At 42.6% G+C, this 72089-nt stretch overlaps 2 protein-coding genes across 3 annotated transcripts in view; one reads left to right on the top strand and one right to left on the bottom strand.

Moving 5' to 3' along the window:
- Nucleotides 1–7797, top strand: part of TBX1 (T-box transcription factor 1) — a 37272-nt gene extending 29475 nt beyond the window's left edge. Inside the window, exons 8-9 of the mRNA XM_069961087.1 lie at nt 1–20; nt 5092–7797. The exon at nt 1–20 is cut by the window's left edge and continues 78 nt beyond it. Coding sequence (XP_069817188.1) covers nt 1–20; nt 5092–5474 — 403 coding nt within the window. The 3' untranslated portion in view covers nt 5475–7797. The remainder of the gene's footprint in view (nt 21–5091) is intronic.
- A 20498-nt stretch (nt 7798–28295) lies between these two features.
- On the bottom strand, nt 28296–70002 carry GNB1L (G protein subunit beta 1 like). 2 transcript variants are annotated; one of them, XR_011362268.1, is made up of 8 exons: nt 69921–70002; nt 67939–68054; nt 66182–66307; nt 62051–62207; nt 58249–58347; nt 46370–46585; nt 41797–42132; nt 28296–28733 (listed from the first exon to the last, which is right to left on the bottom strand). XR_011362268.1 is itself a non-coding variant. In XM_069964038.1 (7 exons), the coding sequence occupies exons 2-7, from the start codon at nt 68052–68054 to the stop codon at nt 41866–41868; spliced, it is 981 nt and encodes a 326-aa protein (XP_069820139.1). In that variant the 5' UTR covers nt 69921–70002; the 3' UTR covers nt 39873–41865. The 2 variants fall into 2 exon arrangements, 1 of the variants encoding a protein (XP_069820139.1); XM_069964038.1 differs by lacking the exon at nt 28296–28733 and having other exon boundaries at nt 39873–42132.
- Nucleotides 70003–72089: the final 2087 nt, after the last annotated feature.

Here is a 72089-nt window from a genome sequence, read left to right as displayed (position 1 = left end):
ACAGAATGGAAGCGACAAAGGTTGGTAAAATTTTAGTAAATAAAAAAATTCAATTGTGTAATTATGAACCTATGGAAGTAAAAGTTTTTCCCTTTCTGTTTATTATTTTTAAAATGACGTCCGTCATTTTGCGTTTCGGCCGCCCATCATTACAATGGAACATTATTTCAGTTCAGGTGAATTTATAGCTCTTTGGATGTGTCTTTAATTGGAATTCCCATTGAAGTTAATAGCGAAGATGGTGAAAAAAGAAAAAAACTGTGTTTGAACACGTAAAGAATAAGGTCCGTTGTTTGCAAAAGACGTCCATTAATAATTCTCATGATGATTATTTTGACATATGCGTGAACACCGTCTGTTATTTAATACACTGTGTGCATTGGGCGGCCGTCATTCCATCGAGGACAATAAAAATGCTGTAATGACGGACATTATTTTAAGGCCTAGTTTACATATATCCGGCGATCCGGCGGTGTTTCCCTCCGTTGCAGGAGAAGCACCGAAGAGAAACGCATCTCATTGTTTTTAATGGGACTGTTCGGAAGATGTGTTGTCACAAATCTGCCGCCAGACCGCCGGACTGACCGCACGTCAGAGCGCTGATTGCAGCGTTATGACTTGCCGCCAGCTCCCTCATCCAGCACCACATCCATTAAAGTCTATGGAGCGCCGGAGCCATGCCGTGTAGGGAACCTTGCCTCTCCACCTGCAGCAAAACTACAACTCCCATCATGTCTGGGATATCCAGGCATAATGGGAGTTGTAGTTTTGCAACAGCTGGAGAGCCAAGGTTCCCTACCCCTGGTCTAGGAGATTCCCTTATGTATTGCTGCCCACAGTAGAGGGCTCCCGTGTGCTGCTGCCCCCTATATAGATGGCCCCCTGTCATGCAGCTTCCACCTATATATGCTGTAGAGGAAAAAAACTCATCACAACTGATGAAATAAACTTATGCTGGGTTTACACGGAGCGATAATTCGCCAGATTGTACGATTAACGATTTCGAAGTAACGATTTTTTTTTTATAACGATTAGATGGAACGATATATCGTACAGAAAATTCGTTTTGCGATCGCTTAAGCCTATCTCGCACATAGGTAAAATCGGTGAACGACTGTTCACACGGAACGATCTGCGAATATTTTGCAAACGACGAACGACGATTTAAGAACATGTTGAAAGATCAAAATGAACGATTTCCCGCTCGTCGTTTGATCGTTCGCTGCGCTTACACGTACGATTATCGTTCGAATTCGATCGTTATCGTGCAAATTCGCACGATAATCGTTCTGTGTAAATGCAGCATTATGGCAACTGATGTGAACTGATGGTTTCTACTAAAAAAAGGATCGAAAACCTGATGACAACTGATGCCTTTTTGGCGATAGTTGTGACATCAGTTGTAGGCAGCTTTGTACAAAAAAACTAAAACGGGCGCATATGTAAGGGTATGTTCACATCGCGTTTTTCTCCACACGTTGGGCTGCACGTCTGGAATCAGTGAAAAAAGAATGCGGACGTGCAGCCCCACGTGCGGCCGACGGCCACATGACGGGCACATTGACTTAAATGAGCAGGACGGAGTCATTATGTGACAACGTTCTGCTCATTTGCGGGACGTACACAGCTTTTGTGCGTGTACGTCCGGCAAATGAGCAGAACACAGTCACATAATCATTCCTTTTTACTAATGATAAGTACAATTACATTTGGATTTTAATTCTCCAGTAGTTTTAGGCTTGAGATATATCCCCCCCCCCCCCCCCCCCCCCGGTTCCCCAGCATAGACGGTGTAGCTTAAAACTCATCTATTGGTTTATTATAGTAAAACACAAAGGCCACATTCACACACTGTAAAATAACGGCTGTTGTTTTAATCCTTCTGTGATTCCCATTGAAGCTGATGGAAACAACGGCCATTGGTTCACACACACTGTATAAAATAACGGCCACTGTTGTTCACACATTTTTTTTTTCCATTCTTTGTATTGAAGGGGTTATCCAGCGAAAATCTTTTAGTTTCAAATTAACTGTTTTCAGAAAGTTATATAGATTTGTAATTTACTTCTATTTATAAATCCCAAGTCTTCCAGTACTTATCAGCTGCTGTATGTCCTGCAGGAAGTGGTGTAGTCTCTCCAGTCTGACACAGTGCTCTCTGCTGCCACCTCTGTCCATGTCAGGAACTGTCCAGAGCAGGAGAGGTTTTCTATGGGAATTTGCTGCTGCTCTGGACAGTTCCTGACATGGACAGAGGTGGCAGCAGAGAGCACTGTGTCAGACTGGAAAGAATATACTTCCTGCAGGGCATACAGCAGCTGATAAGTACTGGAAGGCTTGAGATTTTTAAATAGAAGTAAATTACAAATCTATATAACTTTCTTAAACCAGCTGATTTGAGAAAAAAAAACCTTTAAAATCAATGGCCCTTTTAATTAGAAAAAACACCTGAAGGGGCCATCTTTGACTATGAACTAGAATGATGTTCCAACGGCCATAATTCCAATGACGGCTGTTGGAACAGGCTAAACCACAGCCGCTGTTTGGTACTCAAAACAATGGCCGTTATTGTGCATTCCAGACAACGGAGGTCGAAAATTGTCATGTATAAATAGACAAAAAGGTAACCTCATCGGTTCATTCTCCTTAAAGGGGTACTCCGGGCCAGGGGGGATTTTTGAGGACCGCCGGGGAGGGGGTGGAAATTGAAGCCAGAGGTCACTTACCTCCCCCATAGCGGGGTCCCGCCTCGGCCGCTGAATGGCTGAGCTGCCTTGAGACCTCATGTTTTATGCAGCAGCTCTGACCAGGAATCGGACGCGGAACGGGAGTACCGGGCAGCGCGATCCGGCCACCGGCGCTGGAACGGGAGAGGTAAGTGACCACCGGCTTCAATTTTCACCCCCTCCCCCGACGATCCTCAAAAATACCCCCCGACCCGGAGTACCCCTTTAAGTCATCCACTATTATTACCTGCTATTATTAGCATGCAAGAGGATACAGCAGCTCTATATCACCTGCTCCTGATAACCGTATTTTTGCAGCTAGACAAATGGACGGATTTACCGCCCACACAGTGGGAGTCTTCCTTGCTACTTACTCTCGGGATGTTCCCGGTGTCACATACTGGTAGATGTTCATGTATTTATTTTCCATTATGCAGTACAAACATTTGTAGAGACACCAGGGGGCCCATCCTCTAGCGCACACTATGGGTCTGGTCACATACACGCAGTCTGTGTTTGTTTAGAGTGACACAACATGAAGAAATTTCAAGCGTGCACATACTTGTCAGTCATTTCTTTCAGTTTCATCCCTATAAGAATGTCTTGGAGGACACAGCACAATGATAAGGATTGGGGGTCGTCCATACAGCAGGCCTGTATGTTTTCTAAAACCTCCCGGCACTTTGACTATGGAGTGCTGGAAAACACACAGCTTACTTTTCGGATAGACTCACTTGCATTGATAGGAGCTTTGGCTCCAAACAATTGCAAAGCCTTCTGTTTATTTTACTAACAGGGTGAATGAACATCTCATCCATTGAATACAAAACAGCAATAATAACACCTATAGATCTTTTTGTTACTCGTCCATGAATTTAATTTTAGCTTTGTGTTTCCCTGCTCACTGCTAGATATGAACCCGTCAGGGTCATAGGATGCCATTTGGAATATGATTTTTTAAAAAAAATAAAAAAAATCACTGGGCAATAAAGGGTTAACTCATAGTAAAATAGAAAAAAACACAAAAAAAATGAAAAAATTGCTGTAAAATATGCATAAGAATCTTCAGTTTTTTATGAAAATGAATTTAAATTGATAAATAATAAATTCATAAATTTTTTTTGCTGATTTGTAATTTTTTTGCACAAGGAACATCTGTAACACCAGCAAAAAAAAATAAATAAAAATACGGATAACCTTGATTTAACTATCACCTCCCCAGTTTCTGAAGATCCCCAAAAAATACAAATTAAAGATTATGGACTATATTTCCATACACTTATAAGCTATGTTCCCACAACGTCTTATTTATTTAAAAAATATCAGTGTTTTGATAATAACGGACAGTATTTTTGTTTATGATCCTTAATAACGTCCGTCATTATCAAAAGATGGATGTTTATCACATGAAAAAGACATTGTGGGAACATAACAATAAGATGACAGCAAAAAATAGACAAAAAAAGGAGATGAACGTTTTTTAAACAGTAAAAATCGCTAATGGTTAAAAAAAAATTACCGATTTTACAGTGTGTTAACATAGCTTTTGGCAATGTTTCCAATATATTCTTTGGTCTGTATATTATTTTCAGATGATTTTAGGTTCCCATGGTTTTTCAGCTGTGTTTTTTTTTTATTTATGGATTTGGTTTGTGTTTTTTTTTTTTTACCTGTTTATGAGTATGTTCACACAACGTCAAAAAAAGAGAAAAGGCGTCCGCCTTTTTATTTAAAAAGAAATCAGTTATTGCCGCAATTTAATTGACTTAAATGCAATGGAATGATGGACGTCTAATGAACACAGTGTATAAAATAACGAACGTTGTCTGCGCGGATGTCAAAATAAAGATCTTGTCAATTATTTTCGGACGTCTATTGCAAACAGCGGACGTTATTTTTTAGTTGTTCACACACAGTTTTTTTTTTCACCATCCTTTCACTGTTTTTACTTTTCAATTCAATGGACTTTTCAATTAAAGACACATCCAAAGGGCAATTAGTCCATCTACACTAGAATAATGTACCAACAGCCGTCACTGCACTGACGGGCAGCCAGATAACTAATGTCCATCATTTTAGACTCAAAATCACGGAAGTCATTTTAAACGGACTATGTGAACATAGTCTTGGACTGTAGACCGGTACATGCTATATATTTACTTGTTAGATCAGACATGTTATTTATATGAAATCAGTTACTGTATGTATCCACAGAATTATTTCTAGGACAACACTCTCCATTATAATAGTACAAAATAAATAATAAACAAATAATGAAATATATATATATTATTAGAATATATATATTAGAATATCTGAATTTGATATAAATTAAACTTAATTTTAACCCTCATTTTCCTTGCAGATGGAGACAGAAGAGATTACGAGAGGGACACCAGTGGCACTCCATTACATGGGGACGCAGCCCATCAACAACTCATGTCCAGAGTTCTTAGCCCGTCCCTTCCTGTGCCCGGTGGACTTGTTCCTCTTAGTACGGGACGACCTAGCCCTCCCCATGAACTGCGATTGGACCCCCATTCTCAGGGTTCAGAACCTCTCCATCACCACCCATACAAGTACCCTACAAGCTACGATCACTATCTTGGAGCAAAAGCCAGACCAAGCCCTTATCCTTTACCGAGCATCAGAGGACATGGTTACCACCACCATCATATGAACCCGGCGGCAGCCAACATGTATTCTGCGGCCGGTGCACCTAGCAGTTACGAATACGGACCAAGATAACGGGAGTGAATAATCTTATTGAACAACTATTTAAACTTATTAGACGATGGATGTTTTGTGCATGATTTTAATTATTCAGTAGTGTATGCTTTGGATACTACATTACTGCTGAAATTAAAAGTTGCTCTCACCCTAAAGTCATTAGGGCAATCGTACGGTTACCGCCGTGACAGCAACCAACAAGCGAGCCGGATCTTCCACCTATTCCTGCTGGGGCTGTTATGGCACTATGTCACTAGAACAGGACATGCTCTGCCAACAATGGCACTTCAGATGTGTCACCGACTTGCTGGGGGAGGAGGATGAGCACAGAGACTTAGGAGGAGGAGTAACATGGACCTTGATACAAGTTCAGCTTGGAGAAGAGCGTGCGGTATCAGCCCCCACCGCTGCATTGTGAACCCAGACCTGTTCACGAAGGGCATTGACTTCTTCAGGGTCAAGTGCACTATTCTTGCTTTAAAGAAGCCATATGCTTTTGTTGTGCTGTTTTCTTGTATTTCCTGGAAATAAATGTACAGTATGGTGGGCTCAGTTGCCGATGAGCCTTAAGGTATTAAAATAACTTTTTTTTTTTTTTTTTTTTACTTTTGGAGAGTGAAGTTTTGGCTGCACTATTTGTGAATGAAACGCACGTTCCGTGCTATTAAACTACAACTATGCAATTCTTTTCCTGTGTAGCCCTATGTTCCTTCACTGAGGGATGAGCACACCCGAGCGGTAGCCATGTACAGAAATACAGCAGCAGCTACGTCCTTGTTCTATTGTTTTTGGTAAAATGACAAACAAACAAAACAACCGAGCTCTATAGGTGTGATGTAATGAGACGCTACAAGATGTGTGCCGTGTAAACCCAACTTTTATTCATTTGCCGTGTACTTTTGAGATGTAAGTTCCATTACCTTGCAATTTTTAATTTCTATATGATGCCATCTTGTCGAAGCTTATTTATCAGGTTATAATGTTTTTTGCTGGAGTCACACTGCGTTTTTTGCTGTCCGTTTAACGGGAAAAATGGATGAAAAAAACAGATGTATTTGTGTGCATCCATTTTGATCTGTTTTTTTCATTGGCTTTCATTATATATATATAAAAAAAGGATCAAAATACATCATTTTTTTAGCACACACAAAAACTTGATCAACCACTGAAAAAAATGTGATGCATTTTGTTCCATTTTTTGATCCTTGGTTGATCACATGGTCAACTTCCCTTTGTGTACACTAAGAAAACGGTTGCCTTTTAATCCGTTTTTTTGATAATTTTTTTTTTTATAATGGAAGTTGATGGAAAAACCACGTGAACACTAAAAAAATAAAAAAGTTTTGTTCAGTTTTTTTGATCCTTGGTTGACCACATGGTCAACCACGTTTTTGTGTAAGCTAAAAAAATGGTTGCCTTTTGATCCGTTTTTGGGGAATTTTTGTTCTAATTGAAGTCAATGGAAAAACTTGATAAACTACGTTTTTGTGTACACTAAAAAAACGGATAAGTTTTGTTCTAGTTTTATGATCCTTGGTTGGCTACATGGTCAACAACGTTTTTCTTTGAATAACAATTTATTCCGTTTTCAGTGGTACAAGAAAGAAAAACAATAACAAAGTCAGGCCGTAATACAATCTGGTTAGGAGGGAAGAAAGAGGTGTACAGATCTGCAGTAAGTTATACATACAAAGTCCATATACTAAGAGACGGGTCACAAAGACAACGTTTTTGTGTATGCTAAGAAAACGTTTGCCTTTTAATTAGTTTTTTGGAACTTTTTGTATAATCGAAGTCAATGGAAAAACTTGGTCAACCACGTTTTTGTGTACACTAATAAAACTGATGCGTTTTGTTCAGGTTTTTGATCCTTGGTTGACCACGTGATCCACCACTTTTTTGTGTACGCTAAAAAGGATGTGTTTTTTTTTATGGAAATGGAAAAATGGATGCAAATACATCCGTAAATGGATCCGTTAAATGGACATCAAAAACGCAGAGTGAAGCCAGCCTTATAGTCCGAAAGCAGTTTGGCTGAAATCATAGCTTCTGGCTTAGACGAAGCCAACCTCGCGCACCTTCTGCACTGGCCGGACTATACATGCAGCCATGAAGTTTTATTTATTTCGTTCAGCAGAATCGAGCAATTCTTATTTATTTTCCAGACGAGATTGTATGATAACTTGCCTACATTACAAGAAGCTCTTGTGCAACTAACAATTCACTTCTGCGAGCACTGTTAACCCAAGTGTAGATACGTCTGTAGATATGTATGTAGACAAACAACCTGTTAAACTGAAAAAAAGAATGGTTTCTTATAAATGTTATTTTTGTCTTCTTTCGGAATGTGTTCTTTTTGTGTCCATTGAAGACAGGCATTACTAATGGTTAGTAACATGAGACCAGCACCAGCAGGTTTATAATAGATAATCATTTTAAAAAAAAAGGTGTAAAATGTTGCCTTGCAGGGCGTATGGTGAGGTATGCGGCAGGGTGTAGCCGCTATAGAAAAGCCTATGTCCTCCCCGTCACATCACCATTTGTTCAGATAGTGTGTTCCTGCGGAGTCTGTTTACCCTCACGTCAAGTCCAGTCATTACTGAGATTTTCCATAGGACATGGTGTGCACCATCCCTGTGCCACTGCATTGTATCAGTAGGCGTTGGGTCAGTATCAGGTATAATGGATACATAATGAGGCCATGTTCACACAGCGTAAGTTCCGTACTAATCACGGCCGTTGTTGCAACAGCCGTGATTGGTATGGAACCTACGTTGTGCTGCAGGCCGGGGGAATCCCGGCCGGAGTGTATACACATGGTATTCACTCCAGCCAGGATCCCTAGCGGCGCCGTAGAGAACTGGCATGTCAGTTTTCTGCGGCCGCTATTCATTGAATAGCGGCTGCAGAAAACCATGTCAGTGCACACAATGGAGTGAGCAGCTCTGGTCACATGCTCCATAGTGTGCAATGGGGAGTTCTGATGAAGGCGAACATGGATGCGCCCGCATCAGAATTCAGTAAAGATCATCCGGCCATTTACTTCAATGGAACTGAGTTCCAAACCCCACCCAATCTGAAGACAAGAGGGGGAAAAGTGGCCATGTTTTTGTAGCCCTGGATAACCACTTTAAGGCTATGTTCACACACAGTATAAAAATTACAGACACTCCCATCGACTTCTATGGGTCAATCTGTGCAAGCCATACTACAGATTGCCAGTAATTTTTGCGGATGCAATTTTTTCAGATTGTGGATCAATATAATATACGGACAGTGTGAACAACCCAATTAAAATCAATGGGCCCTAAATCTGTCTGTAAGTGGGGATCCACAATTCCAAACAAAACTACTGAACTTTGGAATGTAGCCTAAGGCTGTGTTCACACAATGTATGGCCATTGTTTTTATAAAAAGTGCGTTGTGTGAACATAGCCTAATAGTGTCTAAAACAGGTTAGCACAACTGAACCAAATCTATGGCCGGTATGTCTCAATTTACAAATCACACTCTTTAGAATATTATGTCGGCTATATAATCATGCTTTATGGTTCTAAGACCACAATTATTTAGCCTTAGGTTACATAAATTACACAGGGAAAAAATGCATTTTTGCATGTCTATGTATCAGAGCCCCAGGCTAAGGTAAGTGCAGCACTGGGTAACCTAAAAAACACATGAATACTGTACATATATTATACTAGAAAATGTACCCGTCGCTGCCCGAATATAAAGTGTCGGTGTGTTAATTAGATTTGTTCCAAGGTCGTCCAGGAGGCCAATCTAAGCCCTTGTTTTTTTTGTTTAAGGGTAAATCGCCAGGAGCCCTATATACCCCTATATACCTGACAGTTCTGCACTGTTTATGTAAATTGTAGCATATGCACATTAAAAATAAACAAAAAACTTTAAACATCCTAAATACCTAATAGCCAAACTGAGATGTCATGTGATGAGACTGTATACAGAGCCTGGTTATATACAACATTGTTAGTGTTGTATATAGCCTGGTTATATACAATATTGGCAGTGTTATATACAGAGCCTGGTTATATACAACATTGGCAGTGTTATATACAGAGCCTGGTTATATACAATATTGGCAGTGTTATATACAGAGCCTGGTTATATACAACATTGGCAGTGTTATATACAGAGCCTGGTTATATACAATATTGGCAGTGTTATATACAGAGCCTGGTTATATACAACATTGGCAGTGTTATATACAAGGCCTGGTTATATACAGCATTGGCAGTATTATATACAGAGCCTGGTTATATACAATATTGGCAGTGTTATATACAGAGCCTGGTTATATACAACATTGGCAGTGTTATATACAGAGCCTTGTTATATACAACATTGGCAGTGTTATACTGAGCCTGGTTTATTAAAAGATTGGCAGTGTTATATACAGCCTGGTTATATACAACATTGGCAGTGTTATATATAGCCTGGTTATATAGAACATTGGCAGTGTTATACTGAGTCTGGTTATATACAATATTGGCAGTGTTATATATAGCCTGGTTATATAGAACATTGGCAGTGTTATACTGAGTCTGGTTATATACAACATTGGTAGTGTTATACAGTATACAGCCTGGTTATATACAACATTGGCAGTGTTATACAGAGCCTGGTTATTTACAACATTGGCAGTGTTATATACAGCCTGATTATATAAAACATTGGCAGTGTTATATACAGCCTGGTTATATACAACATTGGCAGTGTTATATACATAGCCTGGTTATATACAACATTGGCAGTGTTATATACAGCCTGGTTATATACAACATTGTCATTGTTATATACAGCCTGGTTAAAAACAACATTAACAACTGAGCCTGGTTTATTACAAGATTGGCAGTGTTATATACAGCCTGATTATATACAACATTGGCAGTGTTATATATAGCCTGGTTATATACAACATTGGCAGTGTTATACTGAGTCTGGTTATATACAACATTGGTAGTGTTATACAGTATACAGCCTGGTTATATACAACATTGGCAGTGTTATACAGAGCCTGGTTATTTACAACATTGGCAGTGTTATATACAGCATGATTATATAAAACATTGGCAGTGTTATATACAGCCTGGTTATATACAACATTGGCAGTGTTATATACAGAGCCCGGTTATATACAACATTGGCAGTGTTATATACAGCCTGGTTATGTACATCATTGGCAGTGTTATTGTAAGGTACATAGACATAAAGAGTTTTACCTGATAAAACTCTGGAGCAGCAATATACAATTGTCCATGTGGAAAACATGCAGAATCCAGATTTATGCCGCCACCTGCAGTGATCGGCCTTGGGCCTTGTTTATTATCATTGCAAATGATGCTTAACAGGAAACTGCAATAGTCTAAAAGGTATTGTTTCATCTGAGTTAATAAGTGGAATTAGTGTATACTTGTAGTGTATGGATGGGGGGGGCTGTATACCTGCAGTGTATAGTTGGTGGAGGTCCTGTATACCCGTATTATATAGTTGGTGGAGGTGATGTATACCTGTAGTTTATAGTTTGAGGGTCGTGCATACCTGTAGTTTACAGTTTGGGGGTCCTGTATACCTGTAGTGTAGAGTTTTAAGGTCCTGTATACCTATAGTGTATAGTTGTGGGGTCCTGTATACCTGTAGTGTATATTTTGGGGGGGTCCTGTATACCTGTAGTGTATAGATTGGGATTTGTATACCTGTAGTGTATAGTTTGAGGATATTTTATACCAGTAGTATATAGTTGGTGAAGGTGCTGTATACCCGTAGTGTATTGTTTTGGGGTCCTGTATACCTGAAGTGTAGAGTTGGGGGGGGGGGCCTAAACCTGTACTGTGTAGTCTGCTGAACAGTTAAGGCCATATCTCACCAAGTAATTATGGGCCGTATGACGGCCACTGCCATATACATGGTGTATTAAATAACGGACGCCTTTTGACATGGCCGTCAAATGATGTTTATGTCCCTAAATCACAGACATCTTTTCGGAAATGACGTCTGTTAGTTTATGTAGTTCACACGCAGATTTTTTGGGGGGCCATTCTTTCACTGTCTTTTTAACAAAATTCAATGGATTCAATAATAATAGCCCCAGCCCAAAGGGTGTTTAAAGTGGCCATCATTCAACCTATGCCAGGCCACCAAACTATGTTAAACAACGGCCATTATTTGGAGAGAAAAAAAGACGGCTGTTATTTTGAGTATCAAATAAATCGTTGTGTGAACATAGCTATACAGATGCATTTCAATCCCTCTTCATAAACTTTAATGGATGCATCTGCTGCATTTTATTCCGCAAGAAAATAAAACATTCGTAATTGTGGAATCCCAAAAAACAGAATAAGGACGGTAATTCATCATTCATCTATATTTCTTACAGATCCATTGACTTATATGGGCACCCTCGTTCTGCAAATATGGACTGTATGAGTTTATTTCCCTTTTTTTTTTTTTAATCCTTAAAATGGTACCAACAAAAACTGCAGATTACCAAACAAAAAATAAATGATGGAAAAATAAACATATTATAGAGGTCAGAGTATGGTGATGCAAAGGGGGACCCGGGGGACTTCTAGTATACCTACACTGATCTCTCACGGAGATCTAAGCAGTACATATATACTGCAAAGATCCATGAGATCAGTGCCCCATTGCTTGGAGCACCGAGCCTGGATTAATGTCATTGCGATGCTGAGGCCCGGCCCGGGCAGAAGAATGGATCTGCCCTCAGCGATCATATCGCAATCCGACCATTAAACGACCAAAATCACAGAGTTGTGAAGGAGGACAGTAACAGAAACTTTTCTATACAGCAGTGTGAATGGAGGAGTGTAAGTGCAGGCACATTATTGCATTAGTGTGTATAGCTGAGTGTGAGTGCAGGCACATTATAGCAGCAGTGTGTATAGCTGAGTGTAAGTGCAGGCACATTATAGCAGGAATGGAGAGGATGGGAAACACAAGGGCGGACAGAGACTCTTAAACCAAGGTACCACTGTATACCTAACATTAACAGGTTTTTTTTTAATCCGTACAAGAAATGTTAAGACCACATGAAGAACTTTTCCTATTTTTTTTTAAGCCAGTTTTATTTATTAAAGATTGGAATTATTATCTTTTATAATCTCGCACTGACTGCTTATTTTTCTACCTCAGTTTCACCTTTCTCTTTCCTGGTCAAATAAAGTTTGTAACCAGGCCAAATATAACACACATTGTTTTATAGTATGTAACATAGTATCAACCAAATCAATACACGGCTGCATTCTACTGAACGTACTAAAGTCTGTGTAGTACAAAGAATCCGGCTATTGCAACAATAATATTATTAAGCTCCAAAGGGAATAATGAATCAAATATCAAGCATGAAAATATTTAAAAATACAAATTCCTCCGAATGTTTTGCTTTGTTTAGCTGGATATAATATTTCTCTTCTAGTTACTCAAGCCACTGGAAAAAAAAAATTATTTACATGTATGTAAATACTTTAACTATGTAATATCGTCCAAAGTAACTAATTTCTCGATATAACCTCATTGTAAGTTTTTTTTTACTAATAGGGGACTGTATAAGGGTGTTATTACACGGGCCGATGGGGGCCCGATAATAACTGTAAACGGGCGCCGATCTGCTAGATCAGCGCTCGTTTACTGGGCCTATTACACGGCCCGATAATCGTTTACCAAGGGCTGAATGGACATCGTTACCGATGCCCTTGCAGCCCTTGCTTTTACTTCATACATTACCTGTCCAGGCTGCAGGGCTCCTCTTGCGGTCTTCTTGTCCCTGGGTCCCGCGCACTTCAGTTTCAGAGCGGCCTGTCTCAGCTGACAGGCTGCTCAGCCAATCACTGGGTGCAGCGGTCCCGGCCAGTGATTGGCTGAGCGGCCTGTCAGCTGAGACAGGCCGCTCTAAAGCTGGAGCGCGCAGGACCCGGGGAGAAGAAGACCATAAGAGGAGCCCTGCAGCCTGGATAGGTAATGTAAATCATCAGTCGCCGGCCGTGCTCCGCTATTACACGTAGCTATGCATGGTCGGCGCCCGACAATTATAGGTTCAAACCTATATCAACGATCATCCGATGATCGTTGTCAACGGCTGATCATTGTATTTATAACATGGAGCGATAATTGTCCGGTTAGGGCCGATTTGGCATTCCATGTAATAGTACCCTATGACTACGTTCACACACAGTAGTTTTTAAGGACCGTATATCATGTCTGCAATTTTTTATCCGCAATCTGTATTTTTTGTGGATCAGCAAAAAAGTGCAAGATGATATAAGTGGGAAATAAGTGGGAATGATTTTAGATGATTATGCATACATATTTGTTTTACAGATCTGCAGATGTTACAGACATTTCTTTCATACAAAGATAATGAAAGAGAAAGGAGAGAAGGGGCACCTTCTAGTGCAGTAATACGTGTAAAACAAAGGGAGTGAGGATAAGGTGAACGAGTGTCCGCTCACCTGGATGAGTTGTGCAAACGATAGGCACAACTCTATCAATCGCTCCAATAACACTGCAGCCAGCTCAGAGTCATTCCCAGTAAAGAGGCCCTCTTAAATATCATGCCTGTTACCTGCAGTATCACTTCCGGGTCACCGGGCAACCATACACACAATCTTCTAAAAATAAAGTTCGCATATTAATGACATAGAAATAAAAATGTAAACTACCTCTTATTAGTCCCAAAAAAGTTCATTATCCGTAGTGTGAAGATTGATATTCCCAGATCTCTCGGTCACATGACCAGTTCTCATGAGATTTCATAAAACACAGAGGCCTGCATTACCAGACTTCTCCGGTCACATGATAGTCACAGTCACATGATCCCATCACATGATAAGCCATCTTCCAGGTAACACTGAAGCTTCCAGAGTTCATCTAGCACAGAAACAAGCATCACCAGGCTTCTGAGGTGACATGGTAATCCCAATCACATGATCCAGTCACATGGTAATGCCAATCACATGACCCAGTTGCATGGTAATCCCAATCACATGATCCCTTTCCTGGTCAGTCTGTATTCTTTGTGGTTGGTCCAATCATTGTCTGGACCAGGACTTGACATCCCATATACTGGTCTCTAGCCCAGACTCCATTGCTTGTTATTAGTCTTTGTTGAGTGTGCTAGCGTTTCCTCCAATTAATCCTGACCCTCTGCTATTGCTATTAGACCATTCTTCTGCTTCTTACTTTGTACTTTGCTGCTCGATTGGTTCTTACCCTTGGCTTGTTGACTACCACTATTTGTTAGTCTATGTTTTCTGTATCTGCCTGTGGCTGTTGCCAAGTTGTCCACTACCGCTCATGGTGGCTGAGGGAAGCATGTAGGGACAGCTAGGTGGGCTAAGCATTAGGACTCATTGTCCTTGTCTCCCCCCCTTCCTCCCAGGTTTCCAGCAGCTTATGAGTTAGGCTAAATGAGGCCCATACACTATGGGTTGTTTTGCCGCATCTTAGATATACTGTGGATTTTCTTCAGCATATTACAGTACCAGCAGTGTGAATTTTTGTAAATTCAAAAAAATTAATAATATATATAATGCCAAAGAGGATTTTAGGATTTATAAGAAGAGATAATCAAACAGCGGGAATTTTCAGTGAAAAACCGATGGTTCGAGTTCGAACAAACCTGAGAATTCCTGCTGTTTGATCATCCCTATTTATAAGCAGAAATGTTGTTTTCCATAGTGAAAAATCACAGCATTTCAGTTCTGTGTGAAAGCACCCTAAGGCTATGTTTCCACAACATTTGTTCTTGTCCATTTATAATTTTTTTAAATGACGTCCGTTACTTTGTGGTTTGGCCACCCGGCTGTTTGTACATTATTCTAGTTCTGGTGGACTGATTGCCCTTTGGCTGTGTCTTTAATTTAAAAGTCCATTGCATTTAATAGTAAAGAAGGTGAAAGGACAGTGAAAAATTAAAAGCTTTGTGTAACCAACTAAAAAAATTATATGTCAGATAAAATTAAAAATAAAATTAACAAAAAGTCCCATCTACCCCAAGGCTATGTTCACACAATGTATACTTTCGTAAAACCATGGCCGTTGTACAACGGCTGTGATTTATATGAAAATATACGAGCCATTGCTGCCTATGGGATGCCGGCTGGAGCGTATACACATGGTATTCATTTGTTTTGAGGGTTTTAGTTCTGTAGTTCCTGGTTAAGCATTCCCAGAATTCATTGCTTTCACTAAGCCTTCTATCACAGTCCTCCCACCCTACCCACTCCCCTCCCACAGCACTCCTGCCAGTTCCCCGCTGAAAGCTGTTGCAGAACATCTCATTTCACTGAAAACTATTGCACATCAGTGAGGTTGCAGCACCTGATGCATTCATCTTCTGTCTGCTCTTTATTAAAGTTTAAAATTATTATCTTTTTAAATCTCCCAGTGAAGTTTCTGGTCAAATAAAGTTTATAACTGGGCCAAACATAACGTACATTGATCTGTATTATTATTCCATCATAGGGCACAGGAGACCTATGGCTGTATCCATGTTTTCCAGACAGCCCTAGGGCAGCATCTATCTTCTCCGGGCAGCAGGATTCATTGTGGAGCGTTCGGGTTCACGTGATGAGTTTGCTCATCTCTATTCAATACGATAGGACATAAACATTGCTGAGTGACCCTAAATCCCTATTCTTTGCCAAAAATAAGGAAAACCATGTCACACGAATCTTCGAACAGAAGAATGAAAGCATCACAAACAGTGCAATGTGCTTGCCCAGTTATTCTATCTCTCCCAGTATTTATTAAGGGATACAGTATATTCTCCATAAAAAGTCAACATTTATACAATAATAAATCTAAAGTCCAAAGCAACTATAAAGCCAGCCCTGAGGCCATGCTACTCAAAAAAAAAACAACAGAAAAAAGAGGGGTGCAAAGCTATCAGCTCCGTGTCCCAAGAGCCACAACAGTCCAATCTAAGCATGGCACAAAACAAAGTTACAAGCGACGTTTCAACCACCAGAAAACCTGGTTGAAACGTCGCTTGTAACTTTGTTTTGTGCCATGACGGAATAAAGACTATCGTTATTTCTACACCGCCTCCTGGGATGCTGTTACGCTGCTTGGTTTATACAGTAAGAAACATGATAAATGTTTCCGTGTATGTATAAAATCTGTAATAAGTAACAGGAGCCTATAACTAATACAGGTTCTTTGGCAGAAACTAGATCTTCAATGCTCCGTTCCCACAAAGTCTTTTCAGGTGAAATAACCTAAAGTGCCATCGCATTGTGTGAACGTAGGTAAAAGGTGTTGTCCAAATAAGAAAACCCATCTTACTACTATATACGTATTACTGTTGATTTTAAAGGAATCAATAAGCCCAATTGTGCTTATTTGGTTCCCTGCATCACTGTATAAAGACTTATGTGCAGCTCGCTGTATGTACCGGTCGTGGCTGCAGCAGCTTTATACCGGAGAAAATGAAGTTTTATTCCCCGGGCACACAGCAGGCAGAGGCCACCCGCGAATAGTCACCGCTTTCGCCTGTCAGTGTGCTCGGAGGGTATGATTGACAGGCAGAGAGTGGTGACTACATATGGGCGGGGAGATGACTACCTGCCCACCTCTGCCTGCTGTGCGCTTAGGGAATAAAACTTAATCTTCTCTGGTATAAAGATGCTGATGCAGCCGCGGCCGGTACATGCCCAGAGCCGCACATAAGTCTTTATACAGTGACGCAGGGAACCAAATCAGACCAATTGGGTATGTGTACACTACGGAATCCTGACGGGACACCCGTCGCGGATTACGCAGTTCGCACCCACTCGCTTAACGTTATGTTCCATAGTCCATAGACAATAGGTATAAAGAAAGTAAGGGCCCTATTACACGGGATGATTATCGTGCAGAAAATCGTTATATCGTACAAATTTAAACGATGATCGTCCTGTGTAATTGCAGACAACGATGGAAAAATTGTTTGTGTGTCATTGATCGTTCATTTAGATCTGACCCTAAAACCATCGCTAATCGTTCAATGTAATTCAGCGTTTGTTCACTAATCGTTCAGTGAAATTCCAAATCGTTCCTTCTTTTGCTGGGATCAGATGGAGTAACCAATCGTAGTAAAAATCGTAACAAAGGATTCTAACGAATTACTATCGTTCTGTGTAATATAATATCATTTCAGGTTAACGATAAACAATCTTGTTTGTGATCGATTATCGTTAATCGCTTATCGTTAAGGATCACTCCTTTCATACCATTATCATAAACATTACTGGAATTTTACAAAAAGTGTGTAATGTTGGGCAACACCTTTAATTGGAGCACCCCTTTCTGTCCTTATTCATTTGTTATATAGCTTTTTCTAAAAAGGTCCCAATCTCCAAAATATCCATAGAATTCCAAATAAAACTGCATGTAATCACCAGTTTTTTCTTTTTTTCTTTAAAAGGATTTGATGTGACAAAAAATTAGCAATTTTGCACTTTTGTGGGTTTTTGCGCTTATGCCGTTTACCATGAAAGATCAGGAATGTGATAATTTAATAGTTTGGGCGATTATGAACGTGGTGATACCAAATATGTTTATTTATTTATAAAATGGGAAAAGGGGGGGTGATTAATTTTTTTTTTAGGGGAAGGGATTTTTTTTATTAATGAAAAAACGTCATTTTTTTTTACACAGTCATTAGAAGTCCCCCTGGGGGACATCTATATACACAGCACTGATCTTTTATTGAGATAAATGCTGTGTATATAATAGAGCACTGATCCATTAGATCAGTGCTTTATTACTCTGGTCTGCTGAAGACCAGATCTGTTGATTACCGAACCAAGACCAGCGGGACCAGTGGAGAAGGTTTAGAAAGTGAGCAAATACAAGTTTTACATGACATACTTCTAATACAGTAAGCTCCGTCTAGTGGTCACTGCGGGCTGATGGAAATTTTCCATTTGTCTCTGTGGCTATGCTGAGAATTTGTAGCTGTAAATCAGAAAACAAAAAAATCTAACCAGATGTTAGACATGAAGACAAAAAGTTGACACTGACTTTACTGTCCTGATTCTTGTACACAACTGAACACAAACAACCACAATAACACCTGCAGTGCAAGTATTTATTATAGGTGTGTGAACACAGATGTTTCCTCACAAATATAATGATATAGTAAATTTAAAAAAACACCTATACAGCTAAAAACGACATCCAAATATACAATCGTTTTATAACTGTAAGGAAAGCGACATCACCCGCATCTGTATGTACAATAATCTGTCAAATAGAAGAAGCAAATATACAAATCCAAATGTTTCCGTGCCGTATTGTTCTATAGCTAAAATAACCCGTCATGTTGTTCAATGTTTGTAAACATCTTTTAGCTAAAAGTCGGACCTTCTACTCACTGTAACTCTTTACTTATTAGCTGCATTGGAAATATGGGGATCACTAATTAAAAACAGAGACTTGGGGACCACCCAACTTGGATATTGCAACCCCCTCTGGGGAGGTCACAACCCCAGCTTTAAGAACCAGCGGGCGATGACATACGATCCTGGAATATTTTTTCCATAATCTCACTGCATGTTCATCTAGGATCGGTGAGGCTGCATGTGCTGTGATCACTGCAAGCAACATATGCTTTCCAGGAAGCCAAAAACCTTTCAGAAATCATTTGACGGATGAAAAAAAATAAATCTACGCAACATTACAGAACACTTCTTGTCTTTCTGTCGAGTAAGAGAAACGTATTGTAAGTCAATAAGGAAGAAAAAAATCCCAGACTTTTTCCTTTTTGAATACTCACTTTATTTTACGTGTAATCGGAGGCAGATTTACAAACACTTGGCGATGTAAAAAGCGGTGTCGAAAATACCCTTACGACCAATGCTGTGATCAAGATTTATATGTATATAAATGTATTTTTAAAAAATTAAAGAATTATTATTTTAAAAATCTACTTTTTACTCTTATTTTATAATTTTAGAAATCAACTTTTTACACTCTTATTTAAATTGTTTTATTATTTTAAAAATCAACTTTTTACACTCTCATATAGTAACAAATTTTTTAACTTATATATATATATATATATTAGCTAAAATGATGAGTGGAAAAAGTTTTTAAAATCATATATATATATATTTTTAATTTCTTTAAAAATTTTAATTATGTTTTGTATATTATGCATTGGGGGAAAAATCATCAACTGTCAAAGTATAAAGACATGGATACACAAGAAAGAGAAAACAGCGAGTGGGTGTAAAAAGTTTTTCCCAAAAATTATGATTTTAAAATTCAACTTTGTACACTCTAATTAAAAAAAAAAATTATGACTTAAAAATATTACTTTTTATACTCTTATTTAAACAAATTATGATATAAGAAATTTACTTTTTACACTTGAATCATTCAAACTAATATTTATATATTTGTATATTTATATTAGTTAAAATGAGTGCAAAAAACTAATTTTTAAAATCATAAATTTTATTTTTTAATTTTTTTTTTTTTTTAAATAAACATGCGTTCTCACTATATTATGTATCGGAAAGAAAAAAACCATTACCTCTCAAAGTATATAGACAGGGATGTACAGGAAAGAGAAATCGGCTTGTGGGTGCATAGGCCATGGCCATTTAGAATGAAGGAATTTTAAGAACTCTGACTGTATATTTTGACTAGGAACTAATGCCCAGTTGACAAGCTCTACCAGTTTTGGATCCCATTTTTGTCTTCCTCCCCCCACCCCTACACCACATCTTTGGCAGGAAACTGAGCAGTCCTACAAGCCAAGCCTAGCTCGCTCTCAGCGCTCACATGATTAATGAACCTACAGGACCAGGCTTTTTAAAGAAATGTTTTTCTACCGACCAAGCACTACCAAGGCGAAAAAACATTATTATAGGGAGTGGAGACAGACCCTAGGTAGTCCAGCTTTCTAAACAAGTGTCTAATGTCATGTTTAGGATATATGTAAGAAGGAGTGTATAAACAGATGTTTGTATATGCATGTGTATATAAGTGTGTGTATACAATCGATTGCATAGACACACACATACACTTACATTAAACACATAAAAATAAATCACATGTCACAGGCTCCTCGGAAATATGTTGTGTTTTCTACATTCCCCTCTGTTCCAGGGATTTCATCAGCATCTTCAAACAGGAGAATTTTTTTTTAAAAAAAGAGCAAAATACCATGTAGAGTTCTCCGTAGGTATGCTCCATTAACACGTCATTTACTATACCCCCATTGATGAGCTTTATAATGGAGAATCAGCTTTGACCCTTGTTAGTTGCACACTTTTATAAAGTTTGTTTACTTTTACTAAGCAGGTGTCATGAACGTCAGGTTTGACATGTTGAACTAAGAATTGGTAGGGTGAAAAAAAATAAATGATGCTCATAGTTGGAGGTCACTTTAAGGCCTCATCCCTAGTGTGGGTCCAGTATCCGCTCCCTAGTATGGGTCCAGTATCCGCTCCCTAGTATGGGTCCAGTATCTGCTCCCTAGTGTGGGTCCAGTATCCACTCCCTAGTGTGGGTCCAGTATCTGCTCCCTAGTATGGGTCCAGTATCCGCTCCCTATTATGGGTCCAGTATCTGCTCCCTAGTATGGGTCCAGTATCTGCTCCCTAGTATGGGTCCAGTATCCACTCCCTAGTATGGTTCCAGTATGCACTCCCTAGTATGGTTCCAGTATGCACTCCCTAGTATGGCTCCAGTATCTACTCTCTAGTATGGCTCCAGTATCTACGCCCTAGTATGGGACTTGTAGCCACTCCTTAGTATGTGTCCAGTATCTCCCTAGTATGGGTCCAGTATCCACTCCCTATTATGGGATCTGTATCGACTCCCTAGTCTGGAACCACTCCCTATTATTGCTCTAGTATCCACTCCTTAGTATGGGCCCAGTATCCACTCCCTAGTATGGGTCCAGTATCCACTCCCTAGTATGGGTCCAATATGCAGTCCATACTATGGTACTTGTAGCTACTCCCTAGTATGGGTCCAGTATCCACTCCCTAGTATGGTTCCAGTATGCACTCCCTAGAATGGGTAGAGTATCCACTCCCTACTATGGCTCGAGTATCTACTCCCTAGTATGGGACTTGAAGCCACTCCCCAGTATGGGTCCAGTGTCCACTCCCTAGTATGGCTCGAGTATTATACTCCCTAGTATGGGACTTGTAGCCACTCCCTAGTATGGGTCCAGTATCTCCCTAGTGTGGGTCCAGTATCCACTCCCTATTATGGGACCAGTATCTACTCCCTAGTATGGGACTTTTAGCCACTCCCTAGTATGGGACCTGTATCTACTCCATAGTTTGGGACCTATATTTACTCCCTAGGATGGGACCTGTAACTTCCTGTACAAGACTTGGCTTTAGTAAAATGAGAAAATCCAATTCAACGGTGCGGTCTCCGCTTGAAATTCCCCCAAAATTCCGTAGTGTAAACGGTCCCCAACAGTAATGACTGACACTATAAAACAAATGTGTTATTTATCCAGTAAGGTAAGGACTGTAAAAAAGTGGGAAAAAAATTAGAAATGCAGTTTCGTGTTCTCCTAAAAAAATAGACTACAAAGTGATCCAAAAGTGTTATGTACCCTGAAATAGTACCAGTACCATGTTCACACAATGATTTTCAATGGCCGTTACTTGATACTCAAAATAACGACCGCTGTTTAACATACTAGGGTGGCCGTTGGTAGATTATTCTAGTCCAGATTGAATGATGGTCCTTTTGGGTGTGTTTTTTTTTTAAAGGTCCATTGAATTTAGTATAAAAGAAAGAACGTTGAACAACTTAAAATAACGCTGTTCGCTAAATAACAGCCATGAATTAATGACATGAACATTAATTTGTCGGCCAGTCTGAACAGTGGACGTTATTCAATACATTGTGTGAACTACCAGCCGTTGTTTCTATAGACTTTAACAGGAATAATTGAAGACTGCCGTTATTTACAGAAAACATACAGTGTGAAGGAGGCCCTTATGTGTTTTTATTGTGCAAAAGTAGTAAAACATGATATAGAATACAGTTTATAGTTCATACTTCTGCTATGTGTTGTTAGTTTTTGTAGAATACTCTTTTTGCATGTTATGTTATTTAAATGCACAATCACTATGAGGGAGATTTATCAAACATGGTGTAAAGTGAAACTGGCTCAGTTGCCCCTAGCAACCAATCAGATTCCACCTTTCATTTTCCAAAGAGTCTGTGAGGAATGAAAGATGGAATCTGATTGGTTGCTAGGGGCAACTGAGCCAGTTTCACTTTACACCATGTTTAATAAATCCCCCTATGTGTAGTCTTTGCACTTTTTTCACTTTGTACTACTATGTTGATAATAATACACGCTCTGTTTGTGATATCAAAAACATTTGGTTTAAAAACATATATATAAATTTGGTATCCATGCAACTGACCCATAAAATAAATACACCCCTATAAGACAACCCCACCCAAAATGATACTCTACACAACATAATAGATATAAAGGTGTGTTGTCCAACATAAAAACATTAAAATGCATAAAAACAAACAGACATGGAGACTGGCGTATAAAAGATGGTGACATACAGAAATCATCAAATAAGGAATGAAGTTCCTGTGTCAGACTGGAAAGAATACACCACTTCCTGAAGGACATACAGCAGATGATAAGTACTGGAAGACTTGAGATTTTTTTAATACATGTAAATTACAAATCTCTGGCACTTTCTGACACCAGTTGATTTGATTTTTTTTTGCTGGAGTACCCCTTTTAGAAAACAACATCCCACAAAGAACAAGCCCTCATATGGCCAAGTGAATGGAATTATTAAAAAGTTATGACTCTTGGATTTCTGTAATGAAAATATAAAAAATACTGTTTCCCTAAGGATAATGCTGTTAAAAATAAGGGCTTGTTCTTTGTGGGATGTTGTTTTTTTAAAATGGGTACTCCAGCAAAAAAAAAAAAAAATTCAAATCAACTGGTGTCAGAAAGTGCCAAAGATTTGTAATTTACTTTTAAGTTATGACCCTTGGATTGTCATAATAAAAATATAAAAATACTGTTTCCCTAAGGATAATGCTGTTTTTCCTAAGGAAATATATGAGGGCTTGTTCTTTGTGGGATGTTGTTTTGTTTTTTTGTTTGTTTTTTAAAAAGGCTTACTCCAGCACAGAAAAAAATAAAATAAAATCAACTGGTGTCAGAAAGTGGCAAAGATTTTTAATTTACTTCTATTAAAAAAATCTCCAGTCTTCCAGTACTTATCAGCTGCTGTATGTCCTGCAGGAAGTGGTGTATTCTTTCCAGTCTGACACAGCCCATGTCCTCAAGGGTTAACCATACAAACTAGATGAACAAATGATGTTGCGGTAAAACACTAGACTGATTGGACTAGGAGTGGTTAAACGCTGTAATATTTTTTTTAGCATTACATATTATAGGGAACATTTTTTAAAGTTTGTTTTAGCACTAGACATAGCCCTGTGACTGTATATAAACACATATGCAGATCCATTCTCTAACGTTCTGTTATTATTATAAATGCATATGTGCAGAGTATTACATTATAACAGGATGGCATGATGAAAAGCCTCGTTCTATGAAAACATTGTTTCATGTGCTAATTAGTAGAAGTCTATAAACTATACTCATTTGAAATAAAAAAAAAAAAAAAAAAAAACAGCATGCCTTGGGAGTGACAGGCTTAATTTATCATACGGCTCCCATAACTCAAGTTCAAGCAGAATAACAGGATAAGCCAGCACCACCCATTCCAGATGCAAGGAACACGCCGACCCTGGCTGCTTACTCGCAGGGATAGAATCCTAAGGGGCAAGGTTCTTGCACAAATCTATATTTGTCTAAATGTAAACCGTTTTTTTACATCTAATGTAACGCTATAATATATTCATTTTACACGCTAAAAAATATAGACAGTAGAACATTAAAGGGAAACCCCGGTAAATTTTTTCTACTTTAAAATCAACTAATGTCAGAAAGTTGTATAGAGTTGTAATTTACTTCTATTTAAAAGTTTGAAGTCTTTCAGTACTTATCAGCTGCTGTATGTCCTGCAGGAAGTGGTGTATTCTCTCCAGTCTGACACAGTGCTCTCTGCTGCCCCCTCTGAAAACATATAAGGAAAGCTCATGCATTTAAAAGTTGAATTATTTTCATTTTTTACTTTTCCTACAAAGCTAGGATATAACCTTTGACAAACTGATAACCATTTTAAGTTTTAGGAAGAACACACCTTATCAGGATTTAAAAAAACCTGAATGTTTCTTTAAGCAATTTATTAAAGCTTAAAGGGGTAGTTTACCAAAATTTATTTTCTTTTAAACCAAATGGTGCCAGAATGTGACAGAGATTTTTACTTTTTTTCTATAAAAAAACAACAGTCTTCCAGTACTGTATGTACTGCAGAAAGTGGTGTATTCTTTCCAGTCTGTAGAGCCGGAGAGGTTTTGTTTGGGGATTTTTCTGCTGCTCTGGATAGTTCCTGACATGGACAGAGGTGGCAGCAGAGAGCACTGTGTCAGACTGAAAATAATACACCACTTCCTGCATGACATACATCAGCTGATAAGTACTGGAAGATTTGAGATTTTTTTTAATAGAAGTAAATTACAAATCTCTGGCTCTTTCTGGCACTAGCCACTTTAAAATAATAGTGCTAGAAAAATTGATGCACTGGTGCAGATTTACTATTGCAAATATGATCTGGTGTAATTTCAGCCACAAAACAGCTATACATGACTAGAGCAATATTTTTTATAAATTTCCCCAGCATGGTCCTGTTAAAAGCGTGGCTACCGTAAAATGAGATATAGTTTAAGACGCCACATTGTGTTCCAAAAAATGTGCCAGAATTCTGTCTCAAGATTCTAGTGCAGTTTAAGGGTACTATTACACAGAACGATAATCGCTCGAATTGGCCCGATTCGTCCGGTTACCGTTCCGTGTAATAAATACAACCATCAGCCGATGACAAAGATCATCGGCTGATCGTTGATATAGGTTTGAACCTATAATTGTCAGTCGCCAACCGTGCACTGCTACGTGTAATAGTGGTGCGTGGCCGGCAGCTGATGATTTACATTACCTATCCAGGCTGCAGGGCTCCTCTTGCAGTCTTCTTCTCCCTGGGTCCCAAGCGCTCCAGCTTTAGAGCGGCCTGTCTTAGCTGGCAGGGACTGCCGCGGTCAGTGATTGGCTGAGTGGCCTGTCAGCTGAGACAGGCCGCTCTGAATCTGGAGCGCGCGGGACATGGGGAGAAGAGCGCAAGAGGAGCCCTGCAGCCTGGATAGGTAATGTATAAAGTTAAGCAAGGGCTGCAAGGACATATAATGATACGATAACGATAATGATGTCCCTGCAGCCCTTGTTAAACGATAATCGGGCCGTGTAATAGGCCCAGTAAACGAGCGGCGATCTAGCAGATTGGCGCTCGTTTACAGTTATTATTGGGCCTGTAAGCAATGTAAGCGAGCTCTGCTGCCACCTCTGTCCATGTCAGGAACTGTCCAGAGCAGTAGCAAATCCCCATAGGAAACCTCTCCTGCTCTGGACAGTTCCTGACATTGACAGAGGTGGCAGCAGAGAGCACTGTGTCACACTGGAAAGAATAAACCACTTCATGCAGGACATACAGCAGCTGATAAGTACTGGAAGGCTTGAGATTTTTAAATAGAATTAAATCACAAATTTTTATAACTTTCTGACACCAGTTGACCTGAAATAAAAACAATTCCGCCTGACTTCCCCTTTAACTTTTTCACCAATTTTGTCTATAGTAGCTGTTCTGTGGGAAAGGACAAGACAATCCAGCCTTCACTTCCCACACACATTAGTGAGCTTTGGGCACACATCACGCTGTTGTCCGTCCCTGGAAGGCTCTTGGTAGGGAGTAAGCACTGTATACTGGGAACACCACACAAGACCTGCAGTGATGTGGATGTTATGACACAGCTGCCATCACAATAACTGAAAGGCCTTCACATTTCTCCTGCTTCTCACACTCCACCCCTTGACAGCTGCCAGTATAACAAGCCGATCACTCTAAATTTTTTGCTAAATAAAGCAATTGTTGTTACTGTTGCACTATATAGTGTAGACACACACACACACACGCGCGTGCAAATCGGTAATATCAAAAGAAAAAGAACGGCCATTGAGTTTGTAAACTAACAACATTGGGAAGCGCCAGATCTTCAGTGCTGAACGTGTAAAGAAACTACATGTACATATAATGGAGGAGATGTATCAAACATGGTGTAAAGTGAAACTGGCTCAGTGGCCCCTAGCAACCAATCAGATTCCACCTTTCATTCCTCACAGACTCTTTGCAAAATGAAAGGAGGAATCTGATTGGTTGCTAGGGGCAACTGAGCCAGTTTCACCTTACACCATGTATGATAAATCTCCCCCCCTTGTGTATAAAACCTACATCAGTGGTGTGTAACCTGTGGGTGGCCCTTTAGGTATATATAAGTATGCTGTACCTTTACATTACCAACATACACTACATTACTAACATACGACTTTAAACAGGGAGCAGGATAGCTTAAAGTGTACCTGTTGTTACAAAAAACTTTTGACATGTCAAAAAATTTGATCAGTCCTGGTGTGAGTGTTCAGACCCGTACTGATCGCGAGAATGAGATGGGAGAAGATCATGTCCACTCTCTGCTCTAAGTTAAAAAAAAAAGAGTTGGACTCATAATGGAGCTCTATAGAGCCTGAGGCTATGTTCACACTACGTAAGTTCTGCACAAATACGTCCGTTGTTACAACGGCCGTGATTTTGCGGTTCTTACGTAGTGCTGCAGGCTGAGGGAATCCTGGCCGCAGTGTATACACATAGGATACACTCCGGGCGGAATCCCTAGCGGCGCCATAGAAAACTGACATATCAGAAAACCCTGTCAGTGCACACTATGGAGCGAGCGGCTGCGGCTGTGTGCTGTGGGGAATTCTGATGCGGGTGCGCACGGATGCACCAACATCTGAGTTCAGCGGCGCTAAAGATCATACAGTCGGTACTGCAGTACCGGCCACAATGATCTTTTCTGAGACTGGCCGTTCTGTGACCCGGCTGGGTCACGGAACGGCCAATCTCATACTACGTGTGACCATAGCCTGACTCTTTTTTCTAACTCAGAGCGGGGAGAGGATGCACTGCAGCGTGTCTTCTCCTGGCTCGTTCTCGCGATTGGTACGGGTCTAAACACTCAGACCCGAACTGATCACATTTTTTGATATCTCTCGATGACATTTCAAAAGTTTTTTGTAACGACAGTGATACTTTAAAATTAGGGGAAATTATCTCAGAAAACACATTAGAAGAAGGAAAGTGAAATCGGAAGTTACAGCATCAATTACCGCCCGTGATTTGGAGCAGAACGTTTCATATTATGTGGACAAAGCTCTGCTCGATATTATTTATGGAGCTTCATCAGAGACAAGCTGCATGAGTAGAGAGATTGTAATAGATTGTAATAGACGGCCATTTTTCGACACTCCTTCACATATTTCTTTTATTTCTGCAGAAATTTTTTTTTTCTTTGGTTCAATTCCCTTTCCTGTGAGTTTGGGAAAGATAGTTTGAAACAGATGCACTCCTGAGATAATACAGGCCGAAATTCAATGTCTCTATTTAGCGTGATGCCAAGTCTGCATGCCATCAAAACTCACCGAAAAGGAAGAGAACAGACAGTGGCCATTATTCTGAAGGCGGCCTTGGCGGACATGTGATCAGACATTTCAGAAGAGAAAAATGATTTAGCTATTTGAATGATGTATATATTTTCTAAGTGGAGAAATTCAATCCCCAAGATAATTCGGCATGTTTTCCTTTACAAAACCATTAACAATCGTAAGGAAACAGTTAACACAAACTAGCTAAAACACAAGCAAGTAAGCAAACAAAAAAAGTAAAAAAAAAAAACACAAAATAAGCTTAATTGACAGCAACTATTAAAACAACCCACATAAGACCCTTATTACTCCCAATAATTAGATGGTGTAAAATGTATTTTAAATGCTGAATTTTTTTACACGGCCAATTGAACAATATAGTAACATAAAAGGAGCTGTGGGCTGTTTAGATCTGTGTTGGAAAGGACGTTTGGTACAGATTCCACTATATATAATGGAAATGAATAGCGCAGCCTGCAGTAAAACTATTATGTCATGATGGAATGCAGCGAGCCCTATTATGAGCCAATGGGTTATGGATACGTCAAGGCTTGAACTCTCTTTTCTTGCTCCTATGAAGAAACAAAAGAACAAAATAAGAACTTTGCCTAATGTACATAGTTTCCTCATTCTGTTTTACAAGTGATGAACAAACATATTTATTGTGTAAAGGACATATCTGAATCTGTCAATGGATGGAGAACACTTCATCCTACTGGTGTGATAGGTTTCTCTTGTTAAAGGGGTTTAATTTATTTTTTTTGTATTTATCGCTGCCCTATTGGTAAACATAACAAAACATGTTATGCTTACCTCTCTGTGCTCCCCCGGTGAGCCGATGCAGCCACTCTGATGTCCCCTCACTAACTGCAGCCCTGCTACTTCTAAGAGAAACTGGTCCCAGGAGTGCCAATCACCGGTCACAGCACTGTCCTGTCTCAGCCAATGATTGGCTGGGAGGACTGTCACTTCTGAGACAAGTTCGTCTTGGAAGTAGCAGGGCTGCAGTCAGCAGGAAACACCAGCGACACTGCATTGGAACACCAGGGGAGTGCGGAGAGGTAAGCATAATATGTTTCTTATGTTTATCAACAGGGCAGCAATGTATTAAAAAACTCTGTATGTGTCATTATAAAAAACTTTTGACTTATCATAGAGACATTTTATTTTTTATCAATGAATTATTGAGACGTACAGTACTTACATTTAATCTTTATTGTGTGCACCCTCACCTGTTGTATAAAAACATCTTAAAGGTTTCACTAAAGTAAATTTTGGTTTTACAACTGTTAAAACTTTTTTTTTTTACGCCATATAGCAATGATTAGTCGTGAAATATGAAAAGATTATTTAAAACTAATCATAGCTCCCTCAATTTCACTCATTAATAGGTTTAAAAGTAGTTTATTGAAAGGCACCTTAAAGACTAAATCTGATCATACACATTAAGGGTGGTATTACACGGAACGATTATCGTTCGAAAAATCGTTAAATCGTTCGGATTTGAACGATAATCATTTCGTGTAATAGCAGGCAACGATTAAACGACCAACGAGAAATCGTTGAAAAATGAACAAGACCATGGTTTGTGGATGGAAATGTTAAAACTCACGGCCGTGGATTTCCATGCGGTCCCGTACGGAGTACTTATTTTAGCCAAATTGAATGTGATTTTTCGATTCAAAAGTTTCTGTGTGGTTTACGGGGCTGGGCGAAGATTTCCAAGTAAATGACCAGCCTCAAATCGCTTCGAAACAAGCTAGGGAAGCATAACTGTACTGCGGGCGTATGTTCGCGGTGCGTACGCATCCGAACACAAGTCGATTTTTCGCACGCCCGTAGTTTTAGCCGCACATGTATGGCAGCGTAAGACCTGCGTACGGATTCACACTATGTATATTTCAGTCAGTATTGTGGTCCTCATATTGCAACCAAAACCAGGAGTGGATTGAAAACACAGAAAGGATCTGTTCACACAATGTTGAAATTAAGTGGTTGGCCGCCATATAACAGTAAATAACGGCCATTATTTCAATATAACAGCCGTTGTTCTAAAATAACAGCAAATATTTGACATTAAATGGTGGCCATCCACTCAATTTCAACATTGTGTGAACAGATCCTTTCTGTGTTTTTAATCCACTCCTGGTTTTGGTTGCAATATGAGGACCACAATACTGACTAAAATATACGTAGTGTGAACCCAGCCTAAGGCTATGTTCACACTACGTGAACAACCGGCCGTTCCTTGACCCCGGACGGGTCACGGAACGGCCGGTCTTAGCCCGGATCATCCTGGCATGCGCCCGCATCAGAGCTTCCCATAGCCCACATTGAAGCAAGCGGCCGGAGCCGCTCGCTTCACTGTGTGAACTGACAGGTCTTTCTGCAGCCGGAATTCACCGAATTCCGGACGCAGAAAACTGACATGTCAATTTTTTCCGGCGCCGCACGGGATCCCGGCCGGAGCGCATACGATGTGTGTACGCTCCGGCTGGGATCCCATTAAAAATAAAGCTATGTCCCACCCCGGCCGTAGTTTTACGTAGTGTGAACATAGCCTAAAGGGGTATTGCAGAGAGGTAAAATTATAGGTAACTAAATACCATACCCAAAGTTATTTTATTGTATAATTTACTTTTATTATAAATAAAATATCTAGATTTTAAATGCTAGCTCTATCCCCCTCTCTTTGAGGCCAATGCAAATTCATCCAAGGAGGTACGGCATGAGTGGTAAGACTGGATGCAGCTTAGCCTCCTAAACCAATTGGGAAATATTGGTCCCGAAGGGAAGGTGGAGAGTACACTGCAAACCATAGAAAGGCTTTATCTTTTAAAATACAGGGTGTGTCAAATGCAAGGGGACATCCATAGGGTAGATGAATCAACATGGCAGAATTCAAAATGGTCGCTACATTGGTGACATGGCCTAACACGTTTCTCCCTTCCTCCACAACTTGTGTCTGAAATCGGATCACCGTCCATCAAACCAGTTTAATTTTATATAATTTCTTTACTTACTCTTGAGAAACCTTGTGAATTTATTTACCTATAATTTTATCTCCCTGGAATACCCAATTACTAAAGTTTGTCCAAACCTAACTAATGTGATAGGATTAGCCCAAAGTGTAACCTGAAGCCGAAGTGCCCCAGTGCAAAATCTATCACAGGGACCCTCAAATATAATGCTTCATTTATAGTACTGGCTTCTCTATTATGGGGAATTGGGCCAGGGTGCACCTGCACCCTCTGCACCCCCTATAGCTGAAAATCTGATATGTATGGGGTTTACAAGAGAGTCCCTTAACTGATCACAATGGATACAAGAAAGATTCGGAATGTTGGAGTTCAACAATGCCTATTCCTTTGTTCCCCCAAGAGATCAAGCAGTTTATCCACCTCCTTTTAGTGAACGTGTGCTTGTTGATCCAAGCTTGCAAGCTTATGGAGGATTTGGTAGTCAGCCGATAAGCCATCCTATGTGTATGGATGTTAAAAAGGGATTTTCCCATCAATTACAGTTATTTGGTGGAAAAACCACTTTAGTATCCCACCACATTTAGCAGTTCATATTCAGACTAGCAATACTGAGGGCCCTATTCGAAGTAGTGATTTTTCGTTCCCCCCCCCCAATTAAGGATAAATGATTGGGAATGACCTGAAATCATTAACCATAATACACAAAATGATAGTGGTTAGTTACGATCACAATTATGATCATTGGTATACTCTTGTAACAAGCGATGTGTACATACTTTAACACCAAAAGATTTGCGAACGATTAACAAAGATTTTATGGTTAGCTCAAAATATGCGATCAATAACACATCAACAAAGCCACTTGATTGCTGGCTGTATACACACGGAAAGATCATTGCTTAAATTTGAATGATATAGCGATATTTCACCCAATAATCTTTCAGTGTAATAGGACCCTTAGGCCTAATTGTCTGTGGTTGCAATTTTGGGGCCCACTAAATCCTATGTGTACATTCATACTATCCTTGCCGAAGAACTGACACTGACATCCTTCTCTCCCTGTTCCTGTCAGCACCCCACTCAGCAATGGTTTTATCCTGGACAATACCTTTGTAAGGGTGCGTTCACACGTAACGGATCTGCAGCAGATTTCTTGTTGCGGATCCCTGCTCAGTACACCCTATGGGCAGAGAAACTCACAGCAGGATGTACATCCCGATGCGAGTTTGTCAGCCGCCCGCCCCGTTAACCCTCCGGCGGAGCCTATACTGCACCTGGTCCCCGCTCTGGCTTGCTTCGGGGTTTCCCGGCATGTCCCGCTCGGCCAATCACTGATTGGCTGAGCGGGACGTGAAGACACCGGGAGCCCCGAAGCAAGCCAGAGCAGGGACCAGGTGATGTATAGGCTCTGGTGGACAGGGGTAAACGGGGCGGGCTGCTGACAAACTCGCAGCGGGATGTGCATCCTGCTGCGAGTTTGTCTGCCCATACGGTGTACTGGGCAGGGATCTTCAACGAGAAATCCGTTACGTGTGAACGCACCCTAAATGAGATTATTATGAGATGTTTATAAAAGATTTTTATCTTTTTGCCCAAAATTCTGCTGGAGCAAAAACACAAAATAATTCAGAGACTTTAGTTTAGGAGCTCAAGGTAAATTCAGGAAAGCACAAGGTAACCGTGAATTCAGCACGCCACACTGGTATATCCCACGCAATGGAAAGCCCTGCTTGAGAAATCCAAATAAAACAAATCCAGCAAGTCTATTTAATTAAAGAGTGATAAAATTTATAAACAGAGCAAGGCCAGCCAAATGTTTTGGGAGCAAACTTACACCCCTTTGCAGTAGCTCGGCACAGCGGAGCTCGCAGCTCACAAAGGAATATTGATGTTGCCATCTGGTCTGGGAACTACATGCTGCTTGACTGGCAGCTTGCCCAAAGAGCTGGAGTTTTACACGCAAATTACATTTTTACACATGGATTCCAAGGACCTATTTTACCTTGTTATTGGTCTTGGAAAAGAACGCAGCCGAAAAATGCCCTGTGATTAAAAAACGGTATATAATGTGCTGGCTGTGTAAAGGAAACAGAGGTGCTGACCCGAGTCAAAATGGCAACCATGGCCAATAAAGTGCATGGCAGCCAGCCAGGTGTACACGGCTGGTCACAAGAGTTTTTAGCAGTTTAATATCAAATTTATGGCGATAATGATTATAACAGATATCACTGCTAATGTCCTGTACAACAGGTTGATGTTGGCAGCAGTCTGGCACATAATATGTCCTCTCATCGTGGGAAGAAGGGTCTACTATAGCCTACACATCTTTTATACTTTTCTCGCTTGTCTACTCTGCTCTCAGACCTGAATTAAAACTTTTACAAATGATCTGTTTTAGATCATGGCACTAGGCTGGAAAACTACATCTCCCTGCATGCATTGCACCTCAGAGAAAGAGAGAGATAACAACTGCGTCTCCTTTCCCCTATATCGCTTAGGAGGCTGTCACTGTTCTGTTGTTTCCCCACCCCTTGGCCAGGTGCTCACTGATTGGTGTCATCTCGGTGGTTGGTGGGGTTACAGATTGTAACGCCTGGAGTAGTGGATCCACTGGACCGTCACCAGCGATGGCACTAACCTCACCAGGGAGCGGAGTCTAAGGGGCCGCTGGTTTTCACCAGAGCCCGCCGCAAGGCGGGATGGACTTGCTGCGGCAGGCGACCCCCAGGTCGCTACCCCTGGCTTGGTTGCTGGTGACGGCAGGCGAGGCGTGGCAGGAGCAGTAGGCAGGAGATGGTGCTGGCCGAGGTCTGAGGGCGTAACCGCAGGTGACAGGCTGAACACAGGAGCAATGGTGAAACAGGGGAACAGGAACCAGGAACAAGGACTAGGGACCAGGTAGCGGATAGGAATCAGGAACAAGGACTTGGGACCAGGTAGCGGATAGGAAGCAGGAACAACAGGGGGCTGGGCCAAACGCTATGGGAAGCATGTAGAGGCTCCAACACAAGGGACAGGGCATGCTGGGATTTATAGGGAGTGCTAGGTGCAATTAACCAATTAAGGGCGGACTGGCCCTTTAAATCTGAGACAGCCGGCGCGCGCGCGCCCTAGGAGGCGGGGACGCGCGCGCCGGCCGGCACAGACGGAGACAGGAGCGGAGGAGAGGTGAGGCGCCCCCAGGAGCCGAACTAGCAGCAGCGCCGGGTCCCCGCACAAGGACGCCGGCGGCTGCATGGGGCAGGAGGAGGTCGCGGCGGTGGCCCGGAACACGGGACGCCGCCGCGGCCGTGACAGTACCCCCCCCCTTTGGCCTCCCCCTCTTTCTTGCCTGCAGAAGGCGGCATCAGGCAAATCTTGGTATTCTGCCGGTAGGCCGGACAAAGGCTTGGCGGGCTCGGGTGACAACATAGAATGCTTAGGCTGAGGTGACCTCCGACACTGGTTGGAACAGTCCTGACCCCAACTGAGAATCTTCCCGGTTCTCCAGTCCAGTTTAGGGGCATGTAATCGCAGCCAGGGGAGTCCCAGGAGGATGGTGGAAGAAGAATGGGGCAGGACGTAGAAGGAGATCTTTTCCAGATGTGAAGTGCCCACCTGGAGGACTAGAGGTGCGGTCTGGTAGTGCACATGGTCGATAAGAATCTCGCCCGTGACCGAGGAGATAGACAGGGGTCTGGCTAGTGGTGTCACGGGTAGCCGCCATCTCTGGACCAATGTAGCCGCAATAAAACTGCCTGCTGACCCAGAATCGAGAAAGGCAGTAGTTTGGTGAGTTTGTCCTGAGGGTGTCTGGATGGAAACTGGCACAGACAAACTTGGAGAGGTGGCATTCACACTCAGGGAGACCTCTCCCACCGGACCTAGGTGCTGGAGTTTCCCGGACGCTTGAGGACGTTGGGGACATCTCAGCCGAAAGTGATCCGAACCACCGCAGTAGAGGCAGAGATTCAGCTCCAGACGACGAAGTCTTTCATCAGGCGTCAGGTGAGCCCGTTCCACCTGCATAGGAATCTCAGGAGTCGACTGGGACTCCGGAACGTCAGGATACTGGAAGACCGGCGCCAGCTGGTGATGGCGACGGGACAGGCCTAGTCGCCGTTCATGCCAGACCTCCTCCTCCCTCTCAGAAAAACGAGTATCGACCCTGGTGGCCAGTAGGATGAGTTCGTTCAGGGAGGTAGGTAGGTCTCGGGCGGAAAGCACGTCTCTCACCCGACTGGACAGGCCCTTCTTGAAGGTGGCTATTAGAGCGGCCTCATTCCAGTCTAATTCTGCCGCAAGGGTGCGGAACTGGATGGCGTAGTCACCAACAGAGGAGCTCCCTTGAGAGAGGTTGAGGAGAGCAGTTTCAGCTGAAGAGGCACGGGCAGGTTCCTCAAAGACAGAGCGGAACTCGGCCAGGAAAATTCGGAGATTAGCAGCCACAGGATCATCACGGTCCCACAGTGGTGTGGCCCAGGCCAGAGCTCTTCCTTCCAATAAGCTGATAATGAAAGCCACTTTAGAGCGCTCGGTGGGAAACTGACTACTTAAAAGTTCAATATGCATGGTGCACTGAGTCAGGAATCCTCTGCACAACTTGGAGTCACCAGAGTATTTGCTTGGGAGAGCCAGTCGGAGTGTAGAAAAAGCAGCAGGAGGTGGTGTGCGCTGGGCTGTAGTATGCTGCTGTAAGGCGGCAGTGAGTTGCTGGATCTGCTGCGACTGTTGCTGGATTTGTTGCGCCTGTTGGGCGACCACTCGGGCTATGTCACGGATATCAGGCACCTCGCCGGGATCCATGGTTGGAGCCTACTGTAACGCCTGGAGTAGTGGATCCACTGGACCGTCACCAGCGATGGCACTAACCTCACCAGGGAGCGGAGTCTAAGGGGCCGCTGGTTTTCACCAGAGCCCGCCACAAGGCGGGATGGACTTGCTGCGGCAGGCGACCCCCAGGTCGCTACCCCTGGCTTGGTTGCTGGTGACGGCAGGCGAGGCGTGGCAGGAGCAGTAGGCAGGAGATGGTGCTGGCCGAGGTCTGAGGGTGTAACCGCAGGTGACAGGCTGAACACAGGAGCAATGGTGAAACAGGGGAACAGGAACCAGGAACAAGGACTAGGGACCAGGTAGCGGATAGGAATCAGGAACAAGGACTTGGGACCAGGTAGCGGATAGGAAACAGAAACAACAGGGGGCTGGGCCAAACGCTATGGGAAGCATGTAGAGGCTCCAACACAAGGGACAGGGCATGCTGGGATTTATAGGGAGTGCTAGGTGCAATTAACCAATTAAGGGCGGACTGGCCCTTTAAATCTGAGACAGCCGGCGCGCGTGCGCCCTAGGAGGCGGGGACGCGCGCGCCGGCCGGCACAGACGGAGACAGGAGCGGAGGAGAGGTGAGGCGCCCCCAGGGGCCGAACTAGCAGCAGCGCCGGGTCCCCGCACAAGGACTCCGGCGGCTGCATGGGGCAGGAGGAGGTCGCGGCGGTGGCCCGGAACACGGGACGCCGCCGCGGCCGTGACACAGATGAGGTTTTACAGCTTGCCTAGCAACAGAAGAGACATAGATCATGTGACCTGGATCTCAAAAGAGGCACAATCTTAGATTATGGGTGGGGATTGAATAAGGTTAAATCTTTCGTAAATTGAGTTTTCCATATATATAGGCAGCTACAATGTAATTAGAATAGTTCTATACAAATTGTAGAAGAGTCATACAACATTTACATAGCAAAGGCATATTATGCAAGTAAATCTTAATCTATTGTATAAATGAGATATTTATAATGCATTGTATTAGCAGGTATGAAATGTTCAACTACTCTCTATTGGTTACCATACAGAGTGGGGAACGAGGGGGAAGCGAGTTCTGAGCTGACAGGTCGGTGCTTGCTTCTCCCGGCAAATCGTGCCATGTATTACAACCTTAAAGAGACTCTGTCAGCAGGCTTATGCTGTCCTATCTAAGGGTAGCATAATCTAGTTACAGAGAAGCTGAACAGAATGATGTATGACTTACATTGTTCTGTGCAGCTGATCCAGAGATTTCCTCCTGAATAACATGGACAATAAGTAGTCCTCTCCATTATGTGCATGAGCCCAGTAGTCCTGGATACTCTATCCATGCTGTGTATAGGCAGTCAGCTGTCAATCAGCAGCTAGAGGGAGGGGTGTGGCAAGAATCCTATTCTCCTGCATATTAGGAGAACGGCTGAACAAAATGATGTAAGTAATACACAGATCTGTTCAGCATTTCTGTCATTAGTTTATACTGCCCTCATTTAAGATGCCATAAACTTAGTGACAGATTCCCTTTAAGTAAGAAGATAAAAATTACATATTTGGAATTAAACTTGTAAAAGCTCTCTAGCCATACGATGAGTTTGTGGTAGATTTTCCTTAGTTAATTGCAAAGTTCTCCAGTGCATTCTGGGAAATAACAGTTTTCATTAGGTCCCTTGCTGTAATGAAAATTGCAAAACCCTATATCCAGTCCAAAGGAAGGCATACTCACTTGTTAGGCACAGTCCACTGAATGCCAGCCACTTTTTGGTCACATAAAGAAAGTACAATATCAGTGTATCTAGAAAGACTCCATAGAGCGTATCTAGAAAGACTGCATGATATGTGTGAATAGGTAGAATCACACTCACTGGAAATTGCACTAGTCACACAGGTAAACAACAAATTCAGTATTTCAACATAATTTAGATGGAATGAAAAGTCATCCATAAATTAGCAAAAAAAAAAAAAAAAATCTTCCAGAAGTGTAAGAACTTGTTCCTCTAGTTCTCGGATCTATTAGTTTAATTAATTACTCTATTGATAATTTGCATGCTAATTCACCTTCACCTGTTCTTCTGAACATATCGATGACTAATGGCCTAGTGACCTGAAATTTGTCAGCGTTCAGAACCTTAATGGGGATATTCATTGGCTTCACAAACCATGAGGAATGCCAATATTATACTGTCAGATTCTATATATATCCACATGCAGGCTGATATCTGCTACTAAAATGTCTCCTTTAACCCGTTGATGCCCGGATGTCCGGGTCAAATTAACGCAATATTCCTCCCCGCTTTCTAAGAGCCATAGCGCTTTTATTTTTCCACCTACAGGGCTGGTTGCAGTGTCATTTTTTGCGCCATGATCTCTAGTTTTTTATTAATATCATATTGGTGTAACAGAAAAATTTTGATTGCTCTTTATAATTTTTTTTTCTGATTTAATTTAATAAAATCAGCAATCCTGGTGCATTTTTTTTTGTTTATATTATATTTTTTTTGTTTTTGTTATATTTTAATAGATTGGACAATTCCGCACGCTACGATATGTTATATGTTTATTTATTTTTAATATTTTTATAATGGGCAAGGAGGTATTTTAAACTTTTATTGGGGGGGATTTATAAGGTTTTTTTAACACTTTAAAAAAAACTTTTTTTATTACCCTTTTTTTTTTTTTTTAACTTTGTTCCACTATAAAACATGCAATCATTAGATTGCATGTACTGATCTATGCTATTCCGTAGAGCCTGCCTAAGAGAAGACTCTATGCACAGATCGCCGAACCGTCAGGACGGAGGTAAGAGGCATACCCCCGCCTGTCGGCTCTCACTGCAGCGGTCCCGCACACTTCAGAAGCCCCTGAAGTAAGGAACGTATATATACATTCCTACTGCATGGGGTATGTGCAGTAGGATTGTATATACAGTATACATGTTACTGACGGAAAGAGGTTAACAGTAGACAATCCTGATATACATTCACATTCAGGCACTGCCGTCCAATTTTCTTCAATGGAGCGCATTATTATATTACCTTTATTTTACAGTGTGTGAATTATAGCCTAAAGGGGTTGTTGGGTAACATTACATTTAAATATATGCCTGGGGTTGTTGTAAAAAAAAAAAGTTATACTCACCTACCCTGGTCCACATAGATCCAGGTCTGACATTCATCAGTCCCCTGCTAATCACTGCTACTTTCTGCTTCCGAGACAGGAACTGCCTGCTCAGCCAATCACTGGAAACAGTCAGCCTCAGTCAGTGATTGGCTGAGTGGACAGTCCCTGCTGTGTCTACTCAACTCAGATGCAGAAAGTAGCAGTGAAGAGTGGGAAACCAGACATAAAAAAATAACTCAATTAACCCTTTTAACTAAAATGGTCATTAAAAGAAATATGGGGATCAAAAGCATGGGGTGTGGTCAATAAGCTCAATAGAATCCAGATACAGGTACGGCTCTAATCACAGACAAAAACTTTATGGCAACAACATATTACAGGATTTATTAGGATGTGATATATCTGTCATGGCTAGATGAGAGATGATGCTTGTGTGAGCCCAGCCTTAGTGGAATATTCACTTCCCCATTATACCATATTGCCACTTAGGGACCTATTCCACGGGCCGATGGGGGCCCGATCAATAATGTAAACGAGCCTTGCCTATTCCATGGCCCGATAATTGTTTAGCGAGGGCTGCAGGGACATTGTTACCGATGTCCTTGCAGCCCTTGTTTTAAACACCATAAATTACCTAAACATGATGCAGGGCTTCTCCTGCGCTCCTCTTCCTTACGGTCCCGCGTGCAGCAGCAGCTTCAGAGCGGCCTGTGTGAGCTGACAGACCGCTAAGCCAATCACTTGCCGTGGTGGTCCTGGCCAGTGATTGGCTGAGCGGTCTGTCAGCTAAGACAGTCCGCTCCAAAGCTGCTGCTGTGCACAGGACCAGGAGGAAGAAGGAGCGCAGGAGAAGACCTGAAACATGTTTAGGTAAAGTATGGTGCTTTTAAAACCATTGGGCACTGATCGCACATCCCTATTCCATGCATCGATGCACGGTCGGTGCCCAATGATTTTAGGTTTGAACCTAAATAAACGATCAGCCGATGACACGATCATTGCTGATCATTGTCTCTATTCTACAGAGCGATAATCGGCCAAATCGAGCCAATTATTGCTCCGTGGAATAGGACCCTTACAAGGACCCAGATCAATCTGGCCCATTTTGTCTCGGACAGACAGCAACCAATCACAGCCCATTCTGAGAAACAAAAGCTGAGCTATGATTGGCTGCTTTCTGTACAATTTTTGCCACTGAGAGCTGGGTAAATCTGGGCCAGTATGCTTAGAGTAGGCAACTTGTGCAGTTTTGTACAAATTTGTAATACCATAGTTTCCAATCTGCTCAGTCCACACTGTGATGGTCACTCTTCTGATTTCTTCATTGTTAGGGAAAATGTGATAACTGCAAATTGGTTCGTACAAACAAGAACCTTGGCCGGTTTGCTCATCTCCAGTTCCCTTCATTTGTAGTTTTCCTACACTTGTGTTAGATTAATCATTGGATTAAAATAATTGAGAATTTGACACAAATTACATATTATCCAAACTGAGATTGGCTCCTTGACAACTTTGAGTCATAAATTCATTGGCAGATTACACTTTTCCTTAATAACACCTAACTGAAAAGCCAAAATAGTTCTTCATCAATCCAGGTATGAGTATCTCTCAATGCCTCGCTAACCGGAGATGTTCATTCCACGATGAGCTTTTCCAAGGCAATGAGGTCTAAAAGTTCCAAGCATATCTGAGTATCCTGGTGGGTTGTGGTATAAGACGGGCCAAGATGAGCTTATACGCCGGCTGCCTTTGATCTCCATAATGCTCCCTTTCCAAAAAAGCAATGTTCCCATAATGTAAAAATAAGGGCAAATATCCTCCATTGTTGCAAAACAATGGCCATTTTTAATAAACATGACAATTAATTATGGACGTTATTTGTCCTTATTTTTACATTGTGGGAACATAGCCATAACCATTTTTCTCATTTCCTTTGTTAAGAAAAAAAAAATTAAATTCAGGGCTTGTGCATCTCCCATTAAGGTTTTCACAATGAAGGACAATATAACAATCCTAAAGGGGTCATATCACAATTTTTTTTTTACCACCTACAGAATAGGTGATAAATGTATTATCGCTGGAACCTTCATAATCAATGGAAATGGAGTTCTGAGGCATTGTACTTCCCGAGGCAAATTAGACAGATTAGAAAGACAGCGATAAATGAAACAAATTTGTTTCCTTTTCCCCATACTACTCAGGAGGCTGTCACTGTTTTGTTGTTTTCCCTCTTCTTGGCCAGGTGCTAACTGATTGGTGTGATATCAGTGGTGGGCGGGGTTACAGATGAGGTGTTACAGCTTGCCTGGCAACACAAGAGACAGATCATGTGACTTTGGTCTCAGAAGGGAGGGGGAGGACAGAGGATTGGAGACCAGGAAGTGATCCAGTTGGACCAGGAAGTGAGGATTTTCTGTAGCTTCAGGGTATAAGTCAGGATGTACAGCAGACAAACAGCCCAATTCATGTAATAGAAATAAATTACAAGCTTAGATTATGGGGAGGTATTCAATAAGATTAAATTTTCTTAAGTGGAATACCCCTTTAATTATAAAATGTATCTTTACACTTTAATGGTGCGTTCACACCTACAGGATCTGCAGCTGATTTTCTGCAGCAGATTTCATTTAAATAACTGAACACAGCATCAAATCTGCTGCAGATCTGCTGCAGATCCTGTAGGTGTGAACGCACCCTAACATAATAATGTACAATACGATGTAAGGCCACAGAAGTTCAGGATTTCATATTTTCTGCTTACTTGTTCAATAAAGTATCTTTGCTGCTTTTAGAAAATTCGACATAAATAACATTAAAACTCTGTTGCCTTCTAGGTTTGGGCGTATATGGACCATAAGCTAATTCTCTGATCTTTTGAGCCAGCAGCCAGCAGTCTTTCTTCAGGAATGATGTGATCTGAAAAGGACACACAGTGCACTGTTGCAGAATGGTATTGAAGAACCGCTAATGGTTGCACTTTCTTCCACCCAAAAATCCGAACACGATAGTCCCAGCCAGCTGTTGCCAAAATCTTCTTGTCCTGACGTATTATGACATCAGCGATTCCTGGATTGACAAGTTCTTGTGCTTTGTAACTCTAAGAAAAAAGGAACAAACCAAGACAGATTTTTAGTTATTTAGTTTTTAAAGGAGAAGTTTAGTAAAACTAACGAATGACAGACAGACAGGGGGGGTTCGGGAAACTAGTAAACAGTGTATACTTACCCATCCCTGTTCCTTTGTAGAACTGCAGCTCTTCCAGCTGCAATGTCATGGATTGGCTGATGGATTGCCTGATGACTGCAGCAATGTCCAGCCCCAGTCACTGATTGGCTGAGCAGGCAAATCATCATTCAGGTACGTGACGTTGCAGCTGGAAGAGCGGCTGTCGGAAATCAGTCAGGAAGTGCTGTGGGGGCATAGGGACAGGTAAGTATACTTTCTTTATTATTTTCCTGCACTCTCCCCCCCGCCTGTCATTTGTTAGTTTCATGGGACTTCTCTTTTAATCCAAGACAACATTCAGACTGCGCTTCCAGAATTTCAAGTGCACTATTTCATCAGAGCTTAAGGGTACTGTTAGACAGGACAATATGAGGAGCGAGGAAGCGCCGACTTGTCATGTCATCGAGCGGGAGAAGCGCAGGGAGAGGGGGGCAGGGAGCTGCAGGAGGGGCTCCATGCAAAAGGAGAGGCAGTAGACTGCTACTATCTTCTATGGGTGGCCCATAGAAGATAGAGGTGGCCTGCTGCCGCTCCTACTGCACGGAGCGAGGCAGACGAACAACATATATGGAAAAAGAGGGGCGCTAATATAGTGTAGCATAAACAATAACAGTGGGAAAATTACTTGTAAGATGACCAAACTAACCTGGTGGTGTTGTGCAAATCATAGGCACAACACTAGTAGGCGTTTTTGTTGGGTTAGTCCGCTGCCTGGCCTCTGGTTCTCTGCTCCTGGCACCCGTCCTGATGCCAAAGCACGAAAGTGCAGTTTGAAATAGACCATTGGACCATACATACAGCCAGCGCAGGACCATCAAAATAACTGCAAGGACCTCACAGGTGTCCATCTTGGGCGTTTATTCACACTAGGCTTAAAAATGAGCGACGCGTTTCGGTGTCGGACTGACACCTTTATCAAGCTCCTCCTCACTGCCTTGGCGTTTAGAAGTGAGGAGGAGCTTGATAAAGGTGGCAGTCCGACACCGAAAGGCGTTGCTCATTTTTAAGCCTAGTGTGAATAAACGCCCAAGATGGACACCTGTGAGGTCCTTGCAGTTATTTTGTGAGTCCTGTGCCGTGGCTGTATGTATGGTCCAATGGTCTATTCCATACTGCACGGAGCGGCAGTCAGTAGACTGTTGGGATCGTTATCGTGATTTTGGTTGTTTGAAAACAACGATCAGCTGACATCATGCACATCGGCTGATCGTTGCCTTTCAACATGAGCTATTACATGAAAGGATTATCTTCCGGAACGGCTGATAATCGGCCAAGTGCGGCCAAAAATGGCTTCATGTAACAGTACCCTAACAAGCTGTATCCCATCACTGTCCTAATGCAGACAGTACAACTAGAGGCTATCCTACTGCAAGCAGTGCTACTAGAGGCTGTCCTACTGCAGGCAGTGCTACTAGAGGCTGTCCTACTGCAGGCAGTGCTACTAGAGGCTGTCCTACTGCAGGCAGTGCTACTAGAGGCTGTCCTACTGCAGGCAGTTCTACTAGAGGCTGTCCTACTGCAGGCTGTCCTACTGCAGGCAGTGCTACTAGAGTCTGTCCTACTGCAGGCTGTCCTACTGCAGGCAGTGCTACTAGAGTCTGTCCTACTGCAGGCAGTGCTACTTGAGGCTGTCCGGATGTAGGCAGTGCTACTAGAGACTGTCCAGCTGCAGGCAGTGCTACTAGAGTCTGTCCTACTGCAGGCAGTGTTACTAGAGACTGTCCAGCTGCAGGCAGTGCTACTACAGGCTGTCCTACTGCAGGCAGTGCTACTACAGGCTGTCCGGATGTAGGCAGTGCTACTACAGGCTGTCCGGATGTAGGCAGTGCTACTACAGGCTGTCCGGATGTAGGCAGTGCTACTACAGGCTGTCCGGATGTAGGCAGTGCTACTACAGGCTGTCCGGATGTAGGCAGTGCTACTACAGGCTGTCCGGATGTAGGCAGTGCTACTACAGGCTGTCCGGATGTAGGCAGTGCTACTACAGGCTGTCCGGATGTAGGCTCTCCTTATCAATATGTTTTTCTCCCATCAGAACTGCAACAGGACTGAAATCTGGGGTTCTCCTATTGTAGAGACTGTTAGAAGGTCGGCTTGCAGCAAATCAAAGGTTGTGAGGAGCTGTGTGGAGTCCGGCCTGATGTCATTAGCTCAGGTACCTGGAATGTAACGTTCCCACATCTGTTCTGCATTATTAATGGATGAGTGGGAAAAGAAAACTGAAATTGCTCAAAATCCCTATCATTTATGTGGGAGGAACATATATTTATTTTATTAATGCTCACTAAAGACCATTTAGGTAAAAACTATGAGATAAAGCTCATGGAACTGATCAAATGTCACCGATCCCCTTACAGCTGTGCCGAGGCCGACTTACTGCAACAGATGAAGCACATACGCTCCATAACAGAGAAACATAACAAACAAAACACTGCTGTCCATATGTATTCATCATCCAGGCTTAAAAAGGGGGGTTCCACTCAAACATAACTTTTCATATATTGCTGCCCATGGTAATACTAATACTTCATTCCATACTTGTTATTATCTAGTCAGTCTCCTTCCCCCAGTTCTAAGCTGCTGCTTTCTGATGAAAACACAAAAATCTTTGTGTGAGCTGTGTTGCAGATAAAGTCTGCCAGGGACTTGTTTACATTGGCTGTCTCAGAAGGGAGGGGGGAGGAGGTGAGACAGAGAGAAAGGTTCACACAGATTTTTGTGTTTTCAGCAGAAAGCAGCAGCTCAGAACTGGGGGAAGGAGACTGAATAGATAATAACAAGTATGGAAGGAATTGTTAGTCTCACCGTGGGCATATCAAAAGTTATGTCTGAGTGGAATTTCCCTTTAACAATACTGGACATAATATATCCTAGGGGCCACATGTATCATTGTTTTGATGGCGTATTTTGGGTTGTTGTGCAGGACAAATTTTACGCATTATTTATGAAGCAGTCTGCACCATTTTTGAACTGCTCCGCTCAGAAGGAGTGTGGTTTTACGTAAGATACTTTTTAGTTATCATGTACACAAAAATAATTGTGCAGCAGTACTGCAGTCAGATCCTTGCATATTTTTTCACTAAGAATTTTAAAAAAAGAAAAAAAAAGCAGAAAACTGCGCAAGATTTATCAAGTCCTGTCCTCTTAATGATGAATTTTCAACATGTGAAAAGTGCGCAATCGCAAAGATTACTAAGCAAATGATACATTCCCCCCTAGATCTTACTACAATGAATAGGCTAGCAACACTGATTATGTCTACACATTGACATCTGACAATTTTTTAAGAAACAGAGAGGGTGGAATTAGGGATGGTCCGAACCTGCGAGGTTTGGGTTCGTATGAACCCGAACGCTTGGCAGCAGATTCCCGCTGTCTGCCTGCTCCGTGGAGCGGGTGGATACAGCGGGAGGACCGCCTGGAAAACTGGGATACAGCCTATGGCTATGGCTGTATCCCAGTTTTCCAGGCGGTCCTCCCGCTTGATCCACCCTCTGCACGGAGCAGGCAGATAGCGGGAATCATTACCGAGGGTTCGGGTTCATACGAACCCGAACCGAACTCGGTTCGGACCACCCCTAGGTGGAATACATATATTAAAGGGGTACTTTGGCGAAAATCTTTTTCTTTTAAATCAACTGGTGTCAGAAAGTTAAATAGATTTGTAATTTACTTCTATTTAAATATCTCCAGTCTTCCCGTACTTATTAGCTGCTGTATGTCCTGCAGGAAGTGGTGTATTCTTTCTAGTCTGACACATTGCTCTCTGCTGCCACCTCTGTCCATGTCAGGAACTGTCCAGAGCAGGAGAGGTTTTCTATGAGGATTTGTTACTGCTCTGGACAGTTCCTAACACACACAGAGATGTCAGTAGAGAGTGCTGTTTCAGAAGGGAAAGAAGACACCTCTTCCGGCAGGACATACAGCAGCTGATAAGTACTGGAAGACTTGAAATTTTTACATAGAAGTAAATTAAAAACCTATATAACTTTCTGACACCAGTTGATCTGAAATAAATTTTTTTCGCCGGAGTACCCCATTAAAATAAATTGGACAACCCCGTTAAAGACTAGTCATTAATAGTAAACCAACAATATTTAACTTCTTACCGTGAAGTCCTGCTGTTCATCAAGGCTCCAGACATGCAATATATTCTCTGCGGATCCGGAGACCCCTCTGGCATTGTCAGAGTCAAAATCAAGGCTCATAACAGGCTCCTTGTGGAAGTTATACCTACTTATCACCCTGTGCTCTAAGACATCCCATAGGGCTATGGAGCCATCCTCATATCCGGTGATGAGCAGGGGGCTACTTCCAGATTTAGGCTTAAAAAAAGTGTAGAAAAAGAGTGTAGCATAAGGGACATTGTAGCTTTAGATCAGTACTAGATACCTTTGTCAAATATCACTAAAGTTACTCTTCATTCTATATAAAATCCTACATTTCAAAAGCTAAGGCCCTATTCACACGTTGGCAATCCTGTCCGCAACTGCAGATCTGCGATTAGGGATGGAAAATAGGGTCAATGTATTTCAGTGACCCCATTCACACATCCGTAGGTGTGTACAGGGCTGTGATCCATGCCGCAAAAAAAAAAAAAAAGAGAAAAAAAAGGACAGGCCTTAAGTGGACTGAAATTCATCCATGGACACACCAACAGAACTCCATGGGATTCGTAAAAAAAAATCCACAAAAAAATACGGATCGGCAATCCGCAAATAGTGACTAGTTTATTATTAAGTACACTTTTTCATTTTTGCAGATCAGCAGAAAATACGGATGCAATACGGATGGAATTTTGCAGATTGGGGATGAAAAATAGCGGAGTCAAATTATAAGTGAAAAATATACTGATGTATGAATAGACCCTAAAGGGGATCTGTCAGCTACAATTTACAAACTGCTGATACTGTTAGATAGCTGTTAGATCAAGAAGACACAGGTCAGTGGCTTAGCTACCATAGAGGCAGGGTAGGCATTTGCTATGGGGCCCATGCATGAGGGATGCACAGGGAAGATAAGAGTCTCCTGTGTCCTTCTGCTTAATTCCTTATGTACTGCAGTGTATAGGTGACCCAAGGTTCACTTACATGCGGCAACATAAAAAAGGGTAAATGTGCAGAGGACAAGGAGATCTCTGCTTCACTGCTCTGATAACCCGAGCTCTGTTCTAGCTGCTGCAATCAAGTAGGAAAATGGGGTTAGGGGTTATCAGTGCAGGAGTAGTGAAGCAGAGATCTCTTCCTTTTTAACTCTTTTTTGTGGACATTGGGTCACTTACACACAGCAGTACATAAGGGGTTAAGCAGAAAGTAGTCTGCTCCTGCATCTACGTATTTAACCATAACGGCTTCTAATGGGCCCTTATAGTTAAATACAGTGGACTGAAAGAGCAAGCAGCCATTGGCTCTCTGCTCTGCCAGTCACTTTTGTAGCTACTTCTGCCTCTGGTCACAAGAGATTTTAGTTTTTGGCCACATCACCGAGGCTATGTTATATATATGCAGTACTTTTTGCAGTTTGTAGGGCAGGGCAGGGGCCCGTAAAGTTTTTTGTGTACGTAAAAAAAACAAAAAAAAAACGGATGCGATTTGATCCGTTTTTTATTATAATGGAAGTCAGTGGAAAAACGGATCAAAACAGATGTTTTTTCCAACCATTTTTTGCAAAAACATATTGCAAAGATGTAGTGTGAACCCAGCCTAATACATCATTTAGGCTCACTTGCTTTATGTAACAAAGACAATATTGTACAAAGAAAGTCCAATTTATAACAAAACAGATTTTTTTTTTTTTAATTCTGAAATTAAAATCTTTTCTTGAGCGATTAGCACGGAGTCGGAGCATTACTGTAACCAATCAGATAGAATTTGATTAATGACGGCAGAGGTCAAAGGGCATGACACACTGACCAGACACCTCATTTATTTTAGCCTCTGAAATAACTCCAAGGAGATGGAACTTCAGTGGATAAAGTGTCACTTTTCAGAGAAAGGGATTCATCATGTCACTGGAGTGAACCATAATAACCAGTCAGACAGGAACTGGTCAAGCCAGGATAAATATCCCAAGGGAATGTCAGGTTTAAAGCCTCAGTTTGTTATGTTGTAAGATTCATGTTCCCTGTGCAATGTCTGGATTCATTTCTTCTTGTTCTACATTCACAAGTATTACTGGGTCATTCTGTTAGGATGTGTTGTATATATTTCCTATGGGAGCCGTATACGTGTCAAAGTCCAATGATCAATATCTTACTTATGCTATAAGTATAATATATAAGTATAATCTATACCTTTTTTTTTTTTAATTCTGAATTTTTATTGCATTTTAACAAAAACAACAACAACAAAGGTACAGCGCAAATGGAAATTACAATAATCAAGATAAAAAGAAACAGGTATTTCATGACGCAACAATGTACAGAGGAAGATAAGAAGAGGGAGAAGAAAAGAAGGAAGGGGGATGGGATGTGGAAAGAGGGGGAGGAGGAAGAAGAAGAAGAAGAAAAAAAATAATTAAAAAATAAAAATAAATAAAAAGGGGGGTGGGTGATGGGGAGCGACTGGGAAACCTTTCACTGGGCTATTAGAGTCTTGAATTCTGAGGTATTGGTAAACTGGTCCCAGTAGTACCATGTCTGGGAGAAGCGGGCAGATCGGTCATGTAACTGAGCCGTCAGGTCCTCCATGCGCTTCGCATTTTCCACTTTGCACAGCCAAAGTGAAATGAAAGGGAATCGGGACAAAGGCTCTAGCAGCATTGACCAAGTGTCAGAGTACAGAGTGGCGATATGTCTGAGTCTCGAAGTCTGAGATGCAGACAACGAGAGACCCAGGTCTGCTTCCCAAGTATGGGGGATTAGGTTGCTCCAGTGGTGAGCCAACATATAGAAGAGAGAGTTAATGACGCATCAGGCCCGAGCCCATACAGAGCGACTCAAAGGAAGCTAGGGAGCGAGCAAAAGAAAATATGAACGGAAAATGATGAAGTTAACAGGCTCTCCAGAGGACACGGGTTTGAGAGGTCTGTAAGAGCTGAGAGGGACAGCCACGAGGAGGCCTGAAGGATAGACATGGCGCTAAAGTTGCCTATCTTGGACCATTTACGAAAAGTTACATCTTCCATCCCAGGAGTGAAAGCAGCGTTACCGAAGATAGGAATAATCAGAAACGGATGGGGTACTAAAAAGCCATAGGAGAGGTGTTTATAGCATATTTTTAGCGTGGAAGTAATGGTTGGGTGTGTGTCACGGGAAGAGGAAGGTATCTAGGGAGACGCAAGAAGGGAGCTCGGTGAGCTGGTGGCCTCAACCCTGACCCAAAGTTTAGTCCAGTACCCTAGCGAGATGAGTCGCAAGGTAATACTGGTGTAGCTTGGGTAATCCAACTCCAACACCTTGTCTTCGGACAATAGAGTATGGTCCTGGCCAGGCGGGGGGGGGGGGGGGGGGGGGGGGGGGGGGGGTTGTGAGCCAAAATGAACTTGGTAAGCAGAGAGGAGAGTTGAGTTGAGAAGGGTGAGCTCACGATCCATTCACTCCATTGACTCAACAGGGCTACCTACGAGAACTCCTTAAGTAAGGGCTGAGTCAATGCTACCAGCTTGAGGAAGAGACAGTGGTACCAAGGCTCATGGTAGCCAGGATAACTGAGGAGACATAGCATCCCACCCCTTTATGTTTAGCTACACCTGTTTAGCCAGCACGACGCAGGCTGTCAAAAAGTCACAAATATTTTGCACAACTTGGGTAAATGATGAGTAAAATCCCCAAAAAACTAGAAACAGTGAAAAAAGGAAGCTTAAAGCGACTCTGTACCCACAATCTGCCCCCCCCCAAAACCGATTGTACCTTTGGATAGCTGCTTTTAATCCAAGATCTGTCCTGGGGTCCGTTCGGCAGGTGATGCAGTTATTGTCCTGAAAAAAAACTTTTAAACTTGCAGCCCTGTGTCAAATTGCCGTGGCCTAGAGTGTCTATGCCCTAGGCTTGAAACTTTTCTCAGTCCCTCCTCCCCTCCCTCTTCATCATTAGGAATGCCCCAGGCAGAATTTCTCCTATTCATCACCAGTGTGAACACTGCACAAGTGTTGGATCGTTAAGGCACCTGTGCAGTGTTTAGACAGGTGATAGATAGGAGAAATGCTGCCCAAGGGCGTTCCTAATGGTGAAGAGTGCGAGAGGAGGGACGGAGAGGCATTGCATGCCTAGGGCACAGACAATCTAGGCCACTCCCGTTGGGCACAGGGCTGCAAGTTTAAAAGTTGTTTTTTAGGACAATAACTGCATCACCTGCCGAACGGACCTCAGGACAGATTGCGGATTAAAAGCCACTAACCGAAGGTACAAGCGGTTTGGGGGGGGACAAATTGTGGGTACAGAGTCGCTTCAAAAGGAACCATTATCTTATGCCCCAGTCAGTTGCAGGGGAAGGCACAGGGGAGATAGCAAATGGACACTTCACCAAGCTTAGGAAATTATATTATTATGGCCACAATGCAATGTATAAGTTAAGATCTTAAGCCACATTCATATCATAAGTTCTTCTGTTAAAGGTGTGACTGGGTAGCATATCCTACTGTTTAGAACCATGTCACCACTCCAAGAAGAAAGCCCAAGAAAGATCGGAATACTTCATAAATGGTTACTAGTTTAGAAAATGAAAGGCACTCACCCACAATGACTAAGTAATTTCTTGAAAAGCAGAAAAAATACAATCCAGCTAACATGGCCACAGACAGGAAGCAGCATTAAACGGTTTGGTCCTATTTCCAGCCTATGGCCAAGCTGGTGCTTTGTTATTTTTTTTCTACTTTTCAATAAAAGATACAAAAAGACTTTATCATCATGGGTGATTGCCATTCATTTTTTACACTAGCAATATTATTGGACTCTTCTTTATGCTGAACTGAGCACCACGCTCATGGTCTTGTACAGTGTCGGACTGGGGTACATTGGCCCACCAGGGAAATTGATTCTTGGGGCCCACCCAATATATAAAGACATAATCAGCGCCAAACCTTTCACGTTAGTACAGCGACTTTGCATAGAGCTGTGTATGTGACCAGCAACGCTAGTGCACTGCCAGTCACTTATACAGTTGTTACTGATTTATGCAGTTGTGGTAAAACTGCACCATTTATGTAGAAACTTTAATCAAATTCCAACAATATTGCTGTAAAAACACATAAAAAATGTCATGTGTGAACACAGCCTCAGAAGAAGAAGGAAAAAATGACCATCTAGTCTGCTCCTCTATTACAATCTCCAGCAGAGGAGACCCATGACGGTTTATTCTAGCCTCACCATAAGGTGTTGGGCTAGAATAAGACTTTAAAGGACCATCATGAAAGGCATATCAGTGGTCAGCGTGTAAACCTGGCTTTAAAATGTAATCTGCCATTTTATACATCTACTAGTAGAAGAGAGAGAACACCATGCAGCGCACATAGCTTATTACTGCAGAACATGTGTGTAAGTGGCTTAACTTGCTGCTCACCTTGGGCGGTCATGCTACAAGCCCAATACCGCCAGTCACTTTAGCGGTGGTTTGTACACCTTGATGCCGCTTGCAGCCCTTTCAACGGAACCAGGAGACTTGGTACAATAATTCAGCTGCGAAGATAGCACCAAAGTAGTCAAAAATCTTGTGACTTTATTCACTCCCTCTTGTGCAATGTTTTGCCTCATCAGAGCTAAAACGAAACATAGCGCTAGAGAGTGTGAATAAAGTCACAATAATTTTTACTACTTTAGTGCTGCCTCTGCTGCTGCTCCAGAGGGGTGCAGTCTGGTGAGGGGGGGCATAATCCTACCTATCACTGATACTGCTGCTCCGGAGGGGGTGCAGTCTGGTGAGGGGGGTATTATCCTACCTATCACTGATACTGCTGCTCCGGAGGGGGTGCAGTCAGATGAGGGGTGCATAATGCTATCACTGATACTACTGCTGCTGCTTAGGAGGGGGTGCAGTCAGATGAGGGGGGGCATAATCCTACCTATCACTGATACTGCTGCTGCTCCGGAGGGGGTGCAGTCAGATGAGGGGTGCATAATCCTACCTATCACTGATACTGCTGCTGCTCCGGAGGGGGTGCAGTCAGATGAGGGGGGCATAATCCTACCTATCACTGATACTGATGCAGCTCTGGAGGGGGTGCAGTCAGATGAGGGGGGCATAATCCTACCTATCACTGATACTGCTGCTGCTGCTCCGGAGGGGGTGCAGTCAGATGAGGGGTGCATAATCCTCCCTATCACTGATACTACTGCTGCTCCGGAGGGGGTGCAGTCAGATGAGGGGGGGCATAATCCTACCTATCACTGATACTGCTGCTCCGGAGGGGGTGCAGTCAGATGAGGGGGGGGGGCATAATCCTACCGATCACTGATACTACTGCTGCTCCGGAGGGGGTGCAGTCTGGTGAGGGGGGGCATAATCCTACCTATCACTGATACTACTGCTCCGGAGGGGGTGCAGTCAGATGAGGGGGGGGGCATAATCCTACCTATCACTGATACTGCTGCTGCTCCGGAGGGGGTGCAGTCAGATGAGGGGGGCATAATCCTACCTATCACTGATACTGCTGCTGCTGCTCCAGAGGGGGTGCAGTCAGATGAGGGGTGCATCATCCTACCTATCACTGATACTACTGCTGCTCCGGAGGAGGTGCAGTCAGATGAGGTGTGCATAATCCTACCTATCACTGATACTGCTGCTGCTCCGGAGGGGGTGCAGTCTGGTGAGGGGGGCATTATCCTACCTATCACTGATACTGCTGCTCCGGAGGGGGTGCAGTCTGGTGAGGGGGGGGCATAATCCTACCTATCACTGATACTGATGCTGCTCCGGAGGAGGTGCAGTCAGATGAGGGGTGCATAATCCTACCTATCACTGATACTGCTACTGCTCCGGAGGGGGTGCAGTCTGGTGAGGGGGGGGGCATAATCCTACCTATCACTGATACTGCTGCTGCTCCGGAGGGGGTGCAGTCTGGTGAGGGGGGCATAATCCTACCTATCACTGATACTGCTGCTGCTCCGGAGGGGGTGCAGTCTGGTGAGGGGGGCATAATCCTACCTATCACTAATACTGCTGCTGCTCCGGAGGGGGTGCAGTCTGGTGAGGGGGGCATAATCCTACCTATCACTGATACTGCTGCTGCTCCAGAGGGGGTGCAGTCTGGTGAGGGGGGCATAATCCTACCTATCACTGATACTGCTGCTGCTCCAGAGGGGGTGCAGTCTGGTGAGGGGGGCATAATCCTACCTATCACTGATACTGCTGCTCCAGAGGGGGTGCAGTCTGGTGAGGGGGGGCATAATCCTACCTATCACTGATACTGCTGCTCCAGAGGGGGTGCAGTCTGGTGAGGGGGGCATAATCCTACCTATCACTGATACTGCTGCTCCAGAGGGGGTGCAGTTTGGTGAGGGGGGCATTATCCCACTTGTGTATGTGTCTGCTGCTTATATCTTTATTTTTGAGTCGGTACAATAGTTGAGAAGAAGTTCACACTATGGAGGTCCCAGTTGTGCAGGAGATCCGTGAGGCTTGGGCGCTGATCGGCTGATTCAGGATTCTCACATCACAGATGATAGGAGTTGTAGTAGAGGTAGGAGTAAGACAAATCAATGGATAATGTGTTTCTAAGGGAATCCTCAATAGATCTGATGATCTCATCTGATGAAACCCGTCATCCATTGATTAAAGTCTTACTGTTATATCAACTACAACACCTATCATCTGTGATGTGAGAATCCTCAGCTGATCAGAGCCCAAGCCTCACGGATCTCCGGCACAACTGCACCTCCATAGTGTGAACTTCTCATCACATACATACAGTATACATATATACACAAATAGACATACTGCAGACATACATACAGTATACATATATACACAAATAGACATACTGCAGACATACATACTGTATACATATATACACAAATAGATATACTGCAGACATACACACTGTATACATATATACTCAAATAGACATACTGCAGACATACATACTGTATACATATATACACAAATAGACATACTGCAGACATACACACTGTATACATATATACACAAATAGACATACTGCAGACATACATACTGTATACATATATACACAAATAGACATACTGCAGCCATACACACTGTATACATATATACACAAATAGACATACTGCAGACATACACACTGTATACATATATACACAAATAGACATACTGCAGACATACATACTGTATACATATATACACAAATAGACATACTGCAGACATACACACTGTATACATATATACACAAATAGACATACTGCAGACATACACAAACATGCAGACACAACACACCTTACATATATACATCTAATCATACTAACACACACACAGACTCACCAACATGGATACACAGATACAAAAGCATGCAGATTACACATAATATATACACTATATACATGATAGAAAACACACACACACACACACACACACACACACACATATATCACTCACATGCATAAACACATGACACATGTACAGACATGCACTGATGACAAAGTTAGACAAGAATATACACAAACACTCACATGTTCAGCAGGGCAGGAAGCTTCAGTCTTCTTGTCTCCATCTTCTCTTCTCCCAGCCAGGCCGGGCAGCCTGCAGCCTCTCCCCCTTGTCCTGTGCACCGACTGCACACAGCAACAGGAGAGTCACGTGATTGCAGAGGGGAGGGGGGACAGAGGGGCCCTGCTGCTGCTGCTGCTGCTCTCGGCATCTTGTGACAGGCAGGAAGAAGGCAGCGCTGAAGATGGGAGCAGATGTAAGGGAGTCAGGTGAGCAGGGGGAGGGGAGGGCCCATGATTGCAGAAAGAATGGGCCCTGATACCGTGGTTAACTCACCCAGCAGTGTGGGAGCTCCCGATACCAGGCAGCTTCCAAACGGGAGGCCCCTCTCTGACTTAGGGGAAGGGCCCTGCAAGAGGGAGGAGGGGGTGGGGCCCACCGGGGGATCCCCCGGCTCCCCGGTGGCCCAGTCCGACCCTGGTCTTGTACACCCTCCACACCAGTAGGCAGTGCCGGTTGCTGTGACTTATTGAAAGAACTCCATCTAAGGTAACTGTCCCTATTTCCCTCTTACCTAAAATGCCCTGACACAATTTATGAAGACCGGCGTACAAGTACGCTGGTCTTATATTAGGCCCCGCACCTCCCCCCCCCCCCCCACAGGATTCACTAAGAGGCAGCGAGCAGGCGTAAATCATGATAAATGGTTAAGCCTCCTCTCAGCCTCGTCTCGCCCCCCCCCCCCAAGCTCCCCCAGCCCGCCCATCGGCACCTATTCCCCGGTGTACGCCTCGGACGGACGCTTGATAAATGTCCCCCATAACGTCTCTCCAGAACTACCAGCAGTACTTCAGCTCTTGACTGGGCTGAGAAGAAGGAAAATAAGGATGTCCCTGCATCTCAGCCTCATAAGCTACAGTGACAGTATCCACAACTTTTTTCTTCCCCAATTTAAGCAATAACCTGATCTACAATGCTATTCCATGGATCAATAGGTGAGGAATCCAGCACTCCGGGACATGCAGCAATTAAGACATGACTTTTATTTCTTGTCCAGACAAAAAATGCGGTGGGGTGTTGTGCAGGACCAACGTGTTTCGAGCAGATTAATTGAACTTCCGCTAAACGCGTTTTGTTTTTTTTTACATATGGCTCAGGACAATTTAAAAATAAAAAAGTCATACTCACTTGCCCCAATCCCTTGTGGATGCTGCTCCAATCCCTCCTGCTGCCCACAACTTCCTGATTCCTTTGATGATTTATCTCAGGAGGAACTGTCTGCTCAATCAGCGATTCCTGCTGAGACGACTTATTGTCTATATGTAAAAAAAAAAAAAATAAATCTGTCTCCAAACATGCCCTATGCTGCCTATACCATAATGGAAGCATGACCTTACTGACAGGTTTCCTTTAATTCCTCAAATGACTAGTTTCACGAGATGAGCTATTGTGTAATACGCCGTGATGACATTTCCACAAATTATTTTAATCAGTGTCTTCATTTTTGTAGCTGACACTTACATGAAACACCTAGAGGATATAAAGCTTTCAACAGCACATTCACAAAACATCATGTACTTTCTAGTTTGTAATTTCAGATCTGTGATTATCCGCAAGGTTTCCTTATCTGAACAATTACCTAGCATATTAGACAATAAATCAGGAACACAAAAAAAGCCCTAATACAAGATGATTGTAAAGTGCCACATAAAGTTCCGTCCTGATGCTGCATATTATATAGTATATTAGCGGTACTGATAACATAAAGTAAATGGCATCATGTTAACCTATTCATATTACAGCCAGTTGTGTGGGGATAGGGAGAGGTGAATTGGGAAGCCGGGACAATGGGGATTGGGTGAGTGCCTGTCACATTGCTATCTGGCCATTTATAATCTGAGCTATATTATCTGTTTAGATAAGGGATGGAGAACCTAGGATTTATGGGGCCCAATAGCAAAAATCTGTACAGGGCCCCCTCTCCCCTACACACTCCAAAAAGTACTGCATATATAATATAGGCTCGGTGATGTGGCCAAAAACTAAAATCTCTTGTGACCAGAGGCAGAAGTAGCTACAAAAGTGACTGGCAGAGCAGAGAGCCAATGGCTGCTTGCTATGACAGTCCACTGTATTTAACTGTAAGGGCCCATTAGGAGCTGTTATGGTTAAATACATAGATGCAGGAGCAGACTACTTTCTGCTTAACCCCCTATGTACTGCAGTGTGTAAGTGATGCAATGTTCACTTACATGCTGCAACATAAAAAAAAGAGTTAAAAAGGAAGAGATCTCTGCTTTACTGCTCCTGCACTGATAACCGCTGACCTCTGGCACATTTTCCTACTTGATTGCAGCAGCCAGAAAAGAGGTCAGGGGTTATTAGAGCAGTGAAGCAGATATCTCCTTGTCCTCTGCACATTAACCCCTTTTTTATGTTGCAGCATGTAAGTGAACACTGGGTCACCTGTACATAAGGGTTTAAGCAGAAGGACACAGGAGACTCTTATCTTCCATGTGCATCCCTGGGCCCCATAGCAAATGCCTACCCTGCCTCTATGGTAGCCGCGCCACTGATTGTTAGGGAGAAAGACGTCGAAACACCCCTGCCCCCCCATTTCCCATGCTGGACTGTATAAGTCTGCTGGAGTGCACCTACAGTACAGTGGTAGTACAGTCAGTGCACCGCCATCTCCCATCTTGTACTGTATAAGACTGCTGGAGTGCATATACAGTACAGTAGTAGTACAGTCAGTGCACCACCATCTCCCATCCTGTACTGTATAGGATTGCTGGAGTGCATATACAGTACAGTAGTAGTACAGTCGGTGCACCACCATCTCCCATCCTGTACTGTGTAAGACTGCTGGAGTGCATATACAGTACAGTAGTAGTACAGGCAGTGCACCACCATCTCCCATCTGTTACAGTGCTGGGGTGGGGGGGACTCTATACAGTAAAGGATGAGTGAGGAGCTGGTGACTACTGTACTATAATTGCTGGTTGTGTTGCGTGTTTCTTGTGTATAATGTCCGGTACAGTATATAGTGCTGCTCTGTTCTGTACTGTAGAGATTACACTGGGCACTTCTCAATGTAATATATGGGTACTGTAGGTAATTATTGGTTGGTGCTGGAACCAATTAAACACATTTACATTATTTCCTATGGGAAGACACTGCTCGGTTCTCAAACTGCCTTCCGGAACCAATAACGTTCGAGAACCGAGGTACCACTGTACTTTAAACCAGGGATGGGGAACTTTCAGCCCCTCAACTGTTGCAAAACTACAATTCCCATCATGCCTGGACAGCCGAAGTCTCACCAGGCATGACGGGAATTGTAGCTTAACAACAGGAAGAGGGTGGAAGGTTCCCCATCCCCGCTTTAAACTGATCAACTAATAATTTGACAGCAATATTACTAGAAGGCTAACCTGCCAAAGCTTCATGCACATAGCCATTCCCCATGTGGCGTCTGTTGGAGGGGTCATTGAGCTTATAATCTTTTTCGATTCCACTTCCACAACTTGAACCTGTAACAGAGAATAAGTAAAGGGAATACTAACAAAGGCCCCAGTCTGTTCTCCTTGTGTAGTTTAGTAGTTTTATAGAGTAGAATATATAATTACCAATCTACCTAATTATTATGCGGCAATCCTATTTTATGAAGCTTAATCTTACATAACAATCACTTACCTATACACCGCAGAGGAAAATACAGTGAAAAAGAACATAGATCCCACAGAACATGAGCTATAAAGGTATTACAAAGTGAACAAACAACATATACTCAAGTAGCTGCAGATGTTTTAACACATATTTGGTGTCTGACAGTCAATTTGAATATATTATGTATTGCATTACTCTTAGGCCTCTTAAAGGGGTAGTTCAGCGAAAAAATAAATAAATAATAATAATAATAATAATATTTCAAATCAACTGGTGGCAGAAAGTGCCAGATTTTTTTAATTTACTTCTATAAAAAAAAAATTCAGCCTTCCAGTACTTATAAGCTGCTGTATGTCCTGCAGAAAGTGGTGTATTCTTTCCAGGGGCACATTTTTGATAAATGTGCCCCACTTACTTATCTCTCTTTACAATGCAATGTCTAGCCTCAAAGGGTACATCGGAGAATAAAATCTGTTCTGAAATCAACTGGTGTCAGAAAGTTATATACATTTGTAATTTACTTCTATTGAACAATCTCAATCCTGCCAGTACTTATCAGCTGCTGTATGTCCTGCAGGAAATGTTGTTTTCTTTCCAGTCTGAGGCTATGGTTCACATAATGCAATGCTGTGATACCCACGGAACTCACGTAGTGCTGCCTTCTGAGGGAATCCTGGTAGGAGTGTATACACATAGTATATGCTCCGGTCGGGATCCCTAGCGGCGCTGTAGAAAACTGACATGTCTGTTTTCTGCGGCCGCTATTCAGTGAATAGCGTCCGCAGAAAACCCTGTGAGTGCACACTGTGGAGCGAGCAGCTCCGACCGCATCCTCCATAGTGTGCGGACTTATCCGTGCGCTCCCGCATCAGAACTCTGTAGCGCTAAAGATCATCCGGCCGGTACTACAGTATGGGCATGGATGATCTTTTCAGAGACCGGCCATTCCGTAACGGAACGGCCGGTCTCTTACGTTGTGCGAACATAGCCTGAAACTGCGCTCTCTGCTGCCACCTCTGTCCATGTCAGGAACTGTCCAGAGCAGCAACAAATCCCCATAGAAAACCTCTCCTGCTCTGGACAGAGGTGGCAGCAGAGACTGGAAAGAATACACCCCTTCCTGCAGGACATACAGTAGCTGATAAGTACTTAAAGAATTGAGACTTATAAATAGAAATAAATTACAAATCTATATAACTCTCTGACGCCAGTTAATTTGAAAGATTTTTTTTTCTGCTAGAGTTCCCCTATAAAGGTAAAGTAAACAATTTTCAGCCAATGGCTTTCAACTCTTCCATTAGATTTAGAACCATGTGCCACCGTCTAATGTGTATTCCAAGAACACTTTCCCTCTTTACAGGTCAGACAGGAGCCAGAACTATTGAAAAGTAATGTCAGACTGGAATTGGTCTCATAACTAATGAAGAGAAATGGTTGTTAGTGTTGCCAGAGGCTTGTAATGTTCCTGTGCGGCTGCAGGAGTGAAGAAGGGAAGGCACGCCCGTTCACAAATTAATAATCTTTATAAATGCATTTGGTGATGTAAAGATAGAACGGTGTGTAACTCGTAAACAGATGAGCCTCTGCCCATCTCACATGACTCCAGGGGAAGGCTAACAGAGAAAATTAATCATTTATTGGGCAAAAGCCAAGCAGAAAGACTTCCTGAGCTCAGATGCATATCTCATCCTTAATGTGTTAGAGCGAGGATATGTTACACAGTGACGGTGCCAGAAGGTGCTTGTTACCACTCCATTCAGATAAATAAACATGTGTAATCAAAGGGTAAGAACGTTCCTGAGACCTTGTTGGCGTTTATCAATTACTTTCCAAGTTATAAAAAAAAATACTGAATTTACTGATATGAAATCCGGATAAATTTCCAAATCCATAAGGTTCTATTAGGCATGGATAATCTTCCTGGAGGGTGTGCCGGAAAATATAAGACAGGTCCTAACCCAATGGGGGCATCTGGAATTCCTGACAGGTCCGGATGCTGTGTATGGCAGCTGACCAGGCCCGGATTGGTAATCTGGCACACCGGGCAATTGCCCCCTGGGCTGCCCCGATTGCCAGTCCAGGGGGATGGGGGGTGCCTGGTCTGCATATTTTAATTTCTTAGATAATATAAACAAGTACTGCAGCGGCCCTGCTTGCTGCCGGACACTAATCAGGACCAGGACTGCTACCAGACACTGGAAGGGTAAGGGGCCGCAGTTATTGGCCAGGGGGGGGGGGGGGTTGCCGCTGATAGCACACACTGAGGGGGGCCACAGTCACTGACAGACACTGAAGGCAGCTGCAGCCTCCAGTATCTGTCAGTGGCCGCTGACAGGGTCAGATGGCTTCAAGACGCTCCCTACCCCTGCTGTACAGGGATACACAGTGCTGATATTGTATACAGCATCCTTTCTGCATGATGACTCAGATTCTTAGGAAACGTTTGTGCTTTAATTGCTGTATTCCGATCCTTATAACGCTTTCATATTTTGGTCTATGGGGCTGTCAGCAGTTTTGCACTGGGAGTTGTTTTATGCACTTACACTGTGTACCATATATGTGATAGTTTAATAATTTGGGTGTAACGTCATGACCTCCCTCTATACCCCTTTACTATCACCATGATGCAACTGCACATTGCGGTGCAGAAAGGAGTTAAAAGGATAAGACAGCAGAATTAATCTGGGATATAGGTGCATAAGGAGAATGATAGAGAGATGTGTTAGAACTAGTTACAATGAAATCTTTTAGGGGCTTTATTAAGGGAAGTGGCATTACAGCAGAAAGTGGTACCTGGCATTTACATCCCTTATAAGACATCTATTTGCCCCAATAGGGAAAATGATCATGCTCCCATTAAAGTGGTCAATGTCATTTTAACAAATTTCCATAGGTACAAGCAAGTGAATATAACAAAATCTGTAATATATCTTATAGTTCTTTCTACACTTATCATACCCCCCCCCACCTAAACTCATCCCTCCTTCTGAAAAATGTGTCAGCTCACTGAGTGATCACGTTACAGCTGGACCTATTAGTCGATTGAGAGGGGAAGGGAAGGAGTCATTGGAAAAAGCCAGAAGCAGACAGAGATGTGAGTGTTATATGTTTGTGGTTTACACTACTCAGTGCTGCTCTATAATGTCTTCAACACTGCTGCTTTTTATGATGTTCTAGATCAGTGTTTCTCAAGTCCTGTCCTCATGGCCCACCAACAGGTCATGTTTTGAGGATTTCACAGGTGATATAATTATACTCAGTGCATCAGGTATTATCACAGGTGGTCTCTGCATGGGATATCCTCAAAACATGACCTGTTGGTGGACCATGAGGACTGTTCTAGACACAGGCAGACTAGCAGAATCTCTTTTTTTTTCACTTAATTGGAGAGAAAATTAAAGATGTGGCCTGCGGAGCAGAAATCTGAAGAATGACATAATGGCCAGAAATAGCCTTACTTCTCATGTACACACACGTAACACGCCTATCCTGAAAAAATACCTAAACGTGAGGTGTGCTTTAAATTACATTAGCATAAGTGGATAAATAAGAATGAATATGTCTTACCTGGGAGCATTCGGCTCCTGGCACTGCTAGTAGAGAGCGCTCAGTATTCAACAGAGAACATTTACAGAAAGAATCACCATCAAGGTGTATGGACCCCATGACTTCATTTCTTCCATCTGCTAAATCCCATAGACATATCCGTAGATCTCTGCCCTGACTGTAAAGAAGAGAAGGAAGGGCCATATTATATCTTTCTTATAGTAGAAACTGTCAACATATAGAGGAATATGACTTCAAAACCCAATAAATGAAACAGATAAAAACACATTCAATATTAACACCAATTTCAATTTTTGCGCTTTCGTTTTTTCCCCCATGTGCTTAAAAGGCCATAGCGCTTGCATTTTCTCACCTAGAGACCCACATAAGCCCTTATTTTTGGCGCCACTAATTGTACTTTGCAATAAACAGACAGAATTTTTGCATAGAGTACACTGCGAGTACACTTCGGAAAAAATGTTTTTTTTTTTTAATTTGGGGAGGTTTCATGTTTACGCCGCTTGCCCTAAGGTAAAACTGACTTGTGATATATGTTCCTCAAGTTGTTACAATTACAACGATATGTAACTTGAGTAACTTTTATTTTATTTGATGGCTTTTAAAAAATTAAAACCTTTTTTTAAAAAAAATATATATGCTCCATTCCCAGGCTTATAGCACTTTTATCCTTTAGTCTATGGGGGCTGTGTGAGGTGTCATTTTTTGCAACATGATCTGTATTTTCTATCGGTACCTTGTTTGCGTATATGCGACTTTTTGATTACTTTATTTCTTTTTATTTTCTATTACAATTTTTCTGGATTTGATGCGAACAAAAATGCGCAATTTTGCACTTTGGAATTTTTTGCACTGACGCCATTTACCGTGCCAGATCAGGGATCAAATAAATTAATAGTTCAGGTGATTACGCACGCGTCGTTATCAGTATGTTTATTTATTTTTATTTATGAAATGGGGAAAGGGGGTGATTTTAACTTTTTTTTTTATTAATAAAATTATTATAATTTTTTTTAACACTTACGAGAAGCCCCCTTGGGGTTAAGGTTATTCCCCCTGGGGTTAGGGTTATTCCGCCTGGGATTAGGGTCCTTCCCCCTGGGGTTAGGGCTATTCCCCCTGGGGGACTTCTAGTATAACTACACTGGTCGTTAATGGGTTAAAGGGAAACTAAACTAAAAGCCAAATCTAACCTGCTGATATCTCCCTATTGCGCATGGACCATGGGAGTATGATGGTATATCTCTTATCTTCCTCCTCAGCACCATTTCAGTATAGTTTGTAGTTTAGGCCCGAGGTTAATAAGGCGGGTTGGTGCACTGGGGTGGGACTACCGCCCCCAGTGCACTGATTTATCCACCCCCGGATGGCCCGCTCTGCTTATATTCATTAAAAGGGGCTGCACAGCCAGGGTCGTAGCCCCCATCTCCAGTGCATTAAACTGCCTTACTCTGGACTAAGCTACAAACTGCATGTAAACAGTGCTGAGGATGAAGGTAACAAACTTGCCTTCCTCCTCAGTGTCCCACCTGCAATAGGGAGATATCAGTAGGTTAGATTCGTCTGACTTGCTGATAGTTTCCCTTTAAACCATTTTTCAGGTTGCAGCAGTTAAAGGAACATCATTAAAATGCATAAAATCTAGAAGTTTTATTAAATTTAATAAATTTTAGAATGTATCATAACTCTACAACCATGATGAAATGCAATGTTAATTTATAGATTCAAATCGACAACAGTGATTACTATTATATAACAAAAGATTGACCGAAATAATAATACCAAGTGCCAAGACATGCAAACATATGTTCTAAACCACCAAGCAAATAATTCTATAGTACCGGGCTCTGAAGTGTTAGGCTGGGTTCACACTACGTATATTTCAGTCAGTATTGTGGTCCTCATATTGCAACCAAAACCAGGAGTGGATTAAAAACACAGAAAGGATCTGTTCACACAATGTTGAAATTGAGTGGATGGCCGCCATATAACAGAAAATAACGGCCATTATTTCAATATAACAGCCGTTGTTTTAAAATAACAGCAAATATTTGCCATTAAATGACGGCCATCCAGTAAATTTCATCATTATGTGGACAGATCCTTTCTGTGTTTTTAATCCACTCCTGGTTTTGGTTGCAATATGAGGACCATAATACTGACTGAAATATACGTAGTGTGAACCCAGCCTCAAACTGTTAAATGTGTTTGATTGTGACAAGAATCCTAAACTGGAGAGCTAAATTGAAAAAGTGTCCATTCAGCTATATGTTGTTGTAGAAGCAATGCCGAGGATGTTGTTTCTTTAGTACCCCTTCAAAATATAGATAGAAAGGAGATAGATAGTTAGATAAATAGGAGATAGATAGATAGATAGATAGAAGATAGATAAATAGGAGATAGATAGATAGATAGATAGATAGATAGATAGATAGATAGATAGATAGATAGGAGATAGATAGATAGATAGATAGATAGATAGATAGATAGGATAGATAGATAGATAGGAGATAGATAGATAGATAGAAGATAGATAAATAGGAGATAGATAGATAGATAGATAGGATAGATAGATAGATAGGATAGATAGATAGATAGGAGATAGATAGATAGATAGAAGATAGATAAATAGGAGATAGATAGATAGATAGGATAGATAGATAGATAGGATAGATAGATAGATAGGAGATAGATAGATAGATAGGATAGATAGATAGATAGATAGATAGGAGATAGATAGATAGATAGATAGATAGATAGATAGATAGGATAGATAGATAGATAGGAGATAGATAGATAGATTGCCAAGGGGGGCCTCCTAGTGGGGACAGCACCAAACCACCCTGATACATAGTCCCTCAGGTCCTCACTCTGTTACGAGCTCTGGGACCTAAATAGGGAAACACCAGGGTGGCCCCTTAGGAGGCACCCCTTGGCAATGGGCTTCCTTCTCTGGAGAGAGGGATATCTGGCTATTCCCGTGTTTTGAGACTCGTAACTGAGGCTCCACGGACCCCTTTTTTGCATATTCAAATTTTGTATGGGACAATCAATGGAGATTTTTAAATGAGTACTCCATTGGAATTTTTCACTGTTCTCCCTGAGTTCAGTGATTGTTGTGTTTTGTTGGTCTATTTATCATTGCCCCAGTAGCCAGAATCCTGCTCCACACTGACGAGGGGCAAATACCCTGAAACTGCAGTCTGTGGATGGATGCCTGGCCTTGGTAACCCTTGTCTTATGTCGTTATACTCGCCACAGAGTTAGACTTTGACTTGCAGGGGCCACCCTGGTGTTTCCCTATTTAGGTCCCAAAGCTCGTAACAGAGTGAGGACCTGAGGGACTACGTATCAGGGTGGTTTGGTGCTCTCCCCACTAGGAGGCACCCCTTGGCAATGGGCTTCCTTCTCTGGAGAGAGGGATATCTGGCTATTCCCGTGTTTTGAGACTCGTAACTGAGGCTCCACGGACCCCTTTTTTGCATATAGATAGATAGATAGATAGATAGATAGAAGAGAGTGATTTAAAACTTTTTCCACTTCTTAAGTCATTTCTTTTATAAGCAATCATCAGATTGCTTATACTGGTCAATGCTATATTATTGCATAGCATTGATTAGTGAGATCGGCGCTCTGCTACTAGACTGCATGAAGGTAAGTATGAGACCTCTAGCTGTCAGGAAAACCGATCGGGCAGACACACTGTGTGGGGGATTTGATAATTTGGTGACACGTTTAAGCACCACAATTGCTACAGATCGCAGCGTTTAAAGGTGCTGTCCGGAATAAATGTTTAAATGTCTATGCTGCCGGGGCTGCAGGGGACATGACTGTAATGTATACTTACCTGTCCTGCTCCACTGCAGCTGCTGGTTCCCCGACACCCCACTCTGTGCCGCTGTCAGCGTTTTGACAACATCTGCTGACGTTCATTTCCCATAGGAAATGGCTGTTTAGCATAGACTCTATGCTGATTGGCCATGTCCTGTGGGAACAGGATTTCAGCAGGCTGCCCAGTGTCCTGAAAAATGACAGATCCATAATGGGTTTTAATTAGCCAAAAACATAGAGTGGCCCCTAAATATAGGAAAATGAGGATGGTGCTGGAGACCTTTTTCTATCTAGCTTAGTTACCTCATCAGTTTATCGCTATCAGGAAGCATTTGGATCCAAGAAACAGATTTGCCCCCATGTCCATTCAAAATGGCCTCCGCTCTTCTTGTATTTAGATTCCACACATGGATCTTTCCACTGGAGGATCTAGGTAAAGTAGGGTGGAAAAAAAGAAATTTAGATATGCTTCGCTTCAATTGTTCCTTGCCTAGACTGGCAGTCCTCTAGTGAGAATGGTGCCTTTTGGTAATTTGTCCATGGAGTGCCTTATGTACAAACTCAGTTTTCCTACTGTAATGAAGAGTCAATGAGGAGTTGTGACTCTGCGTTTGTGCAAGACTTCACCACGCCTTCCTCTCCTTCATGAATAATCAATGCTGTCTGGCCTCCTGCTCACTCAGCTGTCAGACAGTATCTGCCTACAGAGGACTGATCTGCAATAAGGTATAGTTAAATCCCCCAGCCTGTGCTGGAGCTGTGGTTAAGGGGTAAAGACCAGAAACAGTTTGTTTTATTTGGTTTGATTTCTCTGATGGAAATGAAATATAGTTATTTATTTTTTCTCATTATTGTATAAGAGAAACAGATCACTGATCTCTGGAAGACCAGCCAAACGTTAAAGGGGTACTCCGGGGGTATTTTTAAGCTATGGCTGGGGAGGGGGTGGCTATGGACGGCGGAGGTCACTTACCTCTCTGGTTCCAGCGCCAGGTCCTGGATTGCGCCACCCGGTACACCCGTCCCACGGCCGCTTCCTGGTGTGAGCTGCTGCGTGAGACGTGATGTCTCAAGGCAGCTCAGCCATTCAGCGGCCGTAGCGGAGTATCATTTTTTAGGCTATGTTCAGACTGCGTAAGAGACCGGCCATTCCGAGACCTGGCCGGGTCACGGAACGGCTGGTCTCAGAAAAGATCATCCAGGCCGGATGATCTTTGAAGCCACAGAGTTCTGATGCGGGTGCATCCGTGCGCGCCCACATCAGAACTCCCCACAGCACACTATATGCGTGTGTCTGGAGCCTCTCGCTTCATAGTGTGAACTGACAGGGTTTTCTGCAGCCGCTATTCACTGAATAGTGGCCGCAGAAAACTGACATGTCAGTTTACTCTGGCGCCTCGAGAGATCCCGACCGGAGAGTATACTATGTGTATATGCTCTGGCTAGGATCTCATAGAAGACAAGGCAACGTATCTACTCGTGAAAAGTCCGTCCGTTGTTGCCTATTGCAACAACGACCGTACTTTTACGAAAAGATACGTTGTGTGAACATAGCCTTAAAGTGCAAAGAATTCCCAATCATTAGTATTTTTAGTACAATGATGAGAAAATAAAAAAATACTATATTTAATTTCCATCATGGGATTCGAGCCAAAGAAAACAAACTGGTGCCAGTGTCTGTGATTTACCCCTAGACCACAGCTCCTACACATGCTAGGAGGTTCAACTATATCTGATTGCAGATCAGTCCTCTGTAGGAAGATACTGCCTGACAGCTGCGTGAGCAGGAGGCCGAGCAATATTGATTAGAGGAAGGAGGAAAGAGTGGTGAGGTGTGCCAGAGTGAGACACAAATGCTGAGCCACAACTCCTCATTGACTCTTCATTACAGTAGGAGACCTGAGAGCTGTGCATAATCCACTGCACAGCAAATTACCAAAACACCATGCTCACTAGGGGACTGCCAGCTACAGCACACTGTCAGCACCTCAGGTAGGGCCCGGGACAGATTCCCTTTAATGAAAAAATATGTAGGTGAAAACTCCTTTACGATTACTCACCCAGAAAAAAGAAGCGGTGGACGCGGCTTAGGAACGTTACAACTGAAGTGCAAGGAGCTGACTTCTGCACTAACACCTCTGAGGTCAAACTTTGGATCTGGGGGTGGCGGAGCCATCTAAGAAGAAAGAACATACAGTCAGTCCTCCATCACTCGACCAGGGGCTGCCAGGCAAACTATACGGACAGCGTCTCTATGCCATCTGCATTTTTCATGCACCCATTCACTTCTATGAATCTGTCCCAGATATAGACCTAGAAATGAAATGATGATGCTCCACAGTGGCCCACACAGCGTTTCCTTGCAAACTGATGGATAGAATAGTCTTACTCTAATTTACTAGAAGGTAAAAAAAAAAAAAAAAAAGGAATTTAAAGGGAATGTTTCATTAGACAACGACTTGATGTTTAAATAATGTTTTTTTCTTAAACATTTTAAGAATTTTTGGTGACAATTTTTCTAATTTTCCATTTTTCTATCTATAATATAAAAATAATCCTGAGATCTTGCAGTTTTCATTCTCACCACTGGAGCCAAAACTAAGCACAGACTTCCTGTTGACGAGAGGTTAAGGTCGAGAACAGAAGTGTTACTGTATTTAAAAAATCTCCAGTCTTCCAGTACTTATCAGCTGCTGTATGTCCTGCAGTAGGTGGTGTATTCTTTCTATTCGCTGATGCTAAAATGTACTCATATAGTACATGTAAAAAATATCAGTCAGATTCACGGACCTCCCAGATTCATCTATCATTATGTGGCCGGGAGCTCCGAAGCAGTTTACTTGTCCCCGCTACAGTACTGATACAGCCGCGCAGCTGTGTCAGTACAGTGCCGCAAAAATAAAACAGCTGCGGCGCTCCCAGCATCATCATGATGCTGGGAGGTCTGTAAATTTAGTCTGTAGCATCTTCCAAACACGGACCTTATTCACGGAACGTGTGAATGCAGCCTAAGTAGTCATAAGGATGGTAATGATTGACTATTATCAGTATCAATAGTTTTTATCAGTCAGGGTCAGACAGTTCAGACTGTGACCGATCAGAACGAGCTGGAAAACAACTACGCTCATCACATTCACTCCCAGCACTGATGCAAAATGTAAGTCTGTGGACCTGGCTGGCTGACATTGACACACAGTGGAGGGAGAGGTGCGCAGCAGCTGCTACATTTTTCCGCCTTTTTTTAAAGGGGTAGTTCACCAAAAATAATTTTCTTTCAAATCAACTGGTGTCAGAAAGTGCCAGAGATTTGTAATTCTATTTAAAAATCTGAAGTCTTCCAGTACTTATCAGCTGCTGTATGTATGTCCTGCAGGAAGTTGTGGATTCTCTCCACTCTCTGCTGCCACCTCTGTCCATGTCAGGAACTGTCCAGAGCAATAGCAAGTCCCTATAGGAAACCTCTACTGCTCTCCAGACTGGAAAGAATACACCACTTCATGCAGGACTTACAGCAGCTGATAAGTACTGGATGACTTGAGCTTTTTTTTTTTTTTTTAATAGAAACAAATTACAAAACCCTGGCACTTTCTGGCCCCAGTTGACTTAAAAGAATTTTTTTTTGGTGAACAACCCCTTTAAATGAATAATGGGAAAGTGAAATCTGCTGGGCTGGGAGGTTACTAAATAACCAATAAAAATGTGAAAAATGTTTCTGACTAATCAGAAACTGGAATATCCCTTTAATGCCGATCACTGTGACAGCAGAGGCTACAGGGTAACTATGTATCAAACAGGCTCTCCAGCTGTGACAAAACTACAATTCCCATCATGCCTTGCCACTAAGAGCTATAGCTTTGGCTGTCCCGGCGTGATGGGAATTGTAGTTTTTCCACAGCTAGAGAGATGCAAGATTGACAGCCGGGCACTATGGGGAATGATGAGTGGATGTCCGCCGTGTCCATGTGTGCGCCCTTCTAGGAGGAGGCCAGGAGCCGGGGACATGTTCCGGTGTGAGGCCCCTACATCTCCTCCCGGTACTGACCCTGTAGCGCTCCGGTCACATGCCGCCCGGCATCACAGCACTCAGCCTGCCGTACGGGAAAGGACCTTTGGTGACGTCACCATCATGTGATCAGTCACATGTCTGGGAGGAGTCAGGCTGATGCAGGAGAGTGGCTGCTGGTAGAGGATGGCGGTCAGGTGGAATCCTGTGTGTCCCGAGCTGTCAGCACTATAGCAGCTGTGTGATGGAAGATGCAGCAGAGAGAAGTGTGTACAGCAGAGCTGTGGGTGTCTATGTATGTCATGAGCAGCAGAGCTGTGTGTGTCTATAGCCTGTGTGTGTGCATGTCATAACCATACAGCAGAGCTGTGTGTGTACAGCAGAAAGGCAGAGCTGTGTGTGTGTCTGTGATGTGTGTACAACAGATCTGTGTATGTGTGTAATGTGTGTACAGCAGAGCTGTGTGTGTGTGTAATGTGTGTACAGCAGAGCTGTGTGTGTGTGTAATGTGTGTACAGCAGAGCTGTGTGTGTGTGTAATGTGTGTACAGCAGAGCTGTGTGTGTGTGTAATGTGTGTACAGCAGAAAGGCAGAGCTGTGTGTGATGTGTATGTCATGATCATGCAGCAGAGCTGTGAGCGTGACTTGTGTACAGTAGAGCTGTGTGTGTGACGTGTGAATAGCAGAGCTGTGTGGGTAATGTGTGTACAGCAGAGATGAGTGGGTAATTTGCATACAGCAGAGAGTTTACACACTTTGTAACCTTTCTCTACTTGTGTCATATCCAGGCCATGACTAAGTACAAGGCTTCTCAGTTCTCCCCATATACATCACTCAGCATTCCAAACCTTGTGATAGTTACATTTAAAAAAATAAATAAAAATAAAATAAGACTACTGGTTGTTGTGATTTGGCCGAACAAAATAAATAAATGACCAAATCTCAGGGAAGTCAGATGGGAGTCAATGCTGGCAAAATCATGTGACTTGTTACCAAAAATCCATCGCAGGCCGGAGCCACACTGAAACTTTGGTTACATGAGGCAGATTGTGATGTTGTTTATGTGATGAGCCTGATACATGACAGTCACACTAACTCAGATGGATGTTTGGTCACAAGTCACATGTAGCTTCGCTAGATAACCTGGGGCTTGTATTACCCTATTAGGACGGGAAGCTCGACACTTGACAAGTCACATGTAGTGTAGAATATCCCATACCACACTTTCCAGAATATATCGCTGCTCAGCAGAGATGAGGGAACCCCCAGCATGCATCGGTTCATCTGAACCTAAATGTTTGGCATTTGATTACCGGTGGCTGAAGAAGTTGGATGCAGCAGTAAGGCTTCCTGGAATACACTCACCGGCCACTTTATTAGGTACACCTGTCCAACTGCACGTTACCACTTAATTTCTAATCAGCCAATCACATGGCGGCAACTCAGTGCATTTAGGCATGTAGACATGGTCAAGACAATCTCCTGCAGTTCAAACCGAGCATCAGTATGGGGAAGAAAGGTGATTTGAGTGCCTTTGAACGTGGCATGGTTGTTGGTGCCAGAAGGGCCGGTCTGAGTATTTGAGAAACTGCTGATCTACTGGGATTTTCACGCACAACCATCTCTAGGGTTTACAGAGAATGGTCCGAAAAAGAAAAAACATCCAGTGAGCGGCAGTTCTGTGGGCGGAAATGCCTTGTTGATGCCAGAGGTCAGAGGAGAATGGGCAGACTGGTTCGAGCTGATAGAAAGGCAACAGTGACTCAAATAGCCAACCGTTCCAACCAAGGTAGGCAGAAGAGCATCTCTGAACGCACAGTACGTCCAACTTTGAGGCAGATGGGCTACAGCAGCAGAAGACCACACCGTGTGCCACTCCTTTCAGCTAAGAACAGGAAACTGAGGCTACAATTTGCACAAGCTCATCGAAATTGGACAGTAGAAGATTGGAAAAACATTGCCTGGTCTGATGAGTCTCGATTTCTGCTGCGACATTCGGATGGTAGGGTCAGAATTTGGCGTCAACAACATGAAAGCATGGATCCATCCTGCCTTGTATCAACGGTTCAGGCTGGTGGTGGTGGTGTCATGGTGTGGGGAATATTTTCTTGGCACTCTTTGGGCACCTTGGTACCAATTGAGCATCGTTGCAACGCCACAGCCTACCTGAGTATTGTTGCTGACCATGTCCATCCCTTTATGACCACA

This window comes from Dendropsophus ebraccatus, chromosome 3 (genome assembly GCF_027789765.1).
Source record: "Dendropsophus ebraccatus isolate aDenEbr1 chromosome 3, aDenEbr1.pat, whole genome shotgun sequence".
NCBI classification, from domain to species: Eukaryota; Metazoa; Chordata; class Amphibia; order Anura; family Hylidae; genus Dendropsophus; species Dendropsophus ebraccatus.
Note: the sequence above shows the minus strand (reverse complement) of the source record. Positions and strands in the feature narration are given on the sequence as shown.

Excerpts from the sequence above, each read along its gene's own strand:
- GNB1L (XM_069964038.1), bottom strand. The coding sequence starts at position 68,054 with ATGGCTCCGCCACCCCCAGATCCAAAGTTTGACCTCAGAGGTGTTAGT. Across the intron at positions 58,348-62,050 it reads CAGGAGCCGAATGCTCCCAG|GTTCAAGTTGTGGAAGTGGA; the intron begins GTAAGACATATT and ends TCTCTGTTACAG. Across the intron at positions 42,133-46,369 it reads ATGAACAGCAGGACTTCACG|AGTTACAAAGCACAAGAACT; the intron begins GTAAGAAGTTAA and ends CTTTTTTCTTAG.